At 41.6% G+C, this 70,449-nt stretch overlaps 3 protein-coding genes across 4 annotated transcripts; 2 read left to right on the top strand and 1 right to left on the bottom strand.

Annotated features, from left to right (window-relative positions):
* The first annotated feature begins 12,696 nt into the window (after positions 1 to 12,696).
* Positions 12,697 to 24,406, top strand: MED4 (mediator complex subunit 4). 2 transcript variants are annotated; one of them, XR_012584453.1, is made up of 9 exons: positions 12,697 to 12,957; positions 15,282 to 15,348; positions 15,695 to 15,865; positions 16,224 to 16,281; positions 17,252 to 17,338; positions 18,057 to 18,188; positions 20,898 to 21,116; positions 21,701 to 21,948; positions 23,895 to 24,406. XR_012584453.1 is itself a non-coding variant. In XM_074565517.1 (7 exons), exons 1-7 carry the CDS (start codon positions 12,869 to 12,871, stop codon positions 21,068 to 21,070), a joined length of 777 nt encoding a protein of 258 aa, XP_074421618.1. In that variant the 5' UTR covers positions 12,697 to 12,868; the 3' UTR covers positions 21,071 to 21,669. The 2 variants fall into 2 exon arrangements, 1 of the variants encoding a protein (XP_074421618.1); XM_074565517.1 differs by lacking the exons at positions 21,701 to 21,948; positions 23,895 to 24,406 and having other exon boundaries at positions 20,898 to 21,669.
* Positions 23,750 to 27,054, bottom strand: NUDT15 (nudix hydrolase 15). The gene is made up of 3 exons (XM_074565536.1): positions 26,670 to 27,054; positions 26,387 to 26,577; positions 23,750 to 25,738 (listed from the first exon to the last, which is right to left on the bottom strand). The coding sequence occupies exons 1-3, from the start codon at positions 26,903 to 26,905 to the stop codon at positions 25,593 to 25,595; spliced, it is 573 nt and encodes a 190-aa protein (XP_074421637.1). The 5' UTR covers positions 26,906 to 27,054; the 3' UTR covers positions 23,750 to 25,592.
* Positions 27,055 to 32,330: 5,276 nt separating this feature from the next.
* SUCLA2 (succinate-CoA ligase ADP-forming subunit beta) lies at positions 32,331 to 56,675 on the top strand. The gene is made up of 11 exons (XM_074565505.1): positions 32,331 to 32,838; positions 34,829 to 35,012; positions 45,058 to 45,157; positions 45,354 to 45,516; positions 48,921 to 49,049; positions 49,489 to 49,627; positions 50,970 to 51,131; positions 51,213 to 51,355; positions 53,970 to 54,090; positions 54,387 to 54,475; positions 55,856 to 56,675. The coding sequence occupies exons 1-11, from the start codon at positions 32,752 to 32,754 to the stop codon at positions 55,928 to 55,930; spliced, it is 1,392 nt and encodes a 463-aa protein (XP_074421606.1). The 5' UTR covers positions 32,331 to 32,751; the 3' UTR covers positions 55,931 to 56,675.
* Positions 56,676 to 70,449: the final 13,774 nt, after the last annotated feature.

The following is a 70,449-nucleotide window of genomic DNA, read 5'->3' as shown; positions in this document are numbered from 1 at the left end:
ATCCTGTGGTGGTGCCACCTCTGATTAAAACTTTTCTTGAGGTTGGGATATACAATATTGGCTCATCTGTGTAGATTCTTTTATGCCTAACATGGCTTGGGTTGCTGGTATACATTTTCTTCCATATAAGGCTGTAAGCTTTTCCTCTGCTATATGCAACTATCTGTTTTCATGCAATATGTAGGGAACCAGTATGTTTGAAACCACTAACTTTAAGTGAAACTGGGCTGAACATGGCCATGAGTTATTTGCAAAGGGAGGACAGACAGACACACAAGAGCACATACATGCTCAGAGCATGACTGCAACATTGTCATTTCCATAGAAGCTAAAAATAAATAAACACAAAAGTCTGACTTCACTGCACAATGTCTTCCTTAATTGTAAAAGTTCATCTGGGCTAGAAACCGAGTTAACCACATTTTAATGCTAAGCATATCTGAAGACTCATGCTGCAAGCCTAAGGCGAGCGTGTTCTCAGAAAGCAGGCTCCACACCAGGCGCTGAATGCAGCCACACCAAATCATCTTCCTTTGCACAACTAGATCCTGAGATGGGGTGCAAAGACCATGCACACTGTGGAAAGTGTGGAAAGTGTGGAAAAAGCAGAAAATGCAACCACCATCCCGAATGAAAATATGGAAGCTCTGCTGCACCACCAGTGACTCAGACCTGCTTCTTTCACCCCTGCCAAGAAACTCAGGACACCTCCTCTTCAGAAAGCCCTGGCCATGTTATTGAAACACACTTCCCAAATTCTGTCAGGAAGTGCACACATCCTCTTTCCAGATCTTGGCAGCATGGAAACACAGAAATCGAATGATTCTGTGAGGAATAATCTGGAGTCCCGGGTTCCTATGGCTTCGTTACATTCTCGACAATAGTTCAGCAACAGATGCTGTTGGTAGGAACTCGACCTATGTACCACACAGAGGAATTTTCACTGAAGCAAATCGACTTCAGTGTGAAGGATGTTGGAAAGCTCATGTTGTTCATGTGTGGGAGGGGAAGAAACGTGTCCATGTCTCCACCACAGCTTCTACCAAGTCACAGCGGGTCTCAACTGCTCTGAGTGGATCCTATTGCCTGGGTGTGGGGGGTTCAGGGACTGAGTTAATTGTTTTTCTGTCCAAGGAATGTGGATGACTTTGTAGGTTATAATCATTCAAACTGGATCCTGCTGCTCCTCAGGGGTGAAAGAGCTCTCCTTTCTGCTTGACTATTGGCCAACTGAAATCACTTTTGTTTGGGGAACAGGGAAAGGCCAGAGTTGTGACCTGTGAAACAGATCTGTGAATCTCTTGGCTTGTAAATGCCAGCAGAGAGAGGCTGGGCCCATTATGACAGCTGCCTGTAAAAACTGTGACCTGATAGCGAACAAAATGTCAACAAAATGTCCTCAACAAAGGAATCGCTAGGCTGCTTCTCAAAGAGAGGAAGTTCTCAAGTAGGTATTTTGTCATTTAAGTGACATTCTTCCCTACTGAATGCAGGCTTCATCACAGCATTTCCTACTATTGTTGCCTAGCATCTGGATTACTGCAGCTCCCCTCCAGGGGGCTGGCGATATAGATTCTCCAAAAGCTTCAATCACGTAATTAGATTGCTCCCTTAGTAAGCAGAATTTCCCGGAGGGGAAGCACATTGCACCACTGTTCCATAACCTGCCCGAGCTGCCAGCAAGAGCCAAGAAAAAAGCTGGTTCTTGAATCTACAAGGCTCTGCAAATTCATTTGGCCCATAACGTGTAGCAGTAAAAGTCTGGCAGGGCTTCGACACAGGAGTTGCATGCATTTAATAATGTGCTTTGGATAGCAAAGTCCAAGAAGAGCTGGGCACTTCGGCAGGAAACCGAGCCAACCTAGCAGCTCGGTGTTGCCAACAGGCTGTGATCCTGCTCCTGCCTCCAGCCCCTTCCCTGGAATCGCCGGGTGCCGTGCTCATCTGAACAAGCCAGGTGACCAAGAAAGCTGACTCAGCTGCTAAGCCCAGTAGACCCCTCACTTTTTTTGCTGGCTTTGTTTTCTGACACGGTTAGGAAGACAAACTGACCCACTCTGAAACGAAGGGCGAGATGAATGCTGGAGCTGATGCAAGGCAAGCATTAACGGCATGTGCTTTGGAGGGGAGGAAATGCAAGAGAAAAAAGATGAGCAGCCCCCTTCCAGCATCAGCAAGCTGTAACATTGCATTCGGCATCTCATGAAACCGCACCCTTGGGCCTTGCTCACTGCCAAGTCTTTTTTTTTTTTTTTTTTTATCTCAAAACCCGACAGTGAGTGATATCTAAACTATTTTTGGGACTCAGTGTGCAGTTCAAGCAGATTTATTTTATAGGAGGTATGGATGATGGCAACTCACCGGGCAGATAACAGCCCAAACCATACCTTGGAGTATGATTCCAACACAGCATAAGCTGCTCTAAATTTGGGCGACTGCTGCCTGATTCCCCTCCCGCCTCACTCACACGTTTCTTCCTTTCCCGCATGTTTTGGCCTCGTGTCTTGCACGGCATCCGTGCCAGTGGAACCTGAAAATGAACCGAGCTCAGGAAGCTGATCTAGCTAAAATCTAACCTGTCAGAAAGTGGTTTGTTTCCTCAGGAATCTGTTTTCTGAATCAGACCACTGCACAAGTCCATCTCATGCAAGGGAAGAGGTACAAACATTTAGCTGATGGCATAAACAAAGGAGAGAAAGACACTTTGCCTTTTTAACAACCTTTTAGTTTTTTAGTATGCATGGTAGGCGTGCTTTCAAGGTTAGTTCCTAGGAACAAAAGGGGAAGATTCACAAGGGACCCAGGCTGAGTATTTTTTCTCTAGGCAAATACTCAAGGACTATAATTCATGAGCTTGATTTAGGCATCTCTCTCTGCCCTTCTGGGAACAGAGGGAGTTACGCAGCGGTGCATCCTTTTCCTAGCAGCAAAACCTCTGAATAAGAGAGAGCAGCATCTGTTGAAACCAGCCAGTGGGAAATGAGAAGGCAGAGGAGAGCTGAGGTTCGTCCTCTTCCCAGATTTAGGCTTCTGTGTGTGTGAGACTGGAATGTAGTTTGAGCCCTCCTTCCTTTCATTCGCTTCTAGATTTAGGTAACCAGCTCTTGGCCTGGGGAACAAACGTGTGTCTTGCTGAAAAATGGCCTCCAAGGAGAAATACCTAATGGTCTGAATATCCACCCACAGAAAAAAAGAGACTGGGGTTCTATCCAGGTCCTCCTCAGAGGGATGGTCTTCAAACCTGGAGCTCCCTTCTTCTCAAAGGAGAGCTTCTTATGCCAGAGCTAGGAGGGTAAACTGCATGAGCCTTCCCTCCCACAGTAGTGACCACCGGACAAAAGAGCACTGAAGAATCACAAAGCCAGGAAAAGCACAAGCAATAATAGGAAGCGCAACTCTGTACCTTAATTATAGAGGTGCTCCCCTGAGAGACGGAGGTCTTGGGCGCCAGTTCATGATTCCAGCATAGATTACACTTTTTTAACCAGTGACTCCTTAAAGCAAAACACATAAGCAAATCCAGGGGCAGGGTTATAGGGAAGGTATTAATTCTCCTTACTCACTAATTCCTTTGATTTTTCAAAACACGAGACATTTGTACAGTTGCTAATAACACACTGTAAATGCCCAACAGCTCCAAGCAGGAGAGAAAATGAACACTTTGTTATTCTAGGAAAATAGATGTGTATTTTTACTGTAGTCATAACAAAGGAGGCTTCAAGCATTCCTCTACATGCCAGTTGGGTTGTTTTTCTCATCACAGATATTCATCTCCCTGTAGTCTGTAATGTCTTTCTGTGTTCAGATGTGATGCATTCTGACAGGTTTTTTACAGTTAAAATTTGATATTTCAAGAAATCCATTCACAGTCTGGCTTTGAATATAGCACGTGAAGTTACTTCAGCTTCCGCATCACTTTCCATTTTATTTTCAGCAAACTTTGGTTAGCATATTCCTGTAAATGTGTGAAACTTCAGATTGGAATGGACTTGTTTCAATTCTCCTTCTGTTAATAGAAGTTTGTCATCCCTCCAAAAGATAGAGGCAATGGGGTTTCACTGAGGGTTAGATTCTCTTCCAACATACAGTTACTCCTGGAAAATTAGTGCATGTCAGGTGTTCGGAAGTGAGCACATGATGTTGTTATTCCATCAGGAGGTAGGATTGCTAGAGGTCAGTCTGAAACTAGGGACATTGCATGGCTTCTCCAGCTAACCTACCTCCGATGTTCAGATGTTGAAACAAACCACAGCATTTTGTTTTGATAAAAACAAGCCTTGAGGTAATCGGGCACATGAGATTAACAGCAAATACTTGCAGGAGGACTGCAACAAACAGATGCTAAAGTCATGTAAAAAAGCAAAAATAACATCTCTCTGCAAAAGTTTTAAGGTTTAAAGATTTTTAAGTTTTCAGGGCAGAATTTATCAGTCTGAAACCTTCTTCTGCTTATGTCATAACAGAATTTCTGTATTATTTCCTTGCATAAATAATCTTAAAAACCTGTATTGAGTCCTCCTCTTGTTTACAAAACTGCAGCATTAGGCTGCTATTTTTAAAGCACTCTTCTCTCCTTCAAATTCTGCATTTCTTGTTTTCTTGGCACCTGTGTTCAGGCCAGGAAGAGGAGCTGGGAGAGAAGGAAGGTTATGGATTTAGGATTCTATCTCTGCAGAGTCCTCTCTTCTGAGGCTGCACCTTGGTACCTGGATTGTGTGAGAGAGGCAACTCTTTGTCTAGGAAGATGACAGAACCAAAGGCATGTGTGAAGTCACAAGACAGGAGTTCTGTGTGGGTCCCTAACGAGCAAGGGACACCTTTGCAAGATATCTGATAGCCTGAGAGAAGTAGAAATCCCATATGGATAGGATAGCCTTGTCACAGAGACAAAAGCAAGCTTGTTTACGAAATACCCATGTTTCATTAAGAATAAGTTTTAAAAACCATATTCCAAGGCAGATGGTGCGAGTTAACAGAAAGAGAAAGCCTTAAATCCCTAAAACAAAACACAGGGCATGTGGCTACATGCAGAACGCAGACCTGGAATACCTGACAGTATGTTCCTTGCTTGGGGGTCTGGAAGAATGTATCATGGTTGTCTTTTTGGCTTAAGTTTATTTCCCATGAAACAAAAGTGTGAAGAAGTAGGTGAGGCAAAAGGATAGGCTGATGCACACCCAAGGCTCACCCTGACATACCAGAGACATGTGTCTGGACTTGGGACTACCGTGGAGGCACTCCTGGGTTCTGGAGTTTAGACATACCCCATGAAATTCTTCGATTTTGCTTGCAGCCGCACGTAACAGAAAGGTACAGTCAGTGCTGGCAGGGAGAGTACAGTATAGTGCCATCTCCAGTACTAATATCTAATCTATACTGGTTGTGTAGGGAGTTTGAGCTGTTGGGTGAATGTGGACGGATACTCTCCTGTGACAGTGGAGTGGTCATATCAGAAGCAACCCAGTTAGTCCATACAACTGCCAATAATTCTATAACCATCCTGCCTGCATCTATTGGATGCAATTCTATGCTTGTGGAAATGTTCCAGGAACAGTAGAACTATACTGTATTTTACAGGACAAAATGTCACAGCTTAGAAGGCAGGGTATATAGAAGCATTTGGCAGCGTTATCAGCACCTAGAATAAATGAACTTGTGCAGCCCTTGCACAAATGTGTCCCTGAGTACTCTGTCCTGCAAGACTGGAATCTGCCAGGTACTGTATACTCAGGCCACAATCTACCAAACAGCTTAAATATGTGCTTAATTGCAAGCAACGAGTCCGAAGCTTAAAGCTAAACACAGGGAGAGGCATGCTATTGAACTGAGGGCAAAAAAGCTCAGCACTTCACAAGGTCAACCCTTGACAAAACTGAGCTTTAATTTCTTGAAGTACCATAATTGTTCATGTGTCTCTGAGGCTTGAATTTGGAAATGAGGGTGACTGTTACTTCAAGGTGTATGACTCAGGCACTGAGTAACCAGAACAAAATCAGAGACAAGGGAGAAGCAGAAGAAGCACAAGGGATACTGTGGGGGAAGAAGCAGACGACTGAGTAAGAGGGTTCCCTGGGGTGAACTCCTTGCCACACTACCTGCAGATGCCTATAACTCACTGCTATGGCATCCTTTTCATTGCCAATTTCATTACCAGATAATCTAAGTGTGATTTACGAAGCACCTGGGGACAAGAATTACGTGCGATCCCAGCCTGGTCACCTTCCCTCCTATGGTAATGGCTGTATTTCTTACTGAGGTGGGGGCAGAGCAGGTGAGGGTTTATGAAAAGAATTTGGTGAGTTAAAGAGAAAAAAAAACGTGTAAATTATTCTCCTGTCATGACACTTTTTAGGGTCTGTAAAAATGTGACAGATTGTGCTGGTTGCTTTTCATATTTTGTATTCCACAGTGCATTTTGCATATACGCTTTATGTGCCCAAGTTCATGCCTACAAAGTGGCTCTTAACGAGGCACTTTCCAATGCCAGTGTTGCCATATAACGTCTGAAATTCTGACAAGCAGCTTGGATCCGAGCAAGATTCTGTGTCCTTACAAGGCACATGAGACAAGTCCTGGCACAAGAAGCTTAGATTAAACAGGCAAAACACCCAGGATCCTTGCAGAATGCTCTGGATATCAGCGATACAATTATTTTAATTATGTATGAACTCTTGGCAGATTATTTTCATTGACTGCCACCTATCTGGCACAAGGTGGCATGGTAAGACTCCATGGATTTTAATGACCTCATGTCAATACTATTTTTGCAGTTTAAGCCAAAAAGGAGATGTGACAGGAGTAAACATGGAGTTAGGATTTGCCTACTGGAGGAAGGTTTAGTGGGAACTTGAGACGCGCTCCCCAATTCTGCATTGAGAATGCTACTTCCATTTTGCTTCATCCATTTTGCAAACAGGTGAGCTGACTCTCTAAAGGCCTCCCTTGGCCACCAAAAAGCATCCACATAAGTCACTAATGAAGAATGACTTCTTGACTTGAAGAAGCACTTCAATGTGCTTTTGGTATCTGTTTTTGGGGGTGATCAAAACTATGGAAATAACCCCTCACCTGGCCCTACCACTAACCCTTGAATGACTCATTTACAGACATAATAAATCTGCCAGCACTTAAAAGAAGAGCGGAGTTCCTTTCTGCGTGGTATGTTAACGTCCAAATAAATGGCACAGTACTGAAGTAGAGGTCCATGCATGTAATTGTAGAGCCTGCTTCACACGGGACAGACTACTACTGATGGTAATAATCTTTCCCAGGCTTAATAGCTATGAACTCTCCCCTCAATTCACATGGAACAAGCATTGTTAGTAGTTTGCTAGATTTCAGAATCTCCCATGGGATGCTGCTTGGCTGCTGAGTACAAGTCATTCCATAATTGCTTTTGGAATAGTTTATCATGCTGTTTTCTCAGCTGCCAATAAAAGCTTGTCTCACTTTTCCCAAGACTCATCTTTCACAAGGAGTTTTACCTCTACCCATCTCCAACTGCTATGAGAGAAGCCACTTTTTTTTTCATTTTTGCTCTTGTAGGTTTCTAAAGAAATCTTCCTTTTTACCTTCACCCCAGAACTCGGTCCTTGCAGCTAATTTAAGCCAGCAACCTCTATTTCAGGCTGGCATTCTGCACTTTCTGAATCTCATGGGCAGAAGCTGGTGTCAGATGGAGGTATTTGAAAACCTGTCTGGAAGTTACAATACTGTGAAGCAGGTGAAAAACTTGAGTAGCATCTTGGAGATCAGAAGATGAACTCACCCAGTTAAAAGACAGGTGACCTAGTCTAAACGGGAAGAGATGACAGCTTTTATCTTTAGCAGGCAATGGGGCACAATAAAAGGATGAGGGAGGTATGGGAAGAGATTAATCATAAGTAAATTACAACTCCTATCAGCCTAGCTGGAATTCAGCATGTGGGAAAGCAGGGACTGCTGCTGTCATTGCTGCCCTTGGATTTTTTTTTGTGAGGGGAAGTAAACAACTCTAAATTTCAGCCTGGCTTCTATAGAAGCTTGTGTGGGTGTCCCAGTAGTTTTTGGTAAACAGGTTACAGCAGGAGCCGCAAGGAAAATAAGGGTTTTTTTCCAAATAAACAGGTTTAACTTAATGAATACTCAAAATTAATATGTGTTGGGGGGCTACCCCAGGAGTCTCATTATCCCTAATTGGATGTTTTATTTCATGAAGTAATCAGTGTTAACTTTTAGCTTGGTGAGGGAAAAGATCTCATATTTAATTGCCCCCCAAATTTTCCTTTATTCCTGGGAACGCTTGGCAGGATTGTGACTGTCTCTAGTGGCCAAGCTGTCAAACAAGCTTTCCCTTTTCAAAAGACATTTTTTTTTTTTCCCCTCTCACTATCCAGGGCCAGTTTTGATTCTCTCTCCCACTCTGCACCTCCTACTTCATAGGCAGCACCGGTCCCAACAAGCCCTCCAGCAGACTGAAAGCCGCGACTGCTTTCTGCCTGGGTGACTTCCTGTCTTGGAGGCCCTGTGCCCAAATTTACGCCAGCAGAAACCAGTGTAACTCAGGTTTAATATAGCTCAAAGCAAAGCTAATTCTGTGCTGGAACAGTCTGGAATGGCATACCAAACTCTGGTTTTGGCCATACGTACTAGTGTTTCACACTCCTTCCACAAAAAAAATAAGCTTTGGCTCATAGTATTACCTATTTTTTACCTCATCCTTAACCTATCCTAGAATTACAATGGCTAAGCAAAACCTCCCTTTTTCTTATCTCATGAGTCTAAAATTGCTATCCAACATAAGCGAGCAGGGAAACAAAGTTTTCTTTTTAAATAGCAATAAGAAATGGATGATTTATCAGAGGCATTTAAAAATATTAATGGTGTAAAGACAGCTTGACAAATAAGGGACGACTATTCTCATCTCCACAGGCCGAAGTACAGCTGTGGCATCCTTCCAAGCAGTGCTCAAGATGTTTGATTTCTATTTTAGCTGATATTTGACAGAAAGGATTTTATTTTTGTGCTATCTAGGGGAAGTGGAAATGAGTATTTGTTCTGTCCTTTTTCCTACTTGCTCTCCTTGCTCATTCTCCTGCCTTCTTATTTGTACTGTTTGTAATGTTTTATTACATGTGGTCAGACACCTGAGAGCCTTCAGGAGTTATGTATCTTCTGTAGTCAATATTTTCCACTATTATTTTAAGGTGTGGTATACCAAACACTTAGCAACTGAACACTTGATGTTTAGTGTCTAGAATGTATAAATAAGACAGCTGCAAAGCACTGTCGCCTGGAAATGATACAGTCTGAAACACCTATCTGCTTTGGGCTTCTTACATGAGGTTCTCAACCTCCAAGTTCCGAAGTGATCCTCTAGTTCATGAAAAGTAAGATAGTAACACCAGGAGTTAAGAAATCACAATACAATGTTGGAAGAAAAGGCTTTGCACCAGAGGAATCCTAGGCCTGAATTTCACTTAGCTAGGAGTATGAGCAGCATCCCTCGTTCCCTTGCCTGGCCACATAGTCCCTTGTGTCTAGTGACCTACCAATGGCTAGCCCTGAAGTCAACTGCTTCAACGAGCCCACCAGACAGAAAACAAATCCACCAGAAAAACAATGGTTTTCCATTGAACTCATTTGCTCACCTGATTCATTCTGCAGTCTCACAGTCACTGGACCTCACATTACAGGGGAGCGAGATGGAACACATGCCTGGAGAGAGATGGAGAAGCCTGTACTTTTCAGCATTAGCCCACAGTCATACAAAATTAGTTGTAACATAAAAGCACACTCTGAAGGCATGGTTCCATACAATAAGGTTAGGTTTCACTCACTAACCCAGAAGGAAATTAATATCCCCGCAGTTAAATATTCCTCAGTCTTGTTATTGAGTTGAATTCGTTCATGCAAGAATATGGCAAACACCAAGGAGGAGCTAAGGGAGGGTGAAGATCTGCGGTTGGGAGATGAGGAGTCAGCAACATTTCAGCTTCTCAGCGCTGGTAAACTATTAGATCAGCCCAGCTGCTCATGGATCTGTCTACAGGAATCAGTTTGCTCTGCAGATCATCACTTAGAGGCTGATTCTGGAAGAGACAGGACTCAACTGAACGGGATAAAATAATTTATTTTTGCTTGCGCTAACAGGTTCTTAATAATACATTCAGTATGCCATTGGAAAGACAATCTGAAACGAAAGAGCTCTGAAACGTCTGATAGTCCCACTGTGGACGGAAAGATGCGTTCATGGCCACACAACCTAAAGTGTTCTCAGACTACTGAAAAAAATCAGAAACAATGCTTGGTTATTCAGTAGGGCATGAGCTTTAAAGAAGCAGATCTGGCTCAAAACCAACACAACTATGAAAAAAGTTTACTCAGGGGAAAGAAGGCCAAAAGCACTGAAGAACTGAGGAAACAGAGGAACCAACACTGGGGAAACAGAGGCTCTGTTGTTTTGTGTGGGCAAGCGTTTCAGAAGTCTATTCAGCAAATTACCCACTTAGCCTTAAAGCAATGGGCCTATGGGGCAAGTTTGGGGCACGAGCCCTCTTCACCCGGCCTTTCCCTTTGTCCTGAAGGAGACGACCCCTCTGACACAGTCTCAATGACATTCTGTGTCCTGGCACAGCCAAGCATTCCCCGCTGCCTCTGGTCTCACCCTGTCCTCCCACGCAGATGCAGCTGCACAAGGAAGTCTCTGCCTATGAACCTGCACTTCCCAGATGGATCCTCAGGGCAAGTAGAGAGGAAGGACTGGGCAGTAGAAAGCAGCTGGATGTTCACATTGCCCGGAAGAAGGGCAGCAGTTTGGGAAGGGGGGAGAGAAGGGTGGCTGCTCCAGTGAAAGACTGATAGTATTGGCCTGGTTGGGTGGCAGAAGTACTGCTGTCAAAAAGAAAAGGGGGAACAGGCTCCCGGACAAAAGGAGAGGGAAAAATCAGCCTACAGGAACCTCCTATAACTGACATTCACTCTTTGGCATGTCAAATTCGGGTGTCCTATTAACGCCACAAGCTTTTAGCTCTGGTGAAACCGGTATTATATCCCTGAAATAGATCAGAAGTATTTCAGGTCTAAATAATTCATATGTCAAAATGAATGCGAGAAAGAAAATGATTTAGCGGATGGATTGCTTTGTTTTCAAAGTTGCTATTTCTTTCTATTTATGCACCCATACAGACACTCTAACAAATCAGTGAACTGGATGCACAAACAGATCGCATCGCTGATTACATCTTTCCCTCAACAACATCAGGGAAATACTGTGGAAAAAAAAAAAGCAAGCAAAAGTTATTTAAAAGGCAGCACTGTTTGATGAGATTTTATCTGCTGGGTAGTTTAAAGAGTATTCCCAAACTATCTGCAATCAGAACATTGAAGATTGTTGTATATTGTAAATGAATTTCAAATAACTCCTGTTGGCAGAGTTTTAATCTTCTCAGGGTTGCCAAATCTCATTGCTTTATCACAAATATCATAATGCTGAATTGCTAATTTAAACCACTATTCCAAGAATCACTGACTACTGAGTTTCTTGCCCTTTTTTTTTTTAAGTAAGTGTAAATTTCTCAGGGACATACTTATGGCGGAAGGTAAAAAGATAATCAGAGCAAGTAGCAGCGTCAGGCATGTTATCATTCGTCTAGTGCTTTCTCTAATGAGGAGAGAAAGGGATTGCAGTTTGCTGGCAGGTTTTTGCATCTGCCTGCTGATACAGAAGGACATAGGACTTGGGGACTCACTGCTCTTCCGTGGAAGTGCTCGCACCGCTTATAAACCCTGGCCCCAGATGAGTTTTCACTCCGTGCTCCCCCGTCTGCCCTCCACCCCAGCTTCTCTCTCATTTCATGAATATAAAAAATTCCACTGGCTTCGCTGTGACCCCACCCAAAGCTAGAGGCCTGTTTACAGCACCAGCTCATATAAAGCAACATTTAAAAAAAAAAAAAAAACACAGTATTTTTTAATTATAGCTCGACTGCTGGCAGGATTGAGGGCAGGATTTGCATCTGTTACCTGCCCCGATCATCCTGTGCAGACCTCTGTAATGGATGCAAAGCTGCCTGTAGCCTCCACGGACAGACAGGTCAGCACAGGCGGCACCGGCCTGTCAGGCAGGTCACCGCTAGCTTCTGCCGCTTAGGGGACAGCCAGCCTATGCAAAGGGAGCTCTTGGCTCTGCCCGACTTAAAACTCAGGTTTTTGTTAAGTCTTCAGCATCGGCCGCTTAACTTTCTTCAGCCATTAGTAAGCCAACATTTCATCCTCCATCTGATGAAGAGCACCTAAAGGATTTTTGGACATCAGGACCCTCAGACAGCACGTTAAAAAAGTTAAGACGTGATTCAGCCACGAGCCCTTTCTTTGCAGTTTGTTTTCTGTGTCGTTAGTGTACATCTGCACCTCATTTAGAGGCTCTTCCATGGAAACCCGGGCGGCTGGAAATGCATTCAGAAGAGCAACAAGCGCAGCTCCCCGTGTAACGACCCAGCGCCCGCAGAGGGCCTTTACAAACACGCATGTGGCCTCGCCCAGGCAGATGTGACCTCCTTTCCCCTCACACCCACGGCTCGCCGCGACGAGGACCGTTCATCGCCCCCACCGCCGCCGCTGCCACCGCCCAACCCTTCCTTCCCTGGCCCCTCCCCGCCTCAGGGCGGCCGTTGTCCCCCCACCCCTTCCCGCCCACCGCGCGCGCCGCACGGGGCGGGGAAGGGGAGGAACCGCCCTCCCGGCTGCCGGCCCGCGTCGCGCATGCGCGCGCCGCCCGCCGGTGCGTGACTCCGCCGCACGGGGGCGCTGCTGGGCCGCCCGCCCGGGCCTGGCGCCGCTGGCGGCGGGAGGTGGTGGTTCTCGCTCGGGTCCGCGTCCCGCGATCGTGATGGCGGCGGCGACCGGCGGAGGTGGGGAGCGGAGCAGCACCCGGGACCGGCTCCTGGCGGCGCTGGAGGATCTCGAGCTTTTGGCCAGGTACCGCTCCCGGTACCCGCATGGGATCGGTGGGGGTGAGGGTGCCTGGCGCTGTGCGTGCGCGCGGAGCCTCCGGCGCGGGCGGCGAGAGGATCGGGGGGGCCTGGGGTCGGGCTGTGAGGGGATCGGCCCGACCCGGCGCCTCGCTGGGCTGCGGGGTGGGAGCAGGGCACGGCCCGGCCCACGCGTTTCCCCGCTCTCCCGCCGTCCCCAGGCCGGCTCCTGCGAGAGGGGTGTTGGGGGTGCCCCGGGGGGTAGCTGGGTCCGGCCCTGCCCTCTGCTCCACAGCTCTCGCCCGGGCAGGGAAGCGTCGGCGGCGCCTCGTTTCCTATTTCTAGAGCAGGAGAGCTTCCTTAGTCTTCCACTTGCCTTCCTTTCTTGGTTGACACCTGCATTTCCTGTGAAACGCACCCCTCCCACCCTTATTTTAGGCATTGTATTATTCACGAAAAATCATACTTAAGTCAGAAATTTGTAGTATTGCGTGGCTAAAGCCGTTTTGGTCGTCGCCTGTATTGGTGTTAAACTCGCTCCCAGTAGGCTGCAGAGCTCGTCTTTGGAGAGATATAAATGCTCAGTTACTTAGTCCATGGTCTTGTGGCTGGACTGATAACACTCACCCAAGTTGTCCACCATGTTGTGGAGGCACAGGGGCAGTGCAGTTAAACCGGTTCCTAATTATTGTCCTCCTCCTCTGGAGGAGAACAAGAGCTAAGGGAAACTTTTTTCAGGGGGAATAACTCATACTATCGATGTGGCTGGCTCACTCTATGTGACTACCACCTGTAGGACAAGGAAAATATATTGGTCAGTTGCTCTTGTTTCTGGTTAGGTTTTATTTTCAATTTTAGATTTTATTAGGACATACAGGTTGCTGGAGAACATGTGGTTTTAAAAACAAACAAACAAAAAGACTTGCTCTTTATCTAAACTTTTTTTTTTTTTTTTAAATCTTGGGACTAATATGCTACCATAATGAATCCAGAGCAACCCTCAGCAGCATTTAGTGAATCTTCCTGTTGATCAGCAAAGTGTTGCAGCACCGTGGAGCTAGGCCTTTTGCAGTCATGGTACTGGCTTGGTGGTAGGGGCAAAAATTAAGCAGCTTGCCTGGTCTGTAACCTTTGCATAGTTTTGAATCTGCATCAGTGCATTGTCCAGCTAACACAGGACAGAATTACAACCCTTCATGACATCAGCCTTGGTAGCAGTACTTGACCTACTTACCACAGATTTTATTTGCTACTGCTCAGTGTTAGTCAGGTAGAATAAAGCTTTAGTGATAGTGACAAGTTTCTTTATTCTCTAGTTGTTTTAAATCATTTTAGGGTTCAGCAGTGACCAAGTGACATAGACCAAGGTGCTATTTACAGCTTTACTGGTGAGGGTTTTTTTCAGACGTTTAGAAAAGTACCTGTTTTCATTTTAAGGTTCTGGCCCCACTGCTGTATTAGTTGTACCATCCCATTGAGCTGCTCGCACTGGACCAAGCCAAGAAGGACAGTGTTTTCAGATAGACAGTTATTCGTGCTTAGTGTTGAACTGCCATCCGTAGCCTTAGAAGGCAAATAAGTTTGCTGAATTTACAGAAAGTGCCTTTTTGCATAGTGGTCCTGTTGTTTAGCGAGTCCCCTCTGAGGTTCTTGATGGCTTTTCAGAACGGTGGCAAAGTAAATGGGTACCGGGTACCTCAAAGCATGATCAAGAGGTTTATTTGAGAAGCACTTCTAACTTAGCACCAGAATATTATTATTTTTTTTGGTATTTGTGTATGTTTGATATACAACTGGTATACCACTGTGGAAATACTTGTTGTTGTAAAAGTAGTTTCACGACAAACTTTAGGTGCTTGAAAGCATAGACTTAATTGCTCTAGACCCAAGTGTGAAACTTGCTCTGTTGGGAAAAAGTGGAGGAAAAGTAAAGAAGTAAAATAGTGAAGAGAACTTCAATGCCCTCTTGCAACAAACAAAGGGAGTAGAAGTAGGATATGAGTGCATTTCATTGTGCTCTTTCTTCTCTCGGCTTCTGCTTATGTCGTGTGTAGTTCAGCAGGAACTTAGCACATTGCATGAGTACAAATACACATGAGCACTTCATGAGCTCAAAGAACAGTTACGAAAACATGCTCCAATCATGAGACTATTCACAGAATTACTCTTAGCTGAGAAATCCCTGCCAACACTGTACTTTAAAACCATAACATTTTAAATTCCATAAATACTTCTGTAATGATGTCAGTACTCTGACAATTTTGGGATGACTTGATGTGATTTACAAATAATGTCCTAGAAAATTGTGCAAACACAGAGTTTTCCTTTCAGGGAACTAATTGAAATTTTGGCAATTTCAAGAAACCAGAAGCTTCCACAACCGGGAGAGGAGAGCCAGGTAAACTGACCTAAACTGTATTTCTTTGTGTAATCACAATGCTTTGCTTCTAATTTTTTTCTTTTTCTTTCTTTCTTTCTCTCTCCTTTTCTTTCTGTCTATACTCAGGCTAATGGTGATGATGAGGTTTTGGCCCCACTACAAAACCATTCTTGGTCCTCATGTTGTTTGTTTTTTGTTCATTTATTGTATGCTTCATAGGCTGTTTCTACAAACAGAGGAAGAAATTTTGTTTAATTTTTCATACAAACTCCTATGGATGTCAGTTGCTCTTCTTTGCAGCACGATGGAGGGTGTGTTGTTACTCTAGCTAAATTAAAAGTTCTACAAAACTCTTGTTCAATAGATCCTGGAACTGCTGATTCAGAGAGATGGAGAGTTTCAAGAGCTAATGAAGTTGGCAGTTGATCAGGGGAAAATCCATCATGAAATGCAGCTTTTAGAAAAGGTAGTAGAAAAAAGGGATAATGATATTCAGCAGCTGCAGAAACAACTAAAAGAAGCAGAACACATACTGGTAAGTTCATAATGATGTGTTTGCTTTTGAGCATCTACTTGTGAAAAAGGTGGTTCTGGAGGAAGTGGTGTTGTGTTAGTTTGAGAAGATTTAAATATTTAAAACTTTGTAAGAGCTTAGTGGGTTGGGGTTTTTTTTCAGTAGTCGAATGCTGTTTAGTTATCATGGTATTCAGTTTTGTTTTATAATGCAAATTTTCTTCCAAACCTACTTTACTTCTGTATATCTTGAAAATGTTCACTGAATAGTTTCTCTGTTAAAATGCAATTAAATGCAAGGGTTTATTCACACAGCCAACTTTATGTAGAAGTTTACAAATTAAAGATGCATTGAAGGTTTGTTGTTTTTTTACAACTAGGCAACAGCTGTTTATCAAGCAAAGGAAAAACTGAAATCAATTGAAAAGGCAAGAAAAGGTGAGTAGTCACGATTGTATATACTACGTAAATGCAGTTGTAAAGAAAGTTGCTAGTGAGCTCAAGTTGTTTATTTTTAATTTTTTTTAATTCTGCTATCACAGATTTTGTATGCTTTGTGTGTAAACAAATTTCCATTTCATTATAAACCTATAACCATTTCCTCAGAATAAAGGCACAAATTAATTACTTCTTGTGGCAAGCGTATCTCAATATTAAATTTAAATTAAAGTGTCTCAACACTCTTCTTGAACTGATAATACTATATCTGATTACCTAAGTGTCTCATCAAGTTGCCTCAGTACGTCTGCTGAGGAAAGGGAGAGAAAGTTTGTGTGCGTATGCTTTGTATTTGAAAGACTGACTAGCTAGTGACACTGGTTTGTATTTGTAGCAATTCCTGCCACTCTGTGGCACTTGGCCAAGCAAAATGGACTTTTTTTTTGGGGGGGAGAAGCATTTTGTTTGTTTTTTTTTTTTTTTTTTTTTACAATGTCTTATCATTTTGTTATACCTCTTCATCTATAAAATGCATGAATTTCATAAAGTTTCTCTTAGTAAAATACAGGCACGTATTTAGAAGGACTGCTACGTGTGTGCTCTACAGTTACTAGGCAAACAAAAAAACCTCTTTACTACAGAAAATGTCATAATAAAGCAGGTGCTGAAGTTTTCTTACGAATTGTGTTTGTCAAGTACACTGCTTAAGAGATTGGTTTGTATTTTTCACAAGGTTGAAGAACTGTTGATATTGAAGGTGTACTGAACTCCTGGCTGTAAAATCAGTTCCCTGCAAAGCTCTTCCTTGCATAATCTGAGAATCCTCTAAGTAGTCATTGCATTTGAAGCATGCTCTTAATGTTTGCCAAAATTATATTCCCAGTCTTTTCAATATTAGTGTCAAATATTCTGAAATAATCGAATGATGCAATCTCTGGAGAATATAGTAACTTTCCTTCCCCTTTTCCAGGTGCTATTTCCTCTGAAGAAATAATTAAATATGCCCATAGGATCAGTGCTAGCAATGCTGTTTGTGCCCCTCTGACATGGGTACCAGGTAACTATCATGTTTATGACAACAGGTTTTTTTGTGATAAAGCATGGTCAGTATTTGGCCTTGCAATCTTTTATATAGTGAAAACCACTGTGGTTTATCAGAGTAACATTGTTTTGAGCTGTTATATCTGATATTTTCAACAAAAATGGATATCCAAAGTCCTGTAGATTGTAAGTACATCTTCAAAAGACTATGTAACTGCATGCTTACATTAACTGACTGGCCTCCTCTGCTCTCCTTTGTTTGCTTTTTTTCCCTGAATTTTGGCCCCAATTATAAGGTATAACCAAGTATGTTAAAGGTCTTGGTTGTGTTCCCTCCTGACCCTTACAATATTCTTTACAGAGGATGTTAGTAATCAGTGGAGTCAGAAGCAGGTTTTTCATTATGTCACATTTCAATTTTGGGGACTGTCCTCCTTGTACAAAATGAGAATGTGTTTTTTCCAATTCCTGTCTTTGCTGTTTAGCTGTGAAGTAGCAGGGAGAGCAAAGATAACTTTTTCTGTCAAGTTTGAATGAACAAAGAAAGTCTAAGTGCAAGACACAGACTTGGATTTTAACAAAACAGGTGTGCTGCTCATTGTTGATCCAAATAGTCATAGTGTGGGTTTTTTTGGTCAGGAAACTAGGGACTGAAGAAAAAGTTAATGCCTGCAAGACAATTGTTAAATGTTTAAAAATATGTTGTTGTGGGTTTTTTGTTTTGTTTTTTTTAGGGGACCCACGTAGGCCATATCCTACAGATCTAGAAATGAGGAGTGGTCTCTTGGGTCAGATGAACAACCCATCCACCAATGGAGTTAATGGACACTTACCAGGCGATGCACTTGCAGCAGGCAGACTGCCAGGTAAGAGAAACTCAGTTTTGTTTTGCTTTTCTTTATTCTTTGTACAGTCATAGCAATTACAGGTTTCACTTAGCAAAGGCAAATAGGCAAATCATAGTTAAAATAATGAAAATTATGGCTCACGTTGTTCCCTAGCAGCAAAGATTTAGTAAATAGAGTTAACAGTTAGACATTGCATAATTTTATTTCATGCTAAATCATACTGCAGACACTACAACTAAGTCAATGTAAACAAAACTCACTTTGTTACCCTTCAATTCACCTATTTTAAATTGCTGTAAATTAAGTGTTATCAAATCATATTAAAAAGAAGCATTTTCAAAGTAAACTTTCCTTGGCAGTGATGACAAAGTATGGAATTGTGAAAGCTGCATTCAGAAGAAAAGGGGTGTATTGTCATCCCCTGTCTTAAGTCTGTAGTCTATATGGCAAGACGTTGCTTAGAAGTTTTGTACTGAAAAGACATTACAAAGGACAGCTGATAAGGTCATACTTTGGATGTAGGAATTGAGCTTTAATCCCTTAATTGTTTAGCAAAACGCGCACTTCTGCTGACTTTAGTGGGATTGATTTATTCATGCTAAAATAGAATTTAGCAGTAAGTTAGAGTAACTGAATCAAGAGTTCATTGGTTCTGTACCTGTGCAGCACTAATCTACCATGGTTAGACTAAATTGTGGAAAAATTCTTGGATTCATAGGAGATCTGTAACAGTTAAGCTGCTTGCAGGTGTTATGGAAAGCTTGTTTTCAAAAATTGTACTGAATATATTAAAAAAACCCCAAAACTGCATTGTGATTCCCTTGGAGAAATAGCAAACTTGGATTTTGTGTTTCCAATCATCTGTATAATCCTCTTGTCACCTTTTAGAGAGTTACTTGAAGTTCTGCATCATCTCACTTTCTAAACCCTTGCCCTTGGATAAAATGGGTCAGTGAACCGAATAGGAGTGGGACCCTGACATCTGTCCATAGCAACCCAGCAGGGAAATGCTGAGGATGGGCCCATGTATCTTTTCTGTTCTTTTGAAATATGGTCAGAGGAGATGTTAAGGTTGCGTCTTCCTCCTGGAGTTGTTTTGGTAGAGCCCATTCTGGCTGGCTCCTCTGCCTTAGGGCATGCAGACTTGCTTCTTTTATTTTTGAGTGCTGCCTCTGTAAGGACTGAAAGCTCACTCTTTAGGACTTTTCCTTGAGAAGCTGGAAAGTGTGGCATTTAAACTCCTCAAATAAAGTTGTTAGTTGAATCTGGGTCTTCTATGTCAGGGGAAATCCTCTTAATTGCTAGACTGTCAGGTAAGAGGGAAACATTAAAACTGCATTCAAAAGAAAGTAGAGGTCGTCCCAGCATCTTGTGTAAGGATCTTGAATCTGTTGGTGTGTGGAGGAGGCATGTCCTGAGAACGCTTATTATGGGATCTAATCCTTTTAGAGATTTTGGCAGAGACATGTCCAGTTACTGAGTCCTTACTGAGTCTGCAAGCTAGCCACTGGGCTGCTTGGTAGCCTCAAACCTTTGAGGCTGCTTAGCACACACGTTCAACCTGCATCCACTGGTGGGTCAGATTTGTACTGGTGTATCTGGTATTAGGGGACCGTGGCTCTAGTTCGTATGTGGAATCTCAGGTGTCTGGAGACTTAAAGATCAGAAGCTACAGTGTGTGTGGAGTCTGTGCTTCTGAGTTAGGCAGCACCTGAGTGAGAGTAAGTCTACCATATATGACCTTCTGCTTAGACAGTGCCCTCTCTTTCTGTACTCCAAGTCCCACATAGTTGGGCCTTTGTTCACTTCCGACTCTGATGAATTATTTTTAATTCTTGCTGTAAGCGGGAGACAGCTGGTTTCTTCTATGGGATAGACTTAGCTACAGTGCCTAGTAATAAGTGGAGAAGAACTGAAGCACAGCAGTAAGAGCATAAATTAAAAGGAAGGGAGCAGAAATGGCATATAGATGTGTACTGCATTCCATTGAAATGGGAACCATTTTGGGGGCAAGGAAGGGAGAGACTAGGAAGTGTTGTGGGGGGAGAGTAGGTTGGTAGGGAGTACATGATGGGGTGGCTTTGGAGGTAAGAGAAGAGAAGAAACGGTGAGAGGTAAGAGAAGTCAGAGACAGCTGAGGCTGTCCTGGCTGGGGCACAGTGGGGCATTCCCATCTCTCAAGTGTCTCTCTCTGTGGCCCTGGTTTTGTAGTAGGACACTGTTCTTTGCACTTGATGCACCATATTTGCTGTTGGAAAAACGATAACCAAGGTGTTCCAGCCAAATTTGGATAAAACCTTTTACTTTGAATTTCTATGGTCTGCCTTAAGTGTTGTTTTTTTTTTTTATCTAATGTTTTCATCTGGTTTTGCATACTGACAGAGGGTGACCATTTTCATTACTGCTAGTGGTTGTGAATGTTAAGTCAGTTCAGACTGTGCTTTGAAGATGAAAAGCTCTGTGTGAATATATACTGTTTTGAAGTGGAGTGATGAGAGATCAAGAGCCACCTACATAAATGGGCCTCTCTGGCACAGTTTTAGTGATAGAATGGCATATCAATCATGATACAATTTCCAGCTGTTACTGGAGGGTTTCATCTGTCCAAAATTCAGGAAGGATTTCAAGATTTGTGTTAATTTTGAATTTGACTTCCAGTTGAGCTGTCTCGTTGAATTTGTTGATGTACAAAGCTGATAGTTTGATTGATTATGCCCCTTTTTCCAGATGTGCTCGCTCCTCAGTATCCTTGGCAGTCAAGTGATATGTCAATGAACATGCTACCTCCTAATCATAGTAATGACTTCATGTTGGAGCCTCCAGGACACAATAAGGAAAATGAAGATGATGTAGAAGTTATGTCAACAGACTCTTCCAGCAGCAGCAGTGACTCAGACTAGGTACAAGAGGGACAGTATCCCTAAGTAGACCTTTCCTGTGGTGAAGGTACGTTGGATGCTGTTTGTCACAGACTGTCATACCCTTTTGTTATGCTGGCGGCCCTGTGTAGGGAGATGGTAACAGCTGACTCAGAAATAGGGTGACTAATTTAAAACTGTGGACTTCAGAATCTCCCCCCCCCATTAGATGTTCAAGTAAAATGACTGGGAGCTTTCTGCTGGAGGAGAGATGTCAAATTTCCAGTGATTATGTAAATGTGTGAATGCATATGTTTGCAAAAGACATGCTGTATATATATATATACTTACTATACATTAGATGACAAAAGTTCCTGGGAAAAAAGGTGTAAGGGGAATCCCCTTGTATGTTTGTTAGTAACTTTACTCTTTTGATGATAGCCTTTTCTATGGCACAGAAATAAGGCATGACATTTGTAATTTTAATATCTTTTTTTGTTACTGCCTAAATCCATGTTCTTGATCATCTTGTGTGTGCCGAGAACAAAAATATGGCAATAAGGTGTAAAAAAAGAAAAAGTTTGTAATTATTGTAATATATAATGAATGATTTGTCATAAATAAACTCAGCTTTGATGTAACTTTGTTTCATTTTGCAAACTTAAATCTTAGGTGGGTTACTGTGTAACTTCAGTACTCAGCACATTTTATCCCAGTATGTGGTTGAATTCTCATGGAGTTTCGGAAGTTTTTACTCCATTTTCCCCTTTGCAAAATGCCAAGTTGGTATTACAAGCAGCTGAGCAGCCAGGAACTGGAATCTATCCTTTTCAGACGAACTTTATCAGGTACGCAGAGAACTCGGCAGACCCTGAGGCAGTGACATAGTGCCCATGTGCAAGACTTCACCGATACTTTGGGTAAGCATCCCAGGACCCTGGAGATGACACCCTTTGGGGAACACTGCAGGTTCAGCTCCTTTCAGTTCAAAGTGACCCCAGATTCTTTATTCTTGTCATCTATGATTTTTCCAGTTCTTTGAACCTGCTAATTTGTTTACTTCAGCAGTTGCATTTCCTGCCTCAACTATAATGTTCTTTCATCTTTCCAAAGGCACTTCCCTTGGCTTTCCTTTCCTTGCTCTGTTTTGCTTAAGGAATCATTTTATGACAGATACTTTCCAGTTTTCTGATTTGATCAGAGGATTACTTATGTGCACTGTTGCTCATGGCGGTTACAGGTTTCTGCCCTGCAACGAAGCACAGATGACAATTCTCTCGGCTCTTCCATTTTGTAGATGCAGCAAGTATCTGATAAATCAGGTACTTCCTCATTTGCCCAGACACTCTTTCAACTATTGCTGTCAGTAATGCTGCCACATATGACCAGTGTATATACAAATCCCATAAGGATGTAGAAATGAAAAGGACTTCTTCAGTCAGGTTTCATCACATAATATGGGACAGTGTTTTTTGTTTTAAAAGAGAAATGAGGAATTTGGTTTTGTCTTAGCTGTTCCTTTTGGAAGTATTTTCAGAGTTATTAAAATTTCACCTCTATTTTGCAGTCTGAAGTTATCCATATACATATATATTTTAACCCTTAGTCAGTATCATCTTTTCCTCTTTGGTGTTTACCCCCAATGTCTTTATAGAGAACTGTATGTCCTCTTTAATTCATGTTAATCCCAATACATGTGGTCTCTCTCAATCATCCTAATTAACCTTGCCTACCCCTGTTCTAGTTCACATTGTTTCTACGTTGTTCTTAAACATGATCAGAATAATACACAATATTGCCAAATGCAGTTTCTTAATGCTTTGTACCGTGGGATTAGTATTTTTTTCCCTAAATGCCCTGCCCAACATGTCTTATAACACAGTCACCGCTCACTAGTCTCTTTCATCTTCTCATTTATAAGGACATTTCATCCCAAGAAAAGAATACAAATAGAGATAATTAATAGTCATGGAAAGTGTAATGTACAGTCTACCCAAAACTCTTATATGGCTATATCATATGATTCACTAGCTGAGATACGGGGGAGGTGGGTGACTTTTCCAGACATAAATAAGAGTGAACAGAAGCAATGACCACTTCTTTTTCTGGGCTGTTTGCTAGTCTATTAAAGGATTAAATGGGACCAATATGTTACATCTAAGAAACAGGTAAGAATACAGCTCTGTTCACTTAGTATAAAATCAGACTCTGGATATAAGATGCATCCTGATCAGTTTCTTTACATCAGTGCTCCAAACTATATACTGCTCATGAGCATTCTTCTCCATGCTGGATAACTATAACGCCATTTTAGGTGGATTCTGTCTGTTAAAAGCAATTTGGCAAGCCACAAAGTTTTAACTGTGTGTTTTGTTATTCAGTGGCTTAGATGTGTACATAATAGATTTTCCTATTCAGCAAAAGTACCAAAAATCAAAGTAAATGTAACATTTAGTTGAAAGGATGAATCTTAGCAGCTAAAAACTACTGAGGATCTTTTTTTTTTGGGGGGGGAGGAGGTTTGGGGGAGTAAAAATGCATGACATACAAAACAAGTTATTTAAGTTAGGGATTGCTGACAGCTGATTGCAGTAATGCACTGTAGTCGTTTAATCATTCCACTTAGAAAGGATACAGAAACCCTGACATATGGAGATACCGTTTGTGTCCTCATTTCAGTAACTACTTGTATATTTACAACAGACAGAATGAATGCAACCATTAATGATAGCAAAATATTTATTGCATGACAAACCATTTTACAGTGACCTCTGCTTTCCCACCAGGACTTAGAAATGTAAAGAAAATTTAAAATGGCACTAAATCATTTTAATCACTTTTTTTTTTCCATTATTCTTTGGGACAGATGGGCAGGACATCTGTCAACTCTTCCTGCAGCCTCTTTGTTGACAGCTGAACGGACTAATTTTCAGTGTACATAAAGTTGCTTTCCGGAAGAAAATCTCCACTTTTGAATAGAAAAAACAAGCTTTCTACAAAGATATAGTAGTAAAGGAATTTTCAGTGATATTTCCCATTTCAAAACTGCTTTATAACATTATCTTCTTTCTTCACTTCAGAGAAAGAATATCTGTCCTGAGGGAAGTTGTGCATAGTTTATACTTCAAATTCTAAGCAAGAGGCTTGCAATCGTCAGTAGCATCTTTATACCTCGTATCACTCAGTCTGCTTCTCAGCAAAAAGAGCTGTCTCTGTTTAAAAAAAATGTAGTGCAAAGTATGGAAGAGCTCTGAATGCTTCAAGCTCATTTCTTTTAAGAACTGACAAGTCAATTCACAATTTCAGACAATTTCAGACAATTTTAATCTTTCAATATTGTGCTTATGTTTTATTCAAAAGAAATAAAAGGTATCTCAGAACATTTTGTATAATGGGTATATCTAAAGGAAAAAGACAAAAAAAATGTGTTTTAAAAGAACCCTGAAGAGAAAAAAAATTCCCAGTTAGTGAGTTTTTTAAAAGTCATATCCTAAAATTAATTGCTGATGCGCTAATGACTACAGCTGGAAAAGAATCAAATTTGGTTACAGATTCTAGGAAAATAAAAAATATAAACTCATTGTTTCTGTGTATATCTTCTTTGTCTACTGTAATTTCATTCACTACCAATTCAATCATTTAGTCACATCAAACCGAAAATTAACAATTCTGTCGAGTCCCAGTAGCTGTACAGAATTACACGCGTCTGTGCTGTTTAATACTGACAACCCTCTCTAGCCAGAAGTACGACTGTCTGCTGTGGAGCTACACCTACAGATGAGATTGGTTTGTACAACAGTATTGGTGTCAGCCTCGCAGAACACTGTGGGCACCTCTCCATTATATTATTAAGAATTTAGTGACACGATCAGAAATTAATATCAACTGCAGAGATCTGAAACACTCCTGCAGGTAAATTCTAATGTAACTGAGGCTGCAGAGGCAAGAAGGGTCAGGGAATTTTCATCCCCTGCAACAAGCCACCGCAGCCTTTTCACGTTTATAAATACTCTGATTTACAAGTATGTACTACTGTCAGCAGGAGGACGAGGCACTGTCTGTAAAACGAGACTTTTGTTCATGACAGTATCTTAACTGAAGCTATGAGACAAGGCTAAGTGTAAAAATTGGTCCAACATTTGTAACTATGGGAAAGCAGCATGACATACAAAGTAGTTTTACACAGAAAGCAGGACAGCAGTTTAAACGGATCACTTTCTCTTGGGCCTGGTGCTACAACCGTTTCCAAGTGAGTAAGCTTCTGTGACAAGTTCTGACTTCCAAAGGGATATTCATCTATATAAAGATTAACCAGATAAAACACTATGAGTTTTCTATAAAAGAAAACATTAATTATTAACCACTAGAGCTAGAAATAGCTCTGGAATGAGAGACAGCTGTTGTGTGCAACATGGTAAAAGCACTGAAACATTTGGCATCTTTTTGGCTTTGGGAAAGGTAATATTTTCACACAGACAGAGCGAGCATGATATATGTCCTTTTCTCTTTTACACCAAAAAAAGCGGTCTGTCCTTTAGTTTGTTACATAATGTGCAATTAGTTTCTATGCCAGTTGGTGACTTCCCGTGTACCCCTTGAGATGATCGAGCTCTTCCGTAAAGGGATTGTAACCTTGCTCTCTTAAACAGCGTAAGGCCCAGAACAGTTGATCTGCTGGAGGAAACTCATCCCACTTAACCCATTCCCAACCTGCAGGGAAGAAAGAAAAAAAAAAAAAAAAACGAAAAAGAAAAAAGCCAGAGTGTAAAATTAATCGTGTAACAATTCTGCCGCTGTGAGTCTGGGTGGATTGTGCAGAAATTACCAATGCAAATTCAAGTTCCCTGTTGCATAAAGTTATTTTAAATTTATTACTTTCCTTTCCTTAAAGAAATTCTTTACTGTGAGGGTGGTGAGGCACTGGAACAGGTTGCCCAGAGAAGCTGTGGATGCCCCATCCCTGGAGGTGTTCAAGGCCAGGCTGGATGGGGCTTTGAGCAGCCTGATCTAGTGGGAGGTGTCCCTGCCCATGGCAGGGGGTTGGAACTACATGATCTTTAAGGTCCCTTCCAACCCGAACCATTCTGTGATTCTAAGCCTGGACCCTACCGGAAATGATGCTTTTCTCAGACCTGCAGAATAAACGTACCGGTAGCCACTCCCCGACCTCATTACATCAAAGCGCTTGGCAACAAAGGGAAATATGAACGCGTATTTTCACGCGGCCGAGTCAGAGCGCAGCCGTGCCCGCGCCCCTCCCTGCTGAGGAACCCGAGTGACGTCCCGCCACCCCGCGGGCTGACGTGCCGTGACGTCACGCCACCACCCCCCCCGCCGCCGCGCGCGCGCGCCCCTCACCCTCGTTCTTGTCGGGCTCGCGGTTGCTGGGCTCCGCCCCCGGCTCCGCCTGGCCCTTCATGAGGACGGTGACGTAGTGGTAGCGCGCGGCGGCGCAGAACGCGTTTACGGCGGAGGCGAAGCGCAGGTCGCGCAGGCGCAGCCCCGCCTCCTCCAGCGTCTCCCGCGCCGCGCACTCCGCCAGGCTCTCCCTGCGGGCGGGGCAAGGCACGGCCGCCTTAGGATGGGGCCCGGCCGGGGCCGCCCCGGGGTGGGGGGGTGGAAGGGGGTTCGGGGCTCCTACCCGAACTCCAGGTGGCCTCCGGGGAGCTGGTAGGTGCCGGCCCCCACCGGGCCTTTCCTCTTGCCCAGGAGGACGCAGTTGGGGTGCGCGGGGCTGGTGACCACCACCCCCACGCCGATGCCCGGGCGCGGGGGCTGCGCCGCCTCACCCATGACCGCCGGGGGAGGCTCGGGCCCGCAGCGCGGCAGCGGGCGGGGGGCGGCTCCTCCAATCAGGGGGGCGCGTAACCTGCGCATGGTGATGGCGTCACGGAGGGGCGGGGCGCGTGGCTGAGGCGAGCGAGGGCACCCCCGCCTCGGCCTCCCCGCCGGGCCGCCGGGGGGAACCAGCGTCGCCTGCCCCCGGGTGAGCGATCACCGGCGGAGCGCTGAGGGACGCAGGGCCCGCTCTGTGGCGACACCGCTCGGCGTGGCTGACAGCAGTAGGAGGCAGGGGCCGTCACTTGTGAGGAAAGCAGTGAGCTTACCAGGCAGGCGCGCAAGGGGGAGATATGGCGAAATGGCTTTCCCTTCTGAATTTCTGTGTGTTTGGGGGTGTTTTTTTTGGTCTTTGAATGCAAAGGGACTGGTGAGGTCACTGAGGGCTGAAAAAGCGTTTGTGCAAATGAGGGGCACCTAAAAACGAACGAAGAGTCAGGGTGCCGGTTGGTCTCTGATGGCAGATTTGTTCAGAACTCAGCACAAGGACATGGACCTGTTGTAACAGGTCCAGCGGAGGCCACGAAGATGATGAGAGGGCTGGAGCACCTCTCCTGTGAGGACAGGCTGAGAGAGTTGGGGTTGTTCAGCCTGGAGAAGAGAAGGCTCCAGGGAGACCTTATAGTGGCCTTCCAGTACCTGAAGGGGGCTACAGGAGGGGTGGGGAGGGACTCTATGAGGGAATGTAGCGATAGGATGAGGGGTAATGGTTTTAAATTGAAGGAGGGTAGATTTTGATTAGATATTGGGAAGAAATTCTTTACTGTGAGGGTGGTGGGGCACTGGAACAGGTTGCCCAGAGAAGCTGTGGATGCCCCATCCCTGGAAGTGTTCAAGGCCAGGCTGGATGGGGCTTTGAGCAGCCTGGTCTAGCGGGAGGTGTCCCTGCCCATGGCAGGGGGGTTGGAACTAGATGATCTTTAAGGTCCCTTCCAACCCGAACCACTCTATGACGCTATAACTTAAAAAGTGGCCCTTCTTGGGCTAGCCTGCAGTTTCTGCTGGGTGAAGAGTCCGACTCTGGAGAGTCACCTTGAAATTACTAAAAAAGGAACTACAAACTTAGCTAAACAGAGGTCCAGAGACAGAATAACAGTTCCTCGCTGATAAGAAACCAAAATTTCTTCTAACAAATGTTTACCTTCACTTTCATTTTTTTAAATTATAGAAATACGTAGAATCTAAGACACAAACTTTCATATTCTTTATAAACAGCTGTAAAGTTTGTCAGGTTTTCCCCTTTCCCGGCCTATTGGTCACAACAGAAGTTGTGTATTTTTCCTCACAGGACTTTCAAATAGGTTTTTTTTTAAGGTTTTAAAGTACGTGTGTACAGATGTGTTTATTTACTTACAGAGTAAGTTCCCGGGGGCTTACAGAGTTCCCGGGGCTGAACTGGCTGAAGATTAACCGCTACTTTTTGCGGGATTAGTTTTCTGAGATTTAATTCCCTGAACTGGCTCATTATGGCATTGGATGAGTTCCAGTGTTGGTATGAAGGAATTATCAGGAGCGTATTGACAGTAGTTGGCTGTGCTGTTTAGCTGTAATGTCAGCCCATGTCCTGAATTACTCACATTGGGAAATAAAAAAAATAATAACATCGGGCAAATTGCCAAGCTAACTGACTTTTTGTAAACCAAGCTAATTCATTTTTATCTGTCTTCCAGTACAGCTGGAGTATCCCAATCTCCAGATTAAATGTCAGTCAGTTATGTCAATTCTGTATTTACGTTTTAAGATGACAATGATCTTATGAAAGACTCTCCCTCGCCCACTAAGGTCATTCTGGTCCAATATACTAAAACAGCACAAGGCTGTTTATCTCAAAAATGAAAATATTTTACTTTCTGTGTACACTGTTTTCCTGTACCTTACACCAAACAGCATTTACAAACAAGTCTGAGGGTGGCCCAGTGTCATTCTACTCATATCTTTTTAAATACCAAAAAATATTCATACAATCATTGTGCTTGTTAGAATGGTAGTGGGATACAATTTCTTACAAATATTATATGAAAGTTTTTACGTTCTACTTAATTATCTTTATATTTCTTAAAAACCCCAACCCTAATATTTGTCAGTAGGGTAAGATTCTCCCTTTTTCTCTACCATCCTATTGATCACAACAAGGATGTGAAGTATTATTCCTTTATAGGACGTTAAAATAGATGTTTGGGTTTTTCTTGCTGAGGTTTTGAAATCTGCTTTTATACAGATGTTTGTATTTAATCGCTTAAATTTTTTCATCTTACATTTGTGGTCATTAACATAAAGAATACTGTATGCAAATAAAATACATTTTGTTGACTGAATCTGTTCTAATCGGTTTCACTTCAGGACTTATTTGGGAGGTGGACGTGCGCTCAGATTTTGCCCAGATTATGAAGTAAATACAGGCCAGTATTTCTGAGTTTGATAATGAACAGACATCCACTGAAGAAAAGAGATGAGAACAAGCAAAGAATGAGAAAGTAAAAATGCATCTTCTACTGTAGTAGTATGTTGAAAAGCTTGCGAGGTCATGATTTATATGCTCTTGTAAACTAGTTTATTAATATTTCATCTGGAAAAATACCTGTGTGAGATAAACAGCTAAAACAGTATATTTAAACCAGCACGCGGACAGGCTGCTATTGAAAGAGAGGCACCTACTTTTCAGGCCCAAGCGCTTGCTCCTCATGCTCGCGCTCTTAATGAGGTGGCTGTGCAGTCAACTGGATGAGTGAACTGATCTGGCTCCAAAAAAGATATTTTTTTTCATGAATTTGTTTTCTAGCGTGCTGTGGGCAGCACAGGGAGGGGATGGGGCGGAGTTAGATGAGATTAAACATAGCACACAGCCAAACCTAACTCAGCAAACTGGGAAAAAGATAATTTTTTTCAGCAGGATGGGTTCCCTGATACGACTTACAGCTTTGGTACATGAGTGAGTGATTGAATTGGCACAAGGGAGGCAGTGAGTACGAGCAGCTGGGAACAAGAATGGTGGGACTAACCATGTTAGTGATGGGCCAGATTTATGTCAGATTAAAATAACTACGCAGCCGTTCCCTGAGAAGAACACACATAGAGAATCCATGTCAAAGAAGCAGACGCTGTACAAAAGCTGCTTGAAAAGCAGCTACACAACCAGAAAACATCCATCTTCCTGAGAATCTCATGCACACGGTTCTCTGGCTGTGGAATTTACTACGTGTTCACGCTCGCTTGGCAGAAGTATGAACTGGAAGATGTAAGGATTATGTTTAAATATTTCACATTGCAAAGCTGGCATTCAGAAGCCGGGCGGAATGTGACAGCAGTGTGTGGCATCAAAGTCCTGCCAGCAGGCTGACTGAAACCTGAGCTTGGAAGATGTATGGATTCAGATTATCCCTCCCTTGCGTTTGAGTAGCTGGTTACCCTGAACCCTAACACTGAAAATTTAAAATTTAACATTGTTCACTGTTTCCTCACTTGTATTTTAGCAGAAGTGTTTCCATGACACCCTGTATACCCACTGAATTGCCAAGTCTCTTACCAGAAATCTCTTGCTGTAATGTTACAGCTTGATAGAAATTAGTAGCAGAAATTAGGAAATGTATAACACATTGTTTTTATGTTGAAACATAAATAAGCTCCATCAGAGGTACATAGTAAAATACTGTGATTTTTTTTTAAAGGAAATCAGTAATGTTCTATTGCCATTTTAGTTGGATGGAAAGTGCATTTCTGCCATTATACATTACTGTGCAGAGAGCTGAGCCTCACCTAATTAAGCAGCGCCAGAACTACTTTGATTTGGGAGCTGAAGTGAATCACCTGGAGACTGACTTTGCTCTGCTGGAGCAGAGTGTTAGGGTAGGAGTGGCAGAGCACTGCAGCAGGTTGCTCTGAGAGGCTGCGGGACATCCATCCCTGGAAAGGCGGGAAACCTGACCGGACTCAGCTCAGAGTGACCTGCTGAAAGCTGACCCTGCTTTGAGCAAGGGCTGGCACAAGGGGAAGAGGACGGGTTGGAGCAGGTGGCCTTCAGATACCCCTTCCAACCTAAACTGTTCCATGATTCTGTTCTGGCAGCAGGTAAGGTTTCTTCTGACAAATTCATGTACTCAGTATCTGCAAAAATACAGAAATCCATTAAAAGGTCTGCACTTTTTGATTTAAATAATGGGTTTACTTTCTAATTTCATGGAAACAAGTAGCTCCTAACTCTGACACAAGCAGCTGCACTGAGTTGAAGACTATTCCTCTCCTTAAAGCCAAAGCTTGTAAGAGCCCTGGATCTGTCAAGTCCTCTGGGATCTCCTGGGATGTACAGTGCTACAGAAATATGAACATGTGCGAGTGATTGTTATTTCTTGTGAAGTTACCAGGTACAGTTGAAGTTCCTTAGTAGCTCTTAATTCCTTGAGTTTAGTTTTTGTAATTTTACTAAACCATAAATATTAATAATTTTCTGGCATGTCTTCTTTGTGCATCAATTTTTTGGGGAAATTTCAGCAAAGCCAGTTCAGTTATTTCTAAAAGATGCATCAAGGAAGTATAATTTGGGTTTAGTAAAAAAAAAAAAAGCCTTTCAGAAGGAAAAAGACACTCAAAGGTCAAAGGATGAAAAGGTTGGAAGAGACCTTAAAGATCATCTAGTTCCGACCCCCCTGCCACGGGCAGGGACACCTCCCACTAGACCAGGCTGCCCAAAGCCCCATCCAGCCTGGCCTTGAACACTTCCAGTTCAGTTTGGTAATTGATGTGCTTGAGTTATTGCAAAAAGATGATGTCTGAAAAACAAAGTTAAAAATTTATTAAGACGTTTTGGTTGCGACATTGTTGACACATCACAGAAGGTGCCTGACCTTGAATAGGATGTGGAACAAAGCAACATGTTCTTTTGCAGTTGCTGACTTAGGTAGCAAAAAATATAACTTCCGGACCGAAGTTGAGCCGAAAGTGTATCCCAAACTAACCTTGGGCAATTATAATGCTAAAATACACACACCTTTGTGAATAATGAGCATGCTAATCAGGTAATCTCCCTAAATGTTTTAAACAACGAGCTTAGATGCATATGTATAGTTCGGCGGAGTGAATGAATCATGATTGACTAATCAGCTATATTTTACCGTTATAAATATTGGGCGGTTTAAAACATGAGGGGTGCTGGTTGTTGTTAAAAGCACCCCATTCTGCAGAACTGAAATAAAAGCAAGTATCTCTCCCACTCTGGGCGAAGAACCCTCATTTGGGGACAACGCAGACACCCTGAAATACGAAAAAAAATAATTCCTTGGAGTAAAAATATCAACAATTTTTAAACTGTGAGGGCAGGGATGGGCAGAAGGGATCTGGGGCCCTCTCCTCCCGTCTGACGCACACGGGGCTGACGTGGTTGGCGTGGTTGTGGGGGGGATTACAAGCCTTTTTCATAGAATCATAGGGTTGGAAGGGACCTCTGGAGATCATCTAGTCCAACCCCCCTGCCAGAGCAGGGTCACCTACAGCAGGTTGCACAGGAACGCGTCCAGGCGGGGTTTGAATGTCTCCAGAGATGGAGACTCCACCACCTCTCTGGGCAGCCTGTGCCAGTGCTCTGCCACCCTCAGGGTAAAGGAAGATAACCCTTTATTTTTAAAACAAAGTCGTCGAAAGACGAGAGGCCGGGAAGGCCCCGCCTCAGTCCGCCCCGCCAGGGGGCAGCACGGCCAGTCCGGGCACGGGCGGGGCCGGCGGAGACCATAGAGTCGCCCCTCCCCTCCGCGCCGCGGGCGGTTGTCATTGAGGGAGCGGCGTGGCGCGAGCGCTTCCTGCTCCGCCCCGTCCCCTCTGGCCCCCCCGCCCCGCCCCGTCTCGGTGGTGGCGCATGCGCGCTGGCAGGGGCACCTGAGGGCGAAGGGGGCTCAGTCATGGCGGCCTCCATCATCTGCAGCCGGGTGTCGGCTGGGCTGAGGGGCAACGGCTTCCGCGCCGCGCTGGGCACCGCCACGGCGAAGGTAGCGTCCGCTTGGGACCGGGTTCGGGACGGAGCGGGTAGGGCTGGGCCAGGGCTGGGCCGGGCCGGCTGGGGTCGGGGTCGCCTCTTGCGAAGCGACGGCGGGAGGAGCGGCCGCCTCATCCCACTCCCTCCGCCGTCCTGGCTTGCCCTGCCTTGTCGCGGCGGCGGGGCTGGCAGCTGTATGGTCGCCTTTGGCCTACGTCCCCGGGCAGCTGCTCTTCTTGCTTGCGGCAGGTCTTCCCGGCGTGGTTCCCTTTTTCTTCTTTTGCAAGCCCCCCTTCCTATAACTTGCTTGCAAATCCCAGTGTTTTCATCTTTGCTGTCACCTTATTCATGCGGAGGGTCGGACTGTGCCAGTAAGCGCTTCTTCCAGCTCATGTCTCCCCATTTTTTGCTCTTGTTTCCTGTGAATGCCTTTTTGGGGTATAGTCTTGTTTTTTGGCTGCAGACCCCCTAGAAAGCAGTGTAAACAGGAGAGCTGGGGAGTCTGAAGCGCGTCACTCTCCGTGCGACTTTCTTCTCCTTCCACATACGGAGGAAGGTCGCTTTGAGTTCCCCTCTCGGGTTACGCGGAGCCTCCCAGGGCCCGGCTGGTCAGTCAGCGCCAGAAGCAGCAGCCCCGGCGGTCAGCACCTCTCACTTGGGTCTCGCGCCAAGGAAGGGGCCTCCTGTTTGCAGAAGGAATCCTTTGGAGATTAAATAGGCTCTCTCGATTCGCTAGCTCAGAGTGCCTTAGTAAAGCTCTTGCGTTGTCTGCATGCTTACTTCGTTTAAAATGAAACAAACCCTTAAAAATACAGTCAGTTAGAAACTGCCTAATATAGACTGGGTTTTGTGGTACTTGTGCCAGTGGTATATACTGAAAAAATAAAAATAAATGCAAGATTTTGCTTGTATCTAAATTTGTTTTGTAGCCTTTTTACCTGGAATCTTTCAGTGCTAATCTATGTTCATGGATTAGCTGAATTCAGTAGGTTTGCTGTTTCATGCATGTGTAAAATTAAGGTCTTGTTCCTATACAGTGAAATATGATAAATGCAGCAAATGGTTTTTACTTTTGTTGTAAATAATTTTCTTGTTGTGAAATACAGTTACTTTACAAGGTACCCTTTGGAAACCTGTCGTCTTAAAGTCCATGAGTCGCTGTTCTTTTCAAAAAGGCAGGCATTGCTCGTGTAGTACCACTTCTGATGTTTTATAATCAAAATCAGTTTCTCCCTGAATTCCTTTATACAAAATATCTATCAATACGTCACTTTTGCAGATGAAATTAAGACTCCTTCCATACTGGAACTTCCTGGATTGAATGTTAGGCATGTTATATTTTACTTGGCATTTGAAATGTTAAAGTTATTTTGCGCTTTTGGCAATCCTCTGATTCAGTGTAGATGTTTGAAATGGGTCGTAGCTAGTTTTTTCCATTCCATGATAGTCATATGAAGGCTGAATAGTCTGTTCCATAGCAAATTGAATTCACCACATCCAACCACTGAGGGTGGTGTAACTTAGTTTCTGCTGCCTCTCCTTCCCAGGGCGTAGTTCTTAGTTTGGGAGACAGAGCCAATCTACCAGAACGTTTGAATGAATCTATTCTGTGTGCTTTTCTCTGTTCTGTTAAGCTTCCAAAATTCCTCAAGGTTGTTTTCCCTACAGATATAATCCTTAAAGTATTTGAATGCTAACTAAATACATAAGGGTGTTTTAACCCTGCTGGTCCTTGTCAGTGCTAGCAGCTTCACCAGCTCTTTCCTCTACCTCAGTAAAACCTCACAAAACCCAATACCAGACCTGATAGGAATGACTAAGGTGGAAGGGTAATGGACAACAAGTGTAGGATTAAATGTTCAGGTGTTTGCATTGGTACACTAAACTGTTTAACGTGTAGACTTTTTTTAACCTAAACAAAGAGGGCAGTTCTTCAAAACACAGTCATGTTCTTTGTTCTTTTTGTTTTCTTTTTCTTTTTTCTTTTTTTTCTTTTCCTTCAGGTACTTGTTGGAAGTCCAGGAATATTCAATAATCATGGATTTCAGGTGCAACAACAGCAACAGAGGAGGCTGTCGCTACATGAATACTTGAGCATGGGACTGTTGCAGGAGGCTGGCATTTCTGTTCCACACGGACTAGTTGCCAGGACGCCAGACGAAGCTTACAAAATAGCAAAAGAAATAGGTATAATATTAAAGAGAACATTTACAATACAGGCATGTACACACAAGGTGTAACTACTTTTTCTGTGTTTCCTGGTAAGACATTTCTTGGAGTTCTGAATATACCTTCTCTTTAAGAGAGCCTTTCCTGTGAAGCAACTTTCTTGCAGATTTGAGTATTGACTTTGGAGCTGACATTTTCTTAATTTGAAGATTTCTAATGCGTAAGATTGCTCAGTGCACAGCACACAGTGAAATCAATTAATTGACCTAGTTTGAACACACTCGGTTGTGTAATGAGACCTGTTTATGAAGCTAAACTGTGTCTCTGAAATTCCAATGGGGAAGGACTTGATCCTTCTTCCGTTAAAGGCTGTGAATATATATTTCAGGCACCATCATTCCCATATCCCAAATGCTGCAGATAACTTGCTCCTGTAACTTGTGAGTCTCATTTAGAAGGAGTGATTCTGGTATAAATTGTATTAGCCTAGGCTAATACAACTACCTAAACTTCTTTGAGATAAGTAGTAGACTCTGCTTTATGTAAATCCTGGATTTCTTTTTGCTCTCAAGCAAGGCTAGAGGAAATCTCGCATGAAGAGCTTTAGTGGTAGTGGCAGGTATGGTTTCTGTAGTCCAAGATCTCATATAGAACAGAAGATGCAAAGCATATTTACCTTTAGGCTGCAGAAGAGTAAAATCCTGTTCCTTTGTGAACATGCTGTTCTGGCAGAACGCAGCTACTTTATGCAGGAGGGGAGAACTTTGGCTTGTAGTTCTACGCTAAATTCTTGGCTTGTTGATGAAAAAGCATCCAATCTCCTTTGCCTGGTGCTTAAATACTTTATTTAGAGTTGAGCTTTCATTTTGGACTTGACTCTGCCTATTAATTTGCCACTTTACCTACTATGTGTCTTAGTAAAATTTTCTGGTTTAATTTGAATGTAATATAGAACTCAGCTTCTATCATTTGAGGCATTAATACTGACTTTTTTTTTTTAGTTTAAAGATTTTTCTCCCATTGGAAAAAATGTAGTAGGTTTGTCACACAGTTTAAATGAAGGACATTGCTTGTCATATTCCACTCTTATATGCAAATGCCTAAATCTCTTTTCACCTCCAAATGGATATGTTTGTAGTAATTTCTGGGGCTATAGGTTTTGTTAGGTTTATTTCAGTTTCACGTGTAGATTTAATGCAAAAAATGAGATCTGAAAAAGAAGATTTTATTTTTTTCTAGAGCAAATTATGCTGCTTTATAATGTAGGAAGGAATTGAAAAGCTGCTTTTCCTTCAGATCTGATGTCTTAGAAATTCAGGTATTGTCTGCCTGCCGCCTTTGTCTTGTTCCCATTAGAGAGTAAATGATACAAAATTACAATTTCATTAGTACGAAAGAAAGGTGTTTAAATACTTCTGTTCTGAGGATGGTTTAAAATTCAGACCCTTGCCTTTTCTTAAGAGTGACCTTGTAGCACGATCTAAAACCTCACAAATTGGGCATACCCTTTTGCTTACATTAATATCTGTACAGACCTCTGGCTAGTGGCGAATGAGACAACCTTTGCCTATGGCTGTTTAATAGCTATCAGGGAAACTCGAAGGTCAAGATTCCTTTGTTTTGTTCCCTGTTCAGAGAGGAGTCCTGTAGCAAAGTAGGTGTGTCTGCTGGTTTATAGCTCTGCCTCATCCTTGTGACGTCATAGGTATGCCTTTTATCTGGAGTATGTGACCCTATGCAATATTTTGGGGGTCAGAAAAATGAAGTTGTGAAGTGTATGAGTTAGCATCCTTTAGTAAGCTAGAATAAAGGAATTCAGGGCTTCTGGTGGTCAGCCATATATACTTTGTTTAAGTTGGTGTATATTTGACGCTCTGGCTTTCTTTGGTACTTGAGAAGAGGAAGGGAAGGCTTTCCACTTCCCACACTGAAGGAGCTTGAGTTTTTGAGGTATTGCTTAAACATTGTCCAGAACACATTCTGAATGGTGACAGATTCTTTTGCTCCAGTGTTTTGGATTTCTTTGTTATTGTAGCCATTTCCCCAGTAGTTTTCATTTAGTATGTACTTAAAAAACAAACCAAATCTCTAGCAAAATGAAAAAATCTCACTTTTTTTTGGCCACCTGCTCATAGTTTATTTTTGTTGTGTCAAGAGTTGTCAGTAGATATGAGATTATCTTTTGCTTTTTCTGTGTTAAATTGGTTTTTCAAATGTTTGTCTAAACCATTACAAAGATAGCTGGTAATACTGTGCTTGCTCTGTCTCCCTAGTGCTGATCCACATGCTCCTGATAACCTTTAGTCAGAAACTTGCTCTCTGTAAACTTGAGTTTGGCATGGGATTTCTTTTCTTTTGCAAATACCTTACTTCAGTTAGAAATGGCTTTTTATCCCAATGTGTAACAAACACAACTTTCTCGTTAACAGTGATTATCATAGTTTAGCTGTGGCTGTAGCTACATCAGTGTAACCCTGTAATATGAACAAAGCCAAAGCTTAACCATACTGAGGATTATTATCACTGCAGGTGACTGGTGTGTGGTAGAATCAAGCTGAGGTATACAGATGTTGCAGTTTAGTTTAGAGCCTAGTTAGAAGAGTGCACTAAATATTCTTTAAGTAACAAAAATAATGACATTTGTTAGAATTTAATTCAAAGTTATGCTTATCTTGAGGTCTGAAGTTAGATGAAATAGTCTGGAAGCCAGAAAGGTTACTTCCTTTCCATGCCTCCAGTCTTTCTTGTACTAAATACTTTTTCTGCTGAAGACCAAAGCGTCCTAAAGATACCACATTGTTTACCTATATGTGAAGTAATTTTGAAATGTGTGTGAAGTAAAATGCAGTATTTGAGCTTCCATTGTTTTCTTCCCTATAACAGTTTTCTAATATTTTTAAAGGAAATTGAGATGAAATTAGGTGCTGTGAGCAACTTTTGAGAAATGATGACAGGTAGCTTACGGTTTGTGTCTTAAGGAAAAAAAATTTTTTGTTTGTTTTTTTTTAAAATAATTTGATTTCTGATGCAGCTATCAGATTTCTTAAAGTGCTGTTTTCAGCTCATTTCTGTTCTAGCTGGATTCTGCAAGTGATTATTGTTTTGCTTCTATTTTTTTTAAAGCTTTTCTGTTGTGTCATGGGAAGATTGGCCATTGCAATTATTACAGCATTGGTTTACATATAGCTTTTTCTTTTCATATTTGAATGGCTGTTGAGAATCATCGTTTGTTACTTATCACATGCATCTTTTTCCCTATAAAGAGCTCTCCATCTCATTTCAAGTAAATTGTTATCACATCCTGGTTCGTGAAACTATTGTTCTTTTAAACTAACTACTACTGAGTAATTAAATCCCTGAGAGTAGATTTGGACCTCCTGTAAATGTCACTACTTACTTTTCCTCCAGTAGTTCACTGTCTCCATTCGAGACCTCCAGATCTCATTTGTGCCACTGAAAGAATGCATTTTACTTAGACCTGAGAGGGCTTGTGTCTCATGAGGTCTTTAAAGACTTTATTGATTTAAAAAAAAAAAAGTATTTTTGGCGTGGGCTTTGCAATTTGTCGTTCTTCATATGTTACATGAGCGTCTCACTTAAATTTTGAAATAGCGAGCTGAGTAAATTCTGTTCCAGAGTGTTGATAAGGGGCTGCAGTACATCTTGATGATTGGCCTCTGAGTTTATGGTTTACTCTCGGCCTATGTGTAGATTCCAGCTACCACTGTGGCTGGTGCTGATTCAGAAGCTGATATGCATTTGTTATCAAGAACGTGACTAATGAACCTAAAGACTATTTCTTGAAGAACAGATGCTTTATCAGTGTGACAGCAAATAGCTGAACAGGACACGCTCTTTGAAATGTATAGTGCTGCTGTTTAAGACAGCATCTATGAAAGTGCTGTAAAAAGCTATGAATTGCTGTAACTGAAGTTTTGATGCTTCCTGACACTTTCCTCTGTTAACAGTTGTGTGGAAGGGAGTATCATATTGTATGCCTGTAGAAAAGCCTGCTTTTCTTTTATAGCATATATTTCTATTCATGATGATTTGAGAGGAAAGATTTCTGAAGTGATCAATATCTTGAAGCAGCTTTTGTATTCTGGTAGTTTTGTAGGATTCTAAGATATCGGAATCCCACAGCTTTACGCTCATGGCAGAGCGTCCAATTTTAGTAAAATAAAACCCTGTACGGAATAGGAGATGTTGAGAAAATTGAGTGCCTAACATTTCACCTTTCTATAGACACCAGAGTTCTTGAAAAGAGACTAAAAGCAATGGAATCTGCTGCTACATTTGCTGTTGCAGGTTAAGAGATCTAGTCCATCTCCTTATCAGTATCGTTTATAAGGAATGATCTTTTTTGGTATGCTTTCTACAGAATGGCTCAAGTAATTGGCTTGGCTGTATTCCTGCAGGCAGTTCCGTGATTAATAGATGTTTCTTTTCAGACCTTTTAAGTTCTTTTCAATGTTATTATTTTATCTTTCTGTCTATTGCTTAAACATACAAGCTGTATCTGTTTTAAAAAAAAAAACACAAGTAACGCATAAACCTGGTTAGTCAGAAACCAGTACAATGTGTGCAATGATTTTCTTAGGTAAAGTACTGGCTTTTTCTTTATTAGCTTTTCAAAAGAATAGGTATTCCAGGCACTGTGGCATGAAAGCTGGGGTAGTTTTCTCTTTAGCGTATGCCACACCTTCCCTTGTAGTCTGTGATCAATTTCTCTCCCCCTTTGTTCTGTGTTACACTGAAAACCCACATGTGTTGTTTTTGTTCCTAATACTTTTTGGGTTTTTTGCCATATCAGTTTTCCCCGTTTGACTATGTTAACTGATAATCTTTTAGGTTGTCTGTACAGTCTGAAGCTCCAGAGTGTTTATTCAGATGCTGTAGGACATGGATGATGATCTAAGGTGTGAAACTTGTGCAGAAATCCCCCAGGCGTTAAAAAAACCCTGCTATAATGGTCAGTGTTAAGTAGTTTTTTTCCAGTTATGTTCCTGCTTAGCTGATCAAAATCTCTAGATAACCAGCAGTGGTAGTCTAGAAACCAAACATTTACTTGAATTCTGGCAGACACTACTTTTTTGGCATCGGAAGCTTACATTTTGGTTCAACCTTTGCTTTATTCTATAACACTTCACTGCTTTGAAGTTCTAATATCAAAGCATGTTGTTGATAATAATTCACTAATTCAAATAACTCAAACCCCATCAGATTCAAATTTTGACTGCTGTATTTTAATTAACTTAAGCTATTGCTAAAAACAAACCTGTCTTGTGAGTTGATGAAAAACTTGTAGGTGATTAATGTCAGAAAGTATTTATGCAGAAAATAATATTTTGTATTAGCGAAACATCTTGTTTGCTTTCCTTACCGATATGGTCCTTTCAGTGAAAAGATGAAGATTCCTGGCACATAATTATTTCAGTAGTTGTGTTTTTGATTTACATACAATAATTCTGCTAACACTCAAAAGTTTCAAATGCTGAAAAAATGTAATTTTGAAGTTAAATTCTAAATAACTATACTTATTAACAAAACGCAGACAGTATAAGAGATTCTCTGTCTGTGTTGGCAGAATTAGGGTTGGCATACTCTTTACGTTGAGACTTCTGTTGATAATAATGGTTAGTTAAAAGTCCATCTTTTCCCTCACTAATTCCAGAAAATATAACTATAGTGTTTAAACTTAGAGTTTTTATTATATCCGTGCAAGAAGAAAAAATTTGTGTTATAAACAGAGAAATACTCTTTCTGGAACTAAAAACTTTTAAGTACAGAGTAACTGAAGCAAAAGTTATCGGTGTCTCTCTCTCTCCCTCCAAGGGTAAGTTTGCAGTGGAATGGTAGTTGAGAACTTGATTGGCACTTGTGTTATTAACCTGTCACTACCTTTTACTGTTGACTGTTTTGTGAGAACACATGAGGCTTGCATAATTATTATGAAGGTGTTTACAGTATGTGGAAAGCAGTACTGCTACCAGAGTCAATATTTGGCAGAAAAGTGGCAATTAAAGCGATTTGACAAAAGTAATAATGGAAACTTGTAGAGCAGAACATTTTAATAAAGTTTGTCTGCCCTAATCATCAGACTTTCTGCTTGCATAGAAAACTTCAGAGATACAATGGAACAACAAGCCTTGCCTCTTAATAAGCTTGTCAAAAGATTGCATTTTACATATATCCACATGTGATGCAAGGAAAAAAGAGACCTTTCTCCCAGTTAGAAAGCTTAGATTATGGAATCAGAAATTATTCCTTCCAATAAATAAATATCAGTAATGCTAGAAACTAAGATAGGGCAGTTTTACTTACATAGACTTTTAGTGCTAACTGCAATTAACATGGAAATGCAGCTCTTAGCAAATGTGAGTTTAGTGCCTTGGTCTGTAGCTTGCTTGCCTGAGACATTAGCTGTACGAAAGGCTTGTTTTGTTCTAGTGCCCTGTGTTAAGCTTTTACACTTTGTTACTGCTGCTGAAAGCATGTCCTGCTTTCTGTCCTGCTCACTTCAGTGTCCCTCTGCATGTGCTTGTCACACGGTGCACAGGCTTGCAAAAGTACTGTCAGTTGGATTAGCTTTTGCCTTCAGCATAAAGTCACTCTTTCAAGGCTTGCAGGCATGATTGTGCAAATCCTGATCTGGCACAAGAAAAGGAGACTGGAGTGAAAAGCTGAGCAGAGGAGGCAGGATAGGACTGTTGCTGTGGTGTAGCCTTGGCTGGCATAAACTGTCCTAACTTTGTATGCAGATACGTGCTGTACCCTGCTATTTTTTCATTGAAAAACTGCTAGTTTTTCATTGAAACAAAAGCCTAGCAGTATTTCAAAGCAGTGGAAGCAAAACGGAAGCTTTGAGTAGAAACCTATGTTAGCTGCTGGTTTCTGATTTTTTTTCTTGTGTTACTGTGTATCAGTAGTTCTCTGCTGTGTCAGGTTTTGTGATAGTGCTGCGGCTGTAAGGTGGCAGATGAGGTGTATGACCAAACGTTTCTGTCCTCTAGGGTCACTTTAAACAGGGGCTGTAGGTAAAAATGCTTGTTGAACAGGAAACTTTCTGCATGGGTTAAGTTAAGGTTTTCTTGGGACATGTTATCTTAAATTTTGTTTTAGGTACATCTGTGCAAGTTAATTGCTTGTAAACATAGCTTGTCCAATAACCCTTGAAGCGTTACGCATTTATGCAAACAGTTTGCTTGCAGTGCTATAGGAAAACAAATTACAAATCATTAATATCCTGCTCATTTAATGTCACAATTGTTGCATACTTTTGCATAAGTAATAGTCCAATGACAACTTTGTTATGGCCAAAACTGTTTGCGAGAAGTTTAGAGTTGTTTCTCACACACTTTTATCAGATGTCTTTATATGTTGCCAAAGTGTAATCATGCATAATAATTAAGGCCTTAAGAAATATCTTATGGGATCAGGGCACTGGTGCATCTCGCTTGATACGCTGCCTTTCATGGTGGCAAAAGAACGTGCTATTTTCTGCAATTCATGTGCCTTATTTCCCCCCAGTGTTCATAATTGTTGCTTTAGGAATATCAGAGGGAACATCTCTGCCCAGTTTCCTTTGAATCTCTTACTCTTTCTTCATGTCTGCTAGCAGGCCACTATCTTCTGTGTAAAGAAGTGTCTTTTTTTTTTTTTCCTTGCACCTTTTTAAAACTGACTTCCTCTGGTAGGTGGCTTTTATTTTTGGCTGGTGTAGAGCAGGAGAACTATTGTATGATGTATGTGTAGTTGTGTGTTCTTGCTCTGTCCCTCACCACGTATGGCTAAAGACCGTAATCATGTTCTTGCTTTGTTCTTTGGTAGAATTAAATAAGCCGCAAGCTCTTCTAGCCTCTTCTCATAAGGGAAGCTCTTTATTTCAGTGATCGTCCTAGTAACCAGACTTTCCCATTGAAAATTACTTTTATGAACATGTCCAGAGCTAAACATAATGTTCCAGCTGAGATCTTACCAGAGCTTTAGCTGGCATGTGGTTCTGACTTGTTCAGATTCTGGTCTTTATTGTTAGGAGGAGTAATAGCTACAAAGAAGGTGTCTGTGGTTGAACTTCATGGCTTTCCTGAAAACTTTTCTGTAGAAGCAGCTTTTACCTTCTGGACTTAGTGTAGGAGATGAAAAGTAGGGTGGAGATACAGAACCCTCTCTTCTGAACTTCCTAGTGGACTGTGAGTTAAATCTCTTAGTCTTGATTACTAAGTATATCAGTTCTGAATCTTTGCCAGATATAAAACTTCCATAGAAAGCTCAAAACAGTAAAATAATGCTGTGAATACTTTAGCCTTGTGGAGGAGACCAGGTGGATCCTCTGTGAGCAAGGGAGCAAGTAGGTTTGTTGTGTGTGTGGTTTTTTTTTTTTTTCCCCCCTAAATCTCTTCACAGAAGATAAAGTATCTTCCTGTTTTCCTCTCTCTTTTATACTAACCCTAAGAAGTCATGCTCCCCCAAATTTTGTGATTGTATGTAAAGGTAAATTACTTTCAGATGGATGGAACTTTATTTTTAAGCTCGCATGTTGGAGTATGTGGCTTCATTTATCCATGAAGCTACTATTTATAATCTTATTCATACATGAGGCTTATTGTTTCTTAAAGCAAGCTTTATACTTAAAGTAATTGCATAAAAGTTAAGTCTTGTTTTGTGTGGCTTCTATAAAGCACGTTAACTTTACTTGATTGCCAGTACTTAGTAGCTACAAAAAATAGTTGTCTTCAGGAACTGGATTAAATATTAGATAATAGACTATAGTAAATCAACATATACTTGCATGTTTATAACCATTATGTTTCTTGTGCCAAAGAACTCTGTATAAATTGTGAATTCAGAGATCTGTTGTTAGGTAGAAAGTCAAGAAATCTACAAGTAGCTAGTTGGGAATAGTAACTTGAGCATTCCCTTTGCTTATAGCCACCGTGGCTTGCGATATCATGCAAGTTTAATTTTATCTGGCTAGGCAAGATGCAGGTCAAAATAGGAATCAACACATCTTTTTTGTGCCTGCCATAATCTTCAGTATGCATAGCAGCTAGTTTTGCTGCTGTAATTTTTCTTAGGGTTTTCCATGGTTGCCTTTTCACATCCAAGAGAACGGCCAGTTCTTTCTTTGCTTGGAATGACCAGAGCAGCTTAGCTAATGGTGGCATGAGAAAAGATGGGATGTGCCGCACAAATGTGAATGGGGCAGCTGTAAACATCTTGAAGTCTAGCTGCTCTCTGCAGTGTATTCAGTGTAACTAAACATGAACAACATCTCAGGGCTCTGTTTTTCTTCCTTTATCCCCTTAAATGACTTGATGAACTTTTTTCTTTGCTTTTTGCCTGTCAATGATGCTTCAGAATATCAGTTGATTTTGATTATATTCTCATACTTCACATTTTAAACCCAAATGCATAGTCTCTCCTACCTAGAAGAATATTTTGTAAAGTTTTTTTTTAAACAGTTAAAGCCAACTAAAGGGTTTACTCTGTCTACCTTGGGAAAGATAGTGTATTTACTTAGGTCTCTGACTTCTGCAAAGCACTCAAACTTATGCATCAGTGCTCTGCTGAATGGAAGCCATAGTGGACCTGCAAGTTGACTTGGGTAAGTGCCATAGTTACATGTCATTGCTGAGAAGACAGTGGTTACAGATACAGAATATTTGTACTTGATTGAGAAAATCTTGGATTATGGCATGTCAGATACTCAGTTTCATGTTGTTAATAGTCTGTGCGATACTAATGATTTCTTATGGGGTGCTTAATCATTTGCGATTCAAACACATGTTAAAGATCAAACACTCAAAGTCTCAACACTTTTGGATACTAACTCACCAAGGTTTGTTCACAGAGCAGCCTAAAGCTGTAATTTGTGGATGGTTTGAGATTTTTGGAACCTGTGTGAGTTACAATACAGTCTTTGATTCACGTATTTGTGTTTTGAATCGGGGGGTGGGGGTGGAGAAGGGGGGATAAAATGAAAACAGCCTTTGTTATTCTACCTGGGACAATTTGCTTTAGTAGTCACAGATGACAAATTTTGGGTTTTCTTTCATTCTAGGTTCAAAGGATCTTGTGGTAAAAGCACAGGTTTTAGCTGGTGGTAGAGGAAAAGGAACATTTGAAGGTGGCCTCAAAGGAGGAGTGAAAATAGTTTTTTCGTAAGTTGTTTCTAAATTATCGAACCAAGTGGAAAACTTCAAAGTTTCACGTTATGAATTGAACCTATTGGTTTTTTTTAAAATCAGTGTTTTTATTATTAACCCTAAAATAACAAAAAATAGATGAGATTTTTTTTATGCTACTTCTGTTTTTCCAGCAGTTTCTTTGTCACATTCTGAGCTTCTTTTATTCTAGTCCAGAAGAAGCAAAAGATATCTCCTCCCAAATGATTGGAAAGAAGTTGTTTACCAAGCAGACAGGAGAAAAGGGCAGGATATGCAATCAAGTATTTATCTGTGAGCGCAGATATCCCAGGAGAGAATACTATTTTGCAATAACAATGGAAAGGTCTTTTCAAGTGAGTAATATTAGAAATAGAAGTAAACTAATTAACTTGTTATAGCTGAATTAAAAAAAAAATGACAAAATTGTTTACTGCACTGGTCACTTGCTTTTGAAAATTAGAAATATACGTAAGCTAAATTTTGTTTCCTAGTATCTCTGACTATATGACTGCCTTAGTGTTTAAATGTTTTAAAAATGTAATGTTACAATTTAAATTTAAGGAATAATAAATGAGTATTGGTAGCGCCAACTGAAGTTCAGAGTCATTATGGCCGAAGGGGAGACGGGTGGAATGAGGGGGTTATACTCATTTTGGTTTTAGTTTGCATGTATCTACCAGAAGCCCATACTAGAGTTTAGTTTAAAAATACAGCTGTATGTGTGCATGTACATGTACACACTACTTAAGAGTGTCAGGGACAAGAGAAGTAAAAGTCTTTTGGAAGAGCCAATGGTCTTGGATAAATCAAACATCCTTTTTCTCCAGTGTGTGGAGGTTCTTGGAGGTGCACAGGTGCGTCCCTGAATTTTGAGTGTGCTGGTAGCTTTTTTTATGCCAATACTCTTTGGGAACTGGTAAGAAGATTTGGGCCTAGAGGTCTGTCTGCAGAACTTCCAGGAAGATGTAAGCCATAGTCTCTCCTGCTTGTATGTTCTGTATGTGTGGGTATGTAGTGGTTTAGGCTACAGTTCAAACCCAGTTACTGAAATGTGTCCGCGTATTTTCTGACGGGCTAGTGTTCCGTTATGCAGCATAGAGCATGCATTGCTAAATAACTTCAACAAAGTCAGGGTAAAGCAGATATTGGGACTTTATTTTCTGAAGCTCAACAAAAACTGAGTTCTGTCAATCCAGATGTTTAAGAGTTTGCAGAGGCACTGCTCTTGGTAATTAGAGGAGTATCTCTGGCATGAATATGAGCCAGCAGTGTGCCCAGGTGGCCAAGAAGGCCAACAGCATCCTAGCCTGTATCAGGAACAGTGTGGTGAGCCGGACTAGGGAAGTGATCATCCCCCTGTACTCGGCACTGGTGAGGCCCCACCTCGAGTACTGCGTTCAGTTTTGGGCCCCTCGCTACAAGAGGGACATTGAGGTGTTGGAGCGTGTCCAGAGAAGGGCTACAAAGCTGGTGAGGAGTCTGGAGGACAAACCTTATGAAGAACGACTGAGGGAGCTGGGGTTGTTTAGCTTGGAGAAGAGGAGGCTGAGGGGAGACCTTATCACCCTCTACAATTACCTGAAAGGGGGTTGTAGAGAGATGGGGGCTGACCTCTTCTCCCTGGTGACAAGTGATAGGACGAGGGGAAACAGGTTCAAGTTACGTCAGGGGAGGTTTAGATTGGATATTAGGAAACATTTTTTCACTGAAAGGGTTATTAAACATTGGAATAGGCTGCCCAGGGAGGTGGTGGATTCACCATCTCTGGAGGTGTTTAAAAAAAGGGTAGATGGGGCACTGAGGGACATGGTTTAGAAGTGGCTTTTGTCAGGGTAGGCTAAAGGTTGGACTTGATGATCTTAAAGGTCCCTTCCAACCTCAGCGATTCTATGATTCTATGAGTGTGAAATAATTTTCTGTGAATGAGGAAACTAGTCTTACTGTTTTATATTTTTGTTGCAAAATTAGGAGTTAAATATTGTATTTGTTCCTTCCTCTGTAGTGATCTTTCTGATAAGAAAGTATCAGTTGTGTTGGGTTTTAGTACAATTATGTGACTTGGGCACCTACATTCTGTTGTACTGTATTATATAGAGCAGGGAAGATCCAAATGTTACAGCACACACCCCAAATTTGCCACAAGGTGGCATTAAAATACTGTAAATGGCTGGATTTTAGAATCTTAAAATTCTGTAAGCAATAAGCAAGCATCCTTATGGAAATAAAACTTACTGTAACTGATTTAAGTAAATTAGATAAAGGGAAACATATTTTCCTGACTTGCTCTTGTATAAACAAATAAATCTTATTAGTGTACATTGAGCATAACTGTGTGGATGATTGTCTTTTGATAGGGATGTGTCTTGTTTTTACTGCTGACTTTGTAAGTCATGTTTTTAGATGTGCTTGTAATTGCTGTAACTTGTCCACGATGTTTATTATGAGGAAATGCCTTTCAAAAGGAGGAAGTGTGAGGATTGAATAGCACACAGTGTGTATTCCTGATGTTGTCACAAACCTCTTCCTTTAAAGGGGAAAAGAAGTCTGTAAAATAGTTGAAAGTGGACTTGATGTCTCAGGTGTTATTTACCAGTAGTGGCAAGACTTCTTAGATTTTAAGTAAAACTGTTCACTTCGGTCAATTCTGTGGAACGATAAGTTATTTTTTTTAATGTGTTCAGAGCTTCCTGATTGCTCAGGGTATGAATATCTAGAAACGTTCGTTGTGTTGAACCTTGCTATTAGATGTAGGGTAATTCACCATCTATGTGTTTCCATTTGGAAGGATAGCGATGGGAGGGGGGTGGTGTGGTTATTCAGCATGTTCTCTGAACCAGTGTTACGCTTCCTGTATTTAATTGTCAACAGTTATAAGGCTGTTTAATGTTGAAGACCTGTGCTGATGTGAAATGCTGCCTTAGTACGCTAGCTGTCATAATCCATGCATGAGTGGTGATAAGGGAAGGTAGGTTGGGGTGATACAAGTGAATGTGTCTTTACTGTAAACTGGAGGACTGTTCCCTTGGGGAAAGATTTTTAGGTTCCATGGTAGTGAGTCCTTGATGCTTTTGTTGAGATTTAGATAGCTTCTTAAAAAAATCTGTGCTGTTATCAATTCTGGTTTCTTAATTTCTTTCATTACTGAATAATTGAGTTCTGATTTGTCAGAACTCTGTGACTTGCTTTCAGTGATGACTATAGTTACTGAGCTTTGTGATGCTACTGAACAGGAACAGTTCGCAGTAATTTGTCACTATGTTCTGCAGACCTAGATTTGTCCTTGGAGTTGGAGCGTGGTGGAATGAATAAATGAGTGTCTGGCATTCGATGTGTGTTTGTGTAGGGTGAGTGGAGAAGGGGGAGATGAGAAGGCTGCCCTTTTTCTGGTGACAACCTAGAAGATAAAATGCATATGATTACTAAGTCGAATATTTCTATCAAAATTTAAAAGTAGTATGTCTGTGTTAATTGCTCTGTTGCTATAGTGTATGCAAAGGAAAGTTTTCCTTCTTAAAAGCAATTGGACCCAACATACACCTTAACATTTGGAAAGTATTATTAAAAGATTTTATTATAGATGTATTGAATAGATAGTAACATTCTCCTCAGAGCATATGAGTAAAATGTCCAAATAAAAAAAAGCTTCCAACTAAAACCAAGGTTTTATTGCTGTGACATATCTTATGAGAAGAACTAAATTTCAGTTGTATGCTATAAAATTACTTATGCTTGTTTTTTTTTTCCCTTTTTGTTCTAGGGTCCTGTGCTGATAGGCAGTTCTCAGGGTGGTGTTAATATTGAAGATGTTGCTGCAGAGAATCCTGATGCGATAATTAAGGAACCCATTGATATAGTAGAAGGCATAAAAAAGGAGCAAGCTGTTAGGGTAATTGTTAATGTGGAAAAGTACACATTAGCGAGGATGGGAGGGTTGCTTCTAAATTTTGTAAAGTGTGCATGCATTCAACCTGCTGAGGTGTCTTAAACCCTTTTGACATTTTGAAACAGATTTGAATTAGATACGTAAGTAGTTTTAGGTGATAATGTAGATTCAACTCTGTATGGCGGTGCTTTATCTAGCTTTTATATCTTTGTAAAGACATATGATGATGACTTTTTGTTAGATCTTTTTTAGGATAAGTGCAGTGTTTTGTATTGCAAACAATATTTTCAGATTCAAGAGTTATTTCTTTTCCAGGAAGACAGGAGAGGTTCCACACCTACAAATTTCAATTGACACTGAAATAATAGCTAAGCTGGGATGTTCCTAATTTGTAACTAAATCCTGAACATCAGTTAACAGATAACCAATCTTTTACTTTCAGCTTGCCCAAAAAATGGGATTTCCTCCTAATCTGGTGGATGAAGCAGCTGAAAATATGATCAAGTTATATAATCTCTTTCTGAAATATGATGCTACCATGATAGAAATAAATCCTATGGTGGAAGATGCGTCAGGAGTTGGTAATATTTTTTTTCATATTCTTCAACAATCTAAGATAGTTGTTTTGCACTGCTAAAACTTCAGCTGGATACAGCAAGAGGACTTAACATTAACATGATGTGTTGAACACAAATTTAATAAAGCATATAAATTTGAGAATCTAAGCATAATAGATATCTGCTCTTCATTGTTAAAAAGGATGTTAAGTTTAAGCAGCTTCCTCTTTTAATAATTTTTTGTTTATTTAAAAAGAATATCTTCCACTCTTGAGTGTTTGGCTACCCAGCATAAGGCATTCCTGGAAAGTGGGTCTTTTCAGAATTCATGAGTTGAAACTTGAGTCATCTTGTGTATTCAAAGTTGGTACTCAAAAGGTAACCCAAATGGTACCATGTTCTAGAAATCTCCTGCCTTTACTACTTGCACATCAGAATGACTGAGTTTAATCTTTGATGTATTGAAAGACTGTAGGTGTTTAAATGGTATCCTGATATTTATCAGGTTGTTTTATATCCAGTTGCAGAATACTTGGTTAATAATCACAGTCAGTTTCCCTCTCACCAAAAAAATAAATCTGTGGAGAATGTTTGTACTTGAACTCAGGTACAGAAGTTTTAAATTTAAGCTCCTTTGTCAAAGCTTACAATTATTGTACTGTTACTGTTTTTTTTTTGTTGTTGTTGTTCGTTGTTTTTTTTTCCAAACAATATTGCTTAAATGGACAGTCTCTTCCATCTGTTTCTCTTGCCTTGTCATTTTTATATCATCTGTAGTGAGGGGTAGAAATTAAGTCTTACATTTGTGCAGACAGAAACTTAGTTCTGATGTAACAAATACTCTAGGTTTTCCACCTCACCTGCTATATCTAAGTGAAACTTACTTTTGTGTGTATTCTTCTGACACTTTTTCTTCTAACTCAGGTGTTTTTTCATTGTGATTCTGTGTGCTTACCATGCATGCACACACACTATATGTATAATCTAAAAGCAGAAAACCAAGAGGGATTATAAAAAATCCAACAGACACCTTCTGTAATGATTAATTTTATGCTAGTTACTGAAACATAATTTGCTCATATTTATCGAACAGCTGCTTGTAAGCTTCTTTGGTTTTAGGGTGTCTCAAAAATACAGTTATCTTCCTTTTTTGTGCAGTTAAAGGTACTTAACTGATTGTGTGGGTAAACCAGAGAGAGTCTTGTATTTGCATGCGGTGCTAAGTGTGTCTTTTCAGTAAGCTGTTTCAAGTTTGGACTGCATGAGCTAGCTGCCAAGTTTAACTTAACATACTTCAACATGTTCATGTAGCAGTTGAGCTATTATTCTAGTATTAAGTGATGGTTTGGGTTTGTTTTCCCTGCAGTGATGTGTATGGATGCAAAGATAAACTTTGACAGTAATTCAGCCTATCGTCAGAAGAAGATCTTTGATATGCAGGATTGGACACAGGAAGATCAGAGAGACAGGGATGCTGCAAAAGCAGATCTTAACTATATAGGATTGGATGGAAACATAGGCTGTTTAGGTATGTTGTATTTAATGAATTTCAAATGATCTAACGGATTTATAAACTCAATTCCTAAATGTTATCTTTATTCTCATATAGTCAATGGTGCTGGTTTAGCTATGGCCACAATGGATATAATAAAACTTCACGGCGGAACTCCAGCAAACTTCCTTGATGTTGGTGGTGGTGCTACAGTGCAGCAAGTGACAGAAGCCTTTAAGCTTATTACCTCTGATAAAAAGGTGAGGGAAGAGTTGGCATATCAAGGTCTGCACAGTGGTAAAACAGGCTATGATTTGAAAGACAATGCTTAGTGCATGCTCTGCAGAAAACATGTGTTTATAAGCATAGAATTAAAAAAGGAAGAAAGTGGAGATGTTAGCTTAGTCTTGGTGCAAATGAAGAAGGCCTGAAAACCTGTTGATTTTTTTTTTTCTTTTTTAAAAATAGGTTGTTTGGCTGTGTACTGAGTAGGCAGTTTTCTGTCCTCCAGTTGAAGTTACAGCTGTATTTGAATCTTTCCAGAAATCCTTTGAGTCAGAAACTCCCCCCCGCGCCTGCTGTTTAAACAGAAACCAGTGTTCAGATAGATTTCCTTCCCCTCCCACCCCCCCTCCCCACTTTTGGGCCTGTTTTGCATTTGGGTCTGTTTTGTGCATAGAGTTGTAGGGATTCATATTCACTGTGCTGTGCACAAACAAGTTTCTCGGGTACTTATTATATGTAACGTAAGAGAAAATAACTTTGTAATGGGCTTGGAAGGGCATTAATGATTTATCCTATCGAAAATTTATCAGAAGTGTTTGAATATTATTAAATTAATAAATTGGTTGAAAGTAGAGGAAGAGCTTTACCATCCCAGAAGGATGATGCAAGGACTGGATTGATGGCCTGCATAGAGGTGCTTGTCCCAGTGGGAACTCATGACAGTTCGGGACTTCTTAAAAAGAAAGGAAAATATGAAAAAGAGGTAACTAAAAAAGGTAAAAAGGTGGGAGTGACTTGCAGGACCTGGTAATGGTATGCTACTTTTGCACCAGAATTTCATGCACCACTTGCTCATCTTTGGAAAGGGCCAGAAACAAATAGTGAATGATTTTATAGGGGAGCTTGGTCTCTTCCTTGTTGGAAAGATTTCTGTTAACAAATAGGGTCTGACATACTCTCCAAGAGTGTTGTAGAATCATAGAATCATTTAGGTTAGAAAAGACCTTTAAGATCATCAAGTCCAAATGTAAACCTAACACTGCCAAGTCCACCACTAAACCATGTCCCTAAGTACCACGTCTACATGTCTTTTAAATACTTCTGGGGATGGTGACTCCACCACTTCCCTAGGCAACCTGTTCCAGTGCTTGATGACCCTTTAGGTGAAGAAATTTTCCCAATATCCAATCTACGCCTCCCCTGGCACAACCTGAGGCCATTTCTTCTTGTCCTGTCACTTCTTACTTGGGAAAAGAGACTGACACCCACCTGGCTACAACCTCCTTTCAGGTAGTTGTAGAGAGCTATAAGGTCTCCCCTCAGCCTCCTTTTCTCCAGGCTAAACAGCCCCAGTTCCCTCAGCTGCTCCTCATAAGACTTGTTCATTCTTTCAGCAAATTGAAGGAAAAGTGAGGGATACAGGCACAAAACACCTAAATGACAGAGAGAAGAAACAAGGAAGAAGCTGGGGGTTGTTATCTGGGACAAGTTCTTTCAATGCCAGTTCTCTGCTGATGCATGGACAGAGGGTGTCCAAACAGACTCCTTAATATATCTTTCCCTTTGTGCCTTCCTTCAGCTGCTCACTATTTTATCAAAAAAGGATGACTGTACCTGGGATTCCTGGTGCTGAAAGTCAAACAGCAGTACATCTCACTGGTGTCACGGACTGCACTCGGGCTGACACTCTGGGTTCAGTTTGGGTGTTGTTTAGAACAGCCTTCTGGGGTGCCAGTCTAACTTACTTCTGCCCGTTAGTAGCAGGAACGAGAACAGATGAGCTAGTCTGATTGCAAGATAATGAGAACTAAGCTACTGTTTATCAACCAGTTGCACATTAAGTTTTAAGTTTATTCTGTCCTTCAAGGCTGTCTACCAATTTATCCTCCTACTTTATTCCATCTTTCACCAGTGACTGCGATCTTTTTACCCCTCCTTTCCATCACTTGAGTAGGAAAAGACTTTCCCTTAACTTCAGGCTTAGTCCTCCTGAATAAAACATATTTCAGATAGCTTACTTCCAAGCATGCAAGCTTTTAAGTAAGCTGTACAAACAGTATGTTGTGTTTGAGTTTTGTAAATTTTCTGTGTTCTTTAGCATGCCTTCTTCAGTATGTGGAGTTACTAGTGTGGGAGGTACCTCTGCTGGAGTAATGTTAGAAATGGAAAGATAAACAGTTGACAAATGAAGTTGTTACATGACTTTACTGAAGTTTCATCTGTTTGATTTGCTTGAAGAAAATCAAACAGCTCTCTTTATTAATCATGCTCAGAATATTCCGATGTACAGTGTTGGGTTTATACAGAAAATGGGTGTGTGTCTTTTCAAGTAGTTGTACGGAATACACACTGAGTAAGAGAAATGGCTATTGCCTGCAACTCATGCTGGATTGAAGGACAATGTGGAATTTTCCCGGGACAGGCATTTTTGCAGTAGGGTTTTCCTGAAGTAACTGTTCTGTTGCATGTGACTTTAGAGAACATCAGCAACAAAAGTAGTTCTATAAAATGGAAATGTTCCCCGTCTTTCACAGAGTTCCTTATTATGCTTATGGAACTTGAATTTTCCTTAGGCTGAAAGGCTGAGTGGTACTTTTATCTGATGTGCTTCTGGCCATTTTTAACATGAATATTGTCTTGATTCTGCAGGTATTGGCTATTCTGGTAAATATTTTTGGTGGCATTATGCGATGTGATGTGATAGCCCAAGGCATTGTTATGGCAGTAAAGGATTTGGACCTAAAAATACCTATTGTGGTACGGTTGCAAGGTGAGTGAGCTTCAGTACATGTTAATTTGTCAATATTTTTCTTGAGTTTAACATATTATGTTACGAGTTGCCTGTAAGACGAAAACTATGGGAAAATAAGGCAAACCTTGAGGTTAGATGGTGAGGATTGGCAAGTTAATAAAAAGAGATTGCCTGTTTTTGTAACTACTAAAGCTGTTGTCTTCTAGATTTATTTGCTAACTTACTTTTGGAACAGGCTTCCTGGAAAATATGAGAATACTCTGGTCATAGTAATCTCCTGTTGAATAACAGTGGCATTTTATCTGTTTCTTAAGGTACACGAGTTGATGATGCCAAAGCTTTAATAACAGCTAGTGGCCTCAAAATCCTTGCATGTGATGACTTGGATGAAGCTGCAAAAATGGTAAGATAGCTGGTTACGAATATGCTTTTCAGAACATAGCATCTGTTGCAGAATACTGAAAAGTTGAAACTCCATTTAGTCAACTAAAGGTAGTTTAGGATAAATCACAGGGCCAGTTATTATCAGGATCTGAAGCAGATGTTTTACAAATTAGTAATAACATATTTTGTAAGTAGAAGAACTAATAAGCTATTATACCCCAGAAATTTCTGTTTGGGACTCTTTTCTTTTTCCCTCTCTGAAAAGCAGGTTAAAAATAGGTTTAAAAAAAACCCCCAAAGCTAACATGTAAATGACCGTATTAGTCATGCCCCTTGGTAGGGGAATGGGTAAGAGCTTACCTTTATTAATTGAAAGAAAATACTTAAATTGAAGTAGCTGAAAAATGCAATGTAACGCTTCCTTTGATAGACCACTATATTTCAGTGTGTGTGATTAAAAAACAAACATAGTTGAACATCCTGTTGCCTCATAAGGTAATTAGATACTCAGACAATCAGACAGGTTGGTTGTGATTTTTTTGTTGTGTGTGTTTTGTTTTGCTTTGTTTCCTGGGGTTGAAGCTCTGGATTGCTTGGAGGAAGAACTCGCTTAGCTTGACAGTATGCCCCTCTGTTTTAAGGAATAGTATGAAATCCTACTAGGCTGATCAAGCTTTGGTTAGGTCAGTGGAAATCTTCCCTGGCAGTAAGTGTGGATCTTTAAGCTATACTGCATCTATGTAATGCATCTTCTAAAGCTGCTGCTGAATCTAAAGTTCTCAGCTGAATCATGGAGCCATGCAAATGGCATTAAAATTAGTTTTGTAATCGTAAAATATCTGTGTCTTTAGAAGCACTTTTTTAAAAGGTTATAGTTGGTTTTGTATATTGCCCATAGGTAATTCCTTAAACAGATTTATGTAAGATAATGCCATGAGTGGGATAAGCAAATGGGTGAAGATAGATCAGAGTAATAAGCTGAGCATTCAAAGCAGTGATTATAATCAGTGATGCTAAGAGTATTTTTTTTTTCTACCCATAAATTAACAGATGTCCGTAAATTGTTCTAGCTAACTAGCATTTTAGGTGCTTTTGAAGTTACATAATGTGGACAAGAAAAACAAATGTGTAGCAACAGTGAAGATGAAAATGTTTGGTCTGCAAAAAATTAGAGGGCATCTGGTAGATTTTTCTGTCATGGGCAATCTTAGAGTTCCGAAGCTTTTTTTTTTTTTTTTCATAAAGAACCACTTAGTTATAATATTAACATTCTCCTCTACCTCTCCCCCCCTTAAGATTTTGCTGATGATTCTCTGCCATTACTTTGTTTAAAAAGATTGGTCCAGCTCACTCAAGTTAGGATTGTTTTGATATTAAGTGTTTATTTTCTTTTTTTCAGGTGGTGAAACTCTCTGAAATAGTAAGCTTAGCCAAACAAGCTCAGGTGGATGTTAAATTTCAGTTGCCAATTTGATCTGAGAAATGTCATGCCAATGTCTAACTTGTTCTCTGAAATACTGTGTTCTGTGGGATATTTTTCATTTTTTTTTCTTTGTGTGGAGGTTTTGATTGTTTGACAGGCGCACAAACTGAAGTACCTGGTCTTTAATGTTAACATTCGGAATGGTCAGAGTTCTTGTAAAAGCGTGTATTGCTGATCTTTAGTCCTTCTTAGTTGTTGTTCTCAAGCCTCCAGCTTCTGCTGCAGAATGTCACTTGCAATATACTTCTGCGTTGTCCAAAGCAAAGCTTCTGGTTGAAAAATAATTATTCTGAATAAATTCTGAAGTTACTTTACTTGTAAATTTGTATTAGCCTTGGTTAAAAGTAAATATGACTAGATTATCTAGTTGTCCATGTAGAGAAATGTATTGAAACGGTATTTTATATTGGAGGCAGTTGTACTTAGCAGTATAATGGACATGAGCAAACCAATCATTATTTATGAACAGGTGCATTTGAACTTGATCAGAAACATTTTTATAGAAGTGCTTCACTGAAGTGGCTGGTAACTCTTCTGGACAATGTGTTTAATCACTACAAAATATACTGTAGCACTTAGATTTTCACGATTTCCGGTCCTTACAAAAAAAGCATTGTGTAGTTTTATATATGAACATGCATTTACCAAACTTCAAGGAGACAGAATACATAAAGAATTAAAATGTCTATTGTACATCGCTAATAAAATTGTACATTAATAAAATGTCTCCCAAAAATTCTACTGTCTTTTTCTTTATATGTCACCATTTTGAAACATTGCGTATACACTCATGGATTAAACCATAATTTAAGATAGCAAACTAAAAGCTTTTTAGGAGTAAATTTACAATACATGTATGTTAATTTTTTTGCTCCTTGAATTGCATTGCGTGATTGAAAATATGTGAACTCATGCTGCGTTGAAAAGCTTGGACAGATATCATACATATAACGTCTTATTAAGGTGGCCATAACTGATCTCTGCACAAACAAATATGCAGGAAAATGTTGCTTTTTGGGGAACCGTTGCTTCTACTAACAAATCCAGTATTAACCATTAATTTGTGTCACCTTACAATACTGTTGATTTTGGCATAACATAGAACTTTGAACTTGGGTGGTGATCCATTTACCACTTAGTAATTGAACATAATTTGGAAACTATAACTCGGGTTTTGTTTGTATTTTGTAGTCTTTTTGTGTAAATGCTATTTTCTTGGCTAATGATAGTGTAGTTTTATGAGGAAATAATGAAGGCTTGTCTACACTGGCATTTCAAAATGGGAAATCATATAATCATGAAGTAAGGACTTAAAAGGATTATATGAAATAACGGGGGAACTTAGTCAATCGTATGTGGTTTTAAGGTAGGTAGAGTGATACATGAAGAAATTTTAAAATAGCGTGGTGTGTTTTAAGTAGTTTTTTGGCAGCACTAAAGAAAATTGTCAGAAATTAAATTCACTCTGAATTTAAACTGGATTATTTTCAATCCTAGTTGGTCTCTCACAACTGACTACTACGAGCTGTTGGTCCAGTGTGCTAAATTGGGCTTGTGGGTATGCTTGGAATTGCTTTTGTTCAATGGCCTTGAATGGTTTTGCAGAGATAACTAGTTTGAATAGATTTGTTAAGCATTGAATAACTTAGAAAATATAATTAATTTCTAGAATGTGGATTTGCTTCTAGACTTGTTTTTTTACTTTTAAAATCTGTGTGGAATGATGATGTTCCAGGTTCATAAGGAGGTGGTTGGTTTTTTTTTTTTAAACATACTAGCCTAATTCTTTCTAAATCAGAGGGAGGAACAATAAGACAGAAGTGACTTGACGTTGCCGAAAATGACAAATGGAAATGGTCATTTGGTAAACATACAGGACTAGGATGGAGGCAAAACTAGGTCCTGCTGTTAGTCCAGTATTTCCTTATTCCCTATTTGAACTGTTAAATGTAGTTGAGTATGGGAAAGGCAGCCAAGGCAAAGTCATTTCCATCTTTGAGAAGAATGTAAAATACTGACATTCTCAGTAATGCATTCACAAGTAACAGACTTGACACAAAGCAGTGTTTTGCCATTAGGGTAATTCTATAGCCCGTAGTATTCCTTTAACCAAGGATGAATAATAGGTGTGGGATAGGAAGGTGGCTGCACACAATTTCCTGACCAGAGTTTTCAGAATCACTCTGAATGCTAAAATAACCATCTGTTGAGCGGAAGATAGTTGCATTAAGTTATTTCAGCAATGCTCATGGCTTTGTAATCTGAATACTTCCTAACTGGGAAAAATTGAATTTCCCTTTGGAAACAGCAGTGTGTAAGGAGTTGAATATGGTGTCACAGATAGAGTGGGAGGCATCGGGGGAGCGTGAACAGGAATAGAAGGACTGTGACCAGGATGGCCTGTATAGGTGGGGTACATAGGTGGCAGGCATGCCTTTTTCCAAAGTTAGGGGTCTGGAAATATTATTTCTTGTTATTTCACTTGATGGAGAAACAGAATTAATGATCGACTGATTTGTGTTAAGTATCTTGAAACTAAGTAGGCATATGAAGATTGCTTTAATTAATAGGGTACTAGAGTGCTGTGGGATCTTTTAATTATGTGTATGTTTTAATTGTTCTTCAGACTGTTTTGCCTAGATCAAAGTATGTTGCAACCAAGGAATGTTCACAGAATCATAGAATCTTCATGGTTGGAAAGGACCTTTGAGATCGAGTCCAACCATACAACCATACACCATGTTAATCCATTTGGTGTGTAGTTGATAATTTAAAGGCCCAAAGCTGATGTAGCAACTATCTGAATCTACTTAAAGCCTTAAAAACAGCCTCCTTACCCATAGTGTATTGCAGTATTAATAATCAAAGATGTGTAAGAATGGAAACTTACTAAAATTAGTCTATACAACCAAAAGCAAAATTTCTAACAAAGTAAACAAAACATGAAAAATGTCTAAACATCTTCTTACAGATAAGAGCTTCAAAGGAGCCTGATTTTTAATGGCAGTAAAAGGAGTTTGTATTAGATGACTTGCTGCCTTTTGATGCAGCTGTTATCAATGCAGAGTTTTGTAATTGTTTTGAGATCTCATAAAAGCAAATGCCTTTTGTAAGAATAGTGTAACCACTGCCAACCTTCAAATTCAGAAATTAGCTGTTCTTGTGTTCCACAGCTACCTCAAGTGTTAGACTTCTGGCACGTTGTGGCCAATGTGCTTGAAGACAGCTCTGGTTGACATTGAGGGTGAATCTTATTCCAGAAGTATTCAGAAAGATTAAGTCTCATATTTTTTTATTTTTTTAATGTGTTAACTACTGAACCACTTTAATGTAATAAACCACTTTCTACTGTGATACTTAAGTGAAATAATTGACCTTCATGGAAAAAAAGACAATAGGATTCTAAGTAGTATTAATATAGATACTGTCGGTGGACGTATTCAGATATGGTTGGAACAATTCTTCTGCTGGAATGTTGAACAACTTAAAAGCAAAGTAAAAAATGAAGCTCTGAAGGAGCTGGGGATAAAACAATTTCAAATTACTAGTAGGTCTAATGCATTTAATGTGGGGAAGGCCTATATAGTAACCACTTGAAGAATTCTCCGCAGCAAGGACAAAAACTCTGGTTTCATGAAGGTGAAGCTGCTAAACTTCAATTAGCTTCTTACTTTGTGCAGATGAAAGAGTAGCCCTGGTTTTGATGGAAGCTTAATTTCAAGTTAGTAGTACTATTTTAAAAGAAATATTTAACATCAAATATCAACCTGATGTGAACAAAAGAGAAGGTGTACGTAGGATGTGCATGAAGCAAGAGCTCCTCTTTGAGCGGTGCAGGGACTGTAGGCTGAAGGTAGTGAACTGCCACTGTTTTGTAGTGGGGAACCCGTGCCTTGGTGTACCAAGGCTTGCTTCTAAATCATCATGTCAGTCTACCTGATTAACGTCTTGGCCTGACTATCACCGCGGGTGGTATCTTTAATATCTGCTATATCCCAATCATGGGAAGCTGGAACAGGCTGTGTGGTGGAGTCTCCTTCTCTGGAGACATTCAAAACCCGCCTGGACGCGTTCCTGTGCAACCTGCTCTGGGTGACCCTGCTCTGGCAGGGGGGTTGGGCTAGATGATCTCCAGAGGTCCCTTCCAGCCCCTACCATTCTGTGATTCTGTGAAGCTGCAGTGTAAGAAAATTTCTGTACTGACTGGTTTTTCATGAAAGATGTGTCATAAGGTTTTCATCTTGTGAGAAGGGGTAGGGAAGAGAAAACAGCGCAGCTCGACCTCCCTAGTGAACAGAGACTGGGGCTAAGGGGAAGGAGGAGACATCAACTATCTGTTCTTCCCAGCAAGTTACCTGGCAATCAGTTGAAGAAGGAAGAAACAGGAGAAGAGTTTATTACTAGGTTTAATTTGAAGCTTTGCTGTTCTAGCCAGTCTGGATAGACATTGGCAGCCCTGGTGTGTATTTGCTGCAAAACTTTTGATATGAACTGTAAATGGCGCTGAAATTCAGTTACTGCTGTTCTACATGACAGGGACTGACTGCGTGGGTCAGGTAAAACGTTCACCTAGTAGGGGATATCTGGGAAAGGTATTAGATCTGGATAAACAATAATGGTGCCTCACAAATATACTCTCCCGGTCAGCAGTGATTTGGGATTTGGAGTATTGTGAGTCAGAGGTAGACACAACTGAGGCAGAACTATTCAAAACTGGCAGTGGCTGCGCCCTGGAGTTCCTGTGCCGCAGGTGAGCTTTAGCACATCAAGTGCATTTAGTATCATTTGAAGTAAATAGCTGAAACACCCTGCAAACTAAACTACATTTTTTTTTTTTAGTCAATTGAAATAATTAGTTTTATAAGATGGTATGTCATAATTAAGCAATCCTTGAAATTTAATGAAAGATTTTCCTCAAGTATGTGTTAAAGTGCAAGAAACCTGATGAAGGGGTTATGCACACAGGTGTTCGGCTGCTTGGTTTGTGGTCTTTTTTCCTCTCCCATTTACAACCAGTGACAATCTACTCCATAAGCAGGGAATGATGAGGCAGTCAGGTGTTCCCCCCCCCCCCGAACAGGGAACAGAGGAATAAAGTCACTCAGGTGTTGTGAACAATATGAGACCAGTAAACATTTCTGCTCAGAAAAATAAAATCTAAAAGACAGCCCTTACTGAGAATTGATTTCTTGACAAAGAGGTTTTTTTTGTTTTTTGTCTTTGTTGGTTTCTTTTTTTTTTTTTTTTTAACCTGACTCCAAATTTCATGTGTTAAAGTACAAGAACCTCTAGAGATGCCTACAGAGAGAGAGGGAATGGTGTGTGATGGGGGTAGTTTATTCCTAACACAAAGTTGTGGTCGTTTGTGTCCGCAGGGCAGATAATTTCTGGAATGCTGTCTTTGGTTTCACAGGCAGTAATTAGCTCCCCGGTTCTAGGAAAGCAGAAGTCCAAAGTGCAGGAACAGAGCCTGAGGTGTTGTGTATTAGACTTCCCAGCATTTCTGGTAATTCAGTTTCCTTAAGGGAAATTCAGTAAGGTGGGGTTTTGTTTAGTTGGGTTTTTTTTTTCACCCCTCACTTTCTTCTGAACTTTTATCATGCTCTGGTCTCCATCTGCAGTGAAGTTCAAAAAACACTGTGAGGGGCCTTGTCTGTGTTCTTGTTTCCTGCAGTTTCTGTCTCCTGCTGTAGCTTCTGCTGCCGCCTGAACTCTTCAGCAGCCTGTCCTTTCCTTCGCGATGATGGCTGATTCCTGCCAGTGTCGAGGGGCAACACCTGGAGGGAAATGAGAAGGGATCTGAGTGGGTACGGCCTGAGCAAAAGACTTCACTGCAAATAATGTGAAACTACTATTTATTGTTTTTATACTTCACCCAGATTCTGAGAGGCCGAGCATGCCGGTGGTCTTGTATGTATAGCTGTGTGTATATACGTGCATGTGTGTCTATGTATGTATGTATAAACATATTGAGAGTGAGATTAATATATATGAGTTTGGGAACAGTGTTTATCAGTTTACTGCGGTACAAAGTACACTGTATTAATGGTAAGTGTTCTCATTATTCATGGCCCATTTAAGCAGAAAAGCTGTATTGGTTGGGGGAAGGAGCCAGTATTGCTGCTTGTTTTGAGCATCTCCTAAGGGAGGGGGAAGGTGATGTACTGTTGCACTAAGCATCTCTCTGCTACTGCTAATTTTGTTACCCATTTAAGCGCTGCTCGCAGAAGGTCTGTGTCACCAGAGCTGTTGGTAGCTTTGGGCCTGAGCCACGCACTCAGCACCTGGGAAGTTCAGGCTGTGGAGAGAATGGAGTTGTGTTCATTGGGAAGTAGCACCATACCTGAGGGGACACGACCAGGACTTGGGGGTCCTCAGTTCTGTGAGCTATCAGTGAGAAAGCTCTTTTCTCTTCTTTTTCCACGCTTTTTTCGTTTCTTCCACTAGGCAACTTCATATCTGCCCACTGAAAAGAGCCGTACGATATATTGGATGTGAGCTGGTCTTGTGGCTTGTCTGGGTTTAATTGCTGCAGCTGAGCAGGTGAACAGCATTCGTGGTCCTTGCAAAGTTGGCTGATGGTAAAAAGCCCAAAGCTGCTTCCTAGCCAGCAATCTTCTGCAGCAGTTTTCAGTCTTTACTGGCTACTTTTGCCTTTTCTCTGAACTAATGATCTAGCTTGTTCAATAGCAAGTTGAATAGCATGAGAACAGCAAGTACGCTTCTAATGTTTTCCTTATATTCACTATATTTCCTTATATTCACTTTTAATTTACCATGATCCCAAAGGCAAGCAAGCTGCAGTGTTCCTATTTGTGATCCTGAACAGCTTGCGGTGTTGTCCTCACACTACAAAGGACAAAAAAAGAAGAGAAGAGGACAAATGTAGTGAAAATTGCATCTGTGGGGTACTGGATGGTGTCCTCATTGCTGCCACAAGACTGATGTACCCTTCACGCTCCTGATCTCCCCAGCACGTCCTCAACCTGTCCTTGCCATGGCAGGTCTACTTGTGTCTGCAGTGATCAGACATGATTACCTCCGACACCTGCTGTTTCTTTTCCTCTGGGAGCAGTTGTGGCCATGGCCTCTTATCGGATCGGGTCCTTCGAATGCCAAATCACTTGGAGCAAATCCATTTCAAAGAAAATGGATGTAAAGCAGCTCCTGTGCTTGGTGCTCTTGGAAAGAAACTAATGCCAGTACAGCACAGTTCTCTGTCAGACACTCTTCCTGACATCTTGATGCTACCCTTTAAAGAAAACTAAGGAAAGCCTCCCTATTCCCCCCTGCTCCATTAAAAAACCAGACTTTTTCACTACGTAGTACTGTTTTCTGGTGTTTGTTCCTTGCATCTAGAGCACCTTAGCTGCATGTTCTGTGTGTTTTAAGCCAACTTACTCCTTTTCTTGTCCTTTAACTTCTCTGCTGCTTCTTGTGAGCTTGCTTATACACATCCGCCGTGTTGCTTTGCTGGTTGATTGTTTCCCCCCCGACAACTGTCTGTCAAGCAATGTTTTCATACACTGAGTCTACTACAAGTAACGCTATAATCCCACTTCCCTAATCAATGTATCATTTGCCATTTAGGGAAGCCTCGTGTACATATTCTTAGGTAGTACCTAACTTACTGTTGTCTTGTGCAATGGGTTTTTTAATCTAAAATTCCCAGCTCTCAAGATATGCTGGTTCTGGCTGGGATGGAGTTAACTTTCTTCAAAGTAGCCCATGTAATGCTGTGCTTTGGATTTGTGAATAATCCATTCTCCATGTTTGTGGCAGGTAGGATGAGGAGCGCTAGGCTTAAACAGTAACTTCTTTGGTTGTGCGTAGATGCTAGGAAGAGCTTTTAATGGTAAGGACCACAAAGCGCTGGGACGCTGCTGGGTCTTCCTTGCAGAGGCCTTTAGGAACAGGGTAGAGGGGAAGTGGGTTAGACCTCACCAAATTCCCTTCAGCCCTGTTTTTCTGTTTAACCACAGTAAGGAACTGCTTCTTTGCTGGTGGTGGTGACGCAATCCCATACCGTTCCTTAGCTCCCTTCTTTATAGGACATCAGGAATGTTCTTAGCTGTTGGGGTAGATTTGTCCCCATCCTTAAGCTTCTAGCACAAGAGGGTGAGGGGGCACCTTACCGCTCTCTACAACTACCTAAAAGGAGGTTGTAGTAAGGTGTGTGTCAGTCTCTTTTCCCAAGGAACAAGCAATAGGATGAGAGGAAACAGCCTCAAGTTGCACCAGGGGATGTTTAAATTTGATATTAGGAAAAAATTCTTCACTGGAAGGGTTGTCAAGCACTGGAACTGGCTCCTCAGGGAAGTGGTTGAGCCGACATCCCTGAATGTATTTAAGAGACATGTAGATGTGGTGCTTAGGGACATGGTTTAGTGGTGGATTTGGCAGTGTTAGCTTTACGTTTGGACTCTATTATCTTAAGGGTCTTTTCCAACCTAAATGATTCTATGATTTGTGCTCCTGGGACTGAGAGGCTACTGAGAAGCCTCCTGATGAAACTGCATTTGTTGCCTCCTGGACTAGCTTTGTTTTCCTGGGCTGGCATCTCTGAAGACAGCTTGATCTCCATGGTTATGTCTATGCTCGTAATTAAAAGCTAGGGATAGGTTTGCATTGACCCTTCCTTGGGCTACCGTCCTCCAGGGCAGATATGTCTTGGAGAAAGTTGGTTGGAGCAGTCCAAAACAGAAAGGCAGTGATCTAAAAAGTAATTACGGTGGGCAGTGAGGGGTCCTCAGCCTGACTTGGTTTAGCAGAGCAGATGTACGTTAGATCTCACTTCTCTCCTGAAGCACATCCCTCCTTGTTCGAGAATGCTTCCTTGCTCCTTCCCCTACCTGGCAGGGAAGCCCATTGCCTCCCTCAAATTTTCAGACTCTTTGACAGCCGAAATTAAATTCCTTCAAGTCCCCTCAGACTGCTGGTCTCAAAAACACAGTCTGCAGTCTAATTACAGAGGATTTAAAGGGAGAGAGAACCATTTTGATGTAAAAAGAAAATAATGCAGAAAGAATGGAGGAGATCGAGCTTGAACTAGAGCTGCATAACCCTTGGGTTTAGCTGCATCATATTTGGGTTGCGTTATCCAAATGTTTCACTCTAGTCTTTCCTGCTTTCCCAGCTCACGTTGCTCTGCTGTCCTTCACTGTGGGAAGCTGTGACCTTGGCCAGAGGGTTGGTGGCTCTGCCTGAGCCCTCTGCCCCTCCTGCCAGCTCCCTCTGCCCAGATAACCCCAGCCAGCATGGCTGCTGGGCTCAGGTTTCCCTCGTTCAAGTAGTGTGTCTGGCAGCAGAGCGTGGGCATATTGCATGTGAGCAAGCGCAGGGAGAACACAACGTCGTTTTCTATCAGCTAACAGTCCAAAAGCCGAGAGGTTTGCCTCCCCTTTTATGCGGTCTGCATTGCATTGCCCTGTGTTATGCATTTGCTGTCTCATTGATTTGCGTACTTCACACAGACAACATGTCTACCCCTTTACATTGCTCCGAAAAGTGCAAGTCTGTTGGAAGTATTCTGGTTTTGCTAGCCCCTGCTTGTAATTACACAACTTCATCACTGTTAGCACACCTTTTCATACCAGATCTCTAGTTTTCTACATTTAAGGATTCTCACTGGTTGACATCCACACTGAAGGAGTTAAATCAGCCCAAATTTGCTGGATCGCTGTGACTGTGTGCTTAACGTTCAGAAGTACCTCATAATTACCTCACCTGTTAGATTAATATGCAGACATAACTTTATTTGAGGCTCTTGTCTATTTTCATAGTTCATTTTCTTCTGCCTTCAACACGTTTTCGTGTCCTGTTTTAATTTGGACAAGTCCAAAAAAAGTAAAGGAGGAACTTCTTTACTTTGAGGGTGGCAGAGCACTGGAACAGGCTGCCCAGAGAGGTGGTGGAGTCTCCAACTCTGGAGACATTCAAAACCCGCCTGGACGTGTTCCTGTGCAACCTGCTCTAGGTGACCCTGCTCTGGCAGGGGGGTTGGACTAGATGATCTCCAGAGGTCCCTTCCAACCCTATGATTCTATGAAGTCTGTATGTCACCATTCAGAGGAATTTTACCCATTTCAAGAGTGGGCAGGGGATGCAGGGCTTGGTGGTGGCTGGTTGGGAGGGAGTCAACCAAGTCTGGAGCTTTCTAGTGGCTTCAGGTGATACCTCCTGCCTCAAGCATGAGCTGACACTAAGTGTATGACAATGATTCCTTGGAGTAAGTGGAGCCGCCTTGTTTTTCATCTGGATACAGCCTGGAAAGTTAACTGAGTATTTGACAGATGGAGAAGAGTTTTGACAGTCTCACTCTGCACCATGTAGGAGGTCTGTGCTGTTGACCCACATCTTTTTCCAGCACCGGCCTTCCAGAAAGGTGGCCATCCTGCAGGTCCTGTGTGTCAGGGTCCCACACCTCCTGCACGTGAAGGTCCCGCATGCCCTACACGCTAGGGTGAAGCTGCCAAGCAGCATTGTGGCTGTGTGCTGCTCTCCTGGGCACCTGCAGGAACTGGAAGTTCATCCTGAAGGAATGGAGTAGGTTGCGAAGGGGGAGTCTCTGGCCCCAGGACTAGAGTTGAGATGAGATGATGCCCAGTGACTCAAACCAGAGCACAACCCAGATGAATTTTTAATCTGTTAGCAAATATAAGTGTTCAAAATGATAAAGGCCAGAAGCAGTAAAGTTTTGACACTTGCTGCCTTCTTTGCATCTTTTTGCCTTGTTCAAATATCTAAAACCCTGATGATTCAAGACAGCTTCTGGTCAAATTCTGATTTTTGTCAGCAACTGCCTTTTCTTGTTATTATAAATTTGTCTTATGCATAGACGTATGCATATGCTGAGCAAATGGACCATCTTTGGGAGTGATAATGAAAATAAACCAAATGCCTGAAGTTCACGCCACTGCTAGGCAGCAATTGAACTAGTAGAGATGTATCTTGTCCCCTTGTTTGCGGTATCTGAACAGCACCCAAGGGCAGCACACAGCTATGTCCCCTCCAGGAAAACTCCCCTACAGCACACCTAAACCTCTGTGGCCATGTACACACCAATGAAACGTGCATGCAACCTCTCTCCAGCTCTGAGGCTGACTGCCGTGGGGTGGCCTGTGCCCATGCTCTTTGACCCTCTTCCCCTCCAAAATGGAGGGGACATGGTCAAGATCGTGCCTTCTGCAATGAAGTGATGAAATTACTAGCTCAGAGTGGAGAGCAGTGTGCGTTGTTTATCTCAACTTTAGCAAGGCTTTCAACGTTGTCTCCCATAACATACTCATAGAGAAAGGGTTGAAGTGCTGGCTAGGTAAATGAGCAGTGAGATGGATCCAAAACTGGCTGAGCATAAGGGATTGTGATCAGTGGCACAAAGTCCAGCTGGAGGACAGTCACTAGCAGTGTACCCCAGGGGTCCACATGGGGGCCAACACTGTTTAACACCCTCGTTAATGACCTGGATGACAGAGTGCACCCTTAGCGAGTTTGCTGAAGACAAAGCTGGGAGGAGCAGCTGATAGGCCAGATGGTTGTGCTGTCATCCAGAGGAACCTCAACAGTCTGAAGAAAGGGGCGGACAGGAACCTCGTGAAGTTGAGTGGTGGGGAATGCGAGGAACACCCCCATTCACCAGTACACACTGGGGGATGACTGACTGGAAAGCAGCTCTGCAGAAAAGGCTCTGGGTCTCCTGTCGGACAACAAACTGGCCATGAGCCAGCACCGTGCCCATGTGGCAAAGACCAACAGCCTTTTGGGCTGCATTAGGCAGAGGCTCACCAGCAGGTCAAGGGAACTGATCCTTCCCCTCCATTCAGCCCTGGTGAGGCACATCTGGAGTGCTGGGTCCAGTGCTGGGCTCCCCAGTACAAGAGAGACATGGGCTCATTGTAGTGAGTCCAGTGCAGACCCACAAGGATGATGAAGGGACTGGAGCATCCCTCATTTAAGGAGAGGCTTAGAGAGCTGGGACTGTTCATCCGGGAGTGAGAGAAGGCTCAGGGGATCTTACCCATGTGGATGAACGGGAGGAGTAAAGAAGATGGAGCCAGGCTCTTCTCCTTAGTGCCTAGGGACAGGACAAGAGGCAACGGGAACAAACTAAACCACAGCAAATTCCATTTAAACATAGGACTTTTTTAATGTGGGGGTGGTCAAAGACTGGCAGAGGTTGCCCAGAGAAGTTGTGGAGTCTCCAGTCTTGGAGGTATTCAAAACCTCCAAGCAACCTCTAGGGTTGTTGGGTGAAAGAAGTCTTTGTTAGGAAGAAAGAAAGAGAGTTATTGACATGCTGGTAAATTCAGCTTGAAATTAAGAATGGCTTTTTTTTTTTTTTTTAAGTGTTATTTATTGTTTGTCATATCTCTCTTACCGGTATTTCCTACTGGACCAAGAAAGGTTAGCTTGAAGTGTGGGATTCTCACACCACTGATGTCTTTAATGTCACTTTTCACAGAATGAAAACTTCTAAAATGAGACGCAGAAAAATCACTTGCAATGAAACAATTATTTTAAACATATTCTTAGGGAGGTTTTGCCTACCTAGAGGCCTACTCTCCTTGTCCAAACTTCCAGATTTTTGGATGAGCATTTTCCCCATTTTTATTGCACTTAAGCAGGAGGGAGGGAAAGGCTGCAGCGTGGATGGTAATTGCTCTCCTGGGCTATGTTTTTGATTCATGTTCCAGCTGCTGGGTCATAAGGAGCAGTTTGAATTGCAGAACAGACAGAGGGATTCCCAAGGGAGGTGCCAGCTCTACTTTTCCCTCTGATAAGGGACTGAATGGGGCACTTGAGGGAGCTATTCACCTTCCCATGGAAGCGGTGAGGAGAGGGAATATCCATCAGCCTCTAGAAAAAGGAATTAAATGAAATGAATAAAGATTAAAAGAAGTGGGAATCATTTGTTTTAAGGAAAACCAGTGCTATTATAACTCTGCAAATAGAATCATTTGAAATACATAGAGCAAAGCTGTGCAATGGGGTAGATCTTCTCTTGCTTATGCTGGAATTAATACAGTGAGCCTAAATGTTATTGTGTTAAAATACATTCATTATAGATTTTGAAAGTCTCCTTCCAAGATGTGAGGGCTTTTTGCACACAACTGTAGTACATATGTTGTTGACTGCCAGCTGAATATGAGCCAGCAGTGTGCCTAGGTGGCCAAGAAGGCCAACAACATCCTGGCCTGTATCAGGAATAGCGTGGCCAGACCAGGGAAGTGATTGTCCCCCTGTACTCGGCACTGGTGAGGCCTCACCTCGAGTCCTGTGTCCAGTTTTGGGCCCCTCACCACAAAAAAGACATTGAGGTGCTGGAGCGGGTTCAGAGAAGGGCAACAAAGCTGGTGAGGGGTCTGGAGAACGTCTTATGAGGAGCAGCTGAGGGAACTGGGGCTGTTTAGCCTGGAGAAAAGGAGGCTGAGGGGAGACCTTATCGCTCTCTACAGCTACCTGAAAGGAGGTTGTAGCCAGGTGGGGGTCAGTCTCTTCTCCCAAGTAACAGGCGATAGGACAAGAGGAAACAGTCTCAAGTTGTGCCAGGGGAGGTTTAGACTGGATAATAGGAAAAATTTCTTCACTGAAAGGGTCATCAAACATTGGCACAGGCTGCCCAGGGAAGTGGTTGAATCACCATCCCTGGAGATATTTAAAAGATGGGTAGATGTGGTGCTTAGAGATACGGTTTAGTGGTGGTTTTGTCAGTGTTAGGTTGATGGTTGGACTAGATGATCTGAAAGGTCCCTTCCAACCTAGACAATTCTGCGATTCTATATAGCTGCATATACCTAAAAGTAGATGCTGCACTGGGAGGAGGAAGAGATAAAAGCTAATTTCAGTGGCAGAAGGCCAGTATCTGGTTCTCTTGATAATCAGAGGGGAAAATTGAACTTGATCGAGGGGAGCAGCATCCTCACGCCAGGTTTTCCAAAGATGCCTGAAATCTCCCAAGTCAGGCCACCATCCTAAGTCAGCGCTTAAGAGAATCCTGTCTCTATTGATGATAGCAGAGACTGTCAGCATTAGGCTTCGCGGACGCCTTTCTTTGGTTTCAGAACTTACCAGTGCCTGGCAGCTTATTTGGGTAGCCAAGTATCTTTAACAGGCAGGCCATTTGCTCTTTCTTAGTTTTGCTGTGAATGCCACCCAGTAACTGAAGAAATATCTGGTACTTACTGGCAGTGGGGAACACCAAATACCAGGAGCAGAAGTAAGCCCCGCAGATCGTCTAGCCAGGTGGAGATGTAACGTGGTGCCCTTGGATGCTTGGGAGAGACCCCAGGATCTTTGCATGAACACCCTCAAAATGCCAGTCCCTCCACTGGTGGAAACTGAATGAAATCCCCCCAAAGTCAAGCCAGGTTCTAGTTAAAGCAAATAAAAGGAGCTAGTTAATGGACCTAAACGAGAGAAGTCTGTCATACAGGTTTATAAAGATAAGTTAGGAAAGCAAAAGAAAACTACGTTTTGCTGATTTATTCTAAGATCATGTCTCCTTCTTACTC

Source organism: Larus michahellis, chromosome 1, assembly GCF_964199755.1.
Source record: "Larus michahellis chromosome 1, bLarMic1.1, whole genome shotgun sequence".
NCBI lineage: Eukaryota > Metazoa > Chordata > Aves > Charadriiformes > Laridae > Larus > Larus michahellis.
Note: the sequence above shows the minus strand (reverse complement) of the source record. Positions and strands in the feature narration are given on the sequence as shown.

Excerpts from the sequence above, each read along its gene's own strand:
- MED4 (XM_074565517.1), top strand. The coding sequence starts at position 12,869 with ATGGCGGCGGCGACCGGCGGAGGTGGGGAGCGGAGCAGCACCCGGGAC. Across the intron at positions 12,958-15,281 it reads GATCTCGAGCTTTTGGCCAG|GGAACTAATTGAAATTTTGG; the intron begins GTACCGCTCCCG and ends TTTTCCTTTCAG. Across the intron at positions 18,189-20,897 it reads TGCAGCAGGCAGACTGCCAG|ATGTGCTCGCTCCTCAGTAT; the intron begins GTAAGAGAAACT and ends CCCTTTTTCCAG.
- NUDT15 (XM_074565536.1), bottom strand. The coding sequence starts at position 26,905 with ATGCGCAGGTTACGCGCCCCCCTGATTGGAGGAGCCGCCCCCCGCCCG. Across the intron at positions 26,578-26,669 it reads GGAGGCCACCTGGAGTTCGG|GGAGAGCCTGGCGGAGTGCG; the intron begins GTAGGAGCCCCG and ends CCCCGCCCGCAG. Across the intron at positions 25,739-26,386 it reads CGAGCCCGACAAGAACGAGG|GTTGGGAATGGGTTAAGTGG; the intron begins GTGAGGGGCGCG and ends TCTTCCCTGCAG.
- SUCLA2 (XM_074565505.1), top strand. The coding sequence starts at position 32,752 with ATGGCGGCCTCCATCATCTGCAGCCGGGTGTCGGCTGGGCTGAGGGGC. Across the intron at positions 45,517-48,920 it reads CAATGGAAAGGTCTTTTCAA|GGTCCTGTGCTGATAGGCAG; the intron begins GTGAGTAATATT and ends TTTTTGTTCTAG. Across the intron at positions 49,628-50,969 it reads GGAAGATGCGTCAGGAGTTG|TGATGTGTATGGATGCAAAG; the intron begins GTAATATTTTTT and ends TTTTCCCTGCAG.